Source organism: Aedes aegypti, chromosome 3 (genome assembly GCF_002204515.2).
Source record: "Aedes aegypti strain LVP_AGWG chromosome 3, AaegL5.0 Primary Assembly, whole genome shotgun sequence".
Taxonomy (NCBI): Eukaryota; Metazoa; Arthropoda; class Insecta; order Diptera; family Culicidae; genus Aedes; species Aedes aegypti.
The window spans coordinates 72,858,583-72,930,671 of NC_035109.1; the positions used below are offsets into that span (position 1 = coordinate 72,858,583).

The 72,089-nt window shown below is 37.4% G+C and overlaps 1 protein-coding gene across 1 annotated transcript; it reads left to right on the top strand.

The window, feature by feature from the left end:
* The first annotated feature begins 4,118 nt into the window (after positions 1-4,118).
* LOC5567394 (connectin) lies at positions 4,119-28,838 on the top strand. The gene is made up of 3 exons (XM_021850685.1): positions 4,119-5,002; positions 5,073-5,289; positions 28,597-28,838. Exons 1-3 carry the CDS (start codon positions 4,127-4,129, stop codon positions 28,836-28,838), a joined length of 1,335 nt encoding a protein of 444 aa, XP_021706377.1. The 5' UTR covers positions 4,119-4,126.
* Positions 28,839-72,089: the final 43,251 nt, after the last annotated feature.

Sequence of the window (72,089 nt, forward strand, 5' to 3'; positions counted from 1 at the left end):
ACATTTGCCGTTCGTTCGAATTATATCGATAGAAAAATATTTGGCGAGAAGGCTGTTAATATTAAACATCATAAATTTTCCCTTCTTTCAAATTTAGGCTATTCTGTAGTTTCAATGGATTATGCAAAAAATTTTATTTCACGCAAAAATTTGACATATTTTTTTCAATTTAGTAAGGCTTGTTACGCTTCTCACAACTGCTTGTCCACCTTTGGAATGAAATATTTGCATGAACTTTATGCTGTTATGCTGGTTTTTAATTGCTATCTTCTTATTCTTTTTCTTTCTGTCATGTTGTTCTAACTAAGACATAATCTGCCCTTCGGCTTTAGGTTCGTATTAGTACTTCCACAGTGATTAACTGAGATTCTCCAATTGATATAGAAACTCTATGTCCATGAAAATTGAAGAATTGTTCAACCCAAAAAGATTCTCGATCGGCGGGATTGGAACCCGCGACAATTAGCTGGGGTCTTGCTGAATAGTTGCGCGGTAATCTCTACTATTATTACGCTCAGGAAAATGAACTATCGAAATTATGATGGAAATTCATACATTTGAAAATACCAAGATTTGAAAACAAAAAAAAAACCTCACGATAATCTGGAATCGAACCAAAGCCCTTGCGATCGACAGGCCCGTGCGTATATCACTCGCCTATCGACACTTTGATATGGAGCGATGTTTTAGCAAACATAAAGCGTTCGTTTTATAATTATCGTACCAGGCAAAATGTATGAATCTCGATAGTCCAGTTTGCTGCGTGTAGGGCTCTTGTAAGCCGTTCAGTTCTGACATTCACATTGCAAAAAAAAATCCGCGAAAGTGTATTTTTGTGCATTCCGGGAAATAGATTTCCTGGAAATGGTTTTCCGGGAAATGGGTCATTCCGGGAAATGGATTCCGGGAAACGGCATTCCGGGAAATGGATTTCCGGGAAATGTCATAGAATCCAGAAGGACAGCAGTTCCCAGGCTGCACTATCAGCTAAGTTGTAACCACTATATGATTGCAGCGCCACCAGCTGGAGTGGCGGGTATTGAAACTAATACTGTAAACACAACTATAGCCAAATTTGAGAACTCCCGTAGATTGGGTTTGGATCGCACTACTTTTTTGGAGGTTTATGTTTCCGATAAACTCACCACAATTTCTTGTCCATATTTATGTATGAGAAAATCAAACGATATTTTGTGGTCCAATCAGAGCAGGACACGTTAGAAATTGCTTCGGGTTTCAATACGCGATGTGGGACAATCGGTCCCCAATATGACCTGATATGAACAAAGATTCATTCCCGTTTAGCCAGTGAAAGTGACCAGTTCATATTCGCTTTCGAGATCGCTGCAGAAGTTGACTACAAATCAGTACCAAATTTTAAGACACTGTGTGAGCAAATTATAAGACAATTTGTAAGTCATCCTAATACTTTTCTAGTTTAGAAGTTAATTAACATTAAATTCCTCTAGAATGATAGTGAGAGCTGAGTTTTTGCCTGTGAAGTGGAGTGTGTATCCTTACTTTGTATTACAAAAGTGAGTTCAGCATAAAATGTAATATTGCTTAAACAAATACGAAAACTATTGAATGTATTTAGGCGATCGTGAATAGTTCTACACAACTGTGAATACAAAATTAGCGGCCAAGAGCCTGCATTTAAGGTAATTATACTTGCTTGTGTTTAGCCGACAGTATTCAACTGAAGTTGCTCGTTTTTGTCTGAAGAACCTTTTTTTTGGGATCAGGTACCATCGTACTACCAGTGTCAGCACGATAGCGCCCTACTGGCGTTTTCACACATGGTGCTTCGAGTAGCTCCTTGGAGGATCAAGTCGTAGCTAGGCCCACGTGTGCCCTCCCCCCTCAACAACCAAAAGCAACTGCCTTTCATATTTCACGAGCCACCGCTAGGATCAGCGAGACAGATTTTAGCAGCATAACACGCAGGTTAGATCAAACCATTTATAACAAACGTGCACGTTTAGGGTTGAAAGCTAAGAGAATAAACTTGGAGCAACATTTATTTTCCCCCCTTGTAGTGTATATCAACCATACAGTGAAAGAATTTTAGTTTCTATCAGGTTTCGGTTTAGTTTGATACGGTTCCGTTTGGGCATATTTGCCAATGGTAGTTCTTACCTGACCTGCCCTGAGAAGAACTAGCCGGGTACGGTATTTTGAACACGCCCTTTCGCAGTACGGTTCGTCGTACTGGCGCTTAAGCGAAAGGGTTTCCAAAAGGGTAGTTCGTTGCAGAATTTGTCAGTTTTGCGGAAATAGTTTGAAAATATTTGGCTGTAAACATAGCTATGGCTTAGCGTATTTACCCTCTACTTTCCACCATTTCCGTCTCTGCAGTCTACCAACTGTTACAAAGTACGCAACTCATAGCTGGTGATCTCTGTCATCGTTTGACCCGTAGATAGCGTACTTGTGAGGACCAGAGATGTGTTGGTCGCTCCTTTCTAGTTGTCGACTCACCGTTTTACAGCCTTGGAGTTCTATTTACTTTTTTTTAGGTCGCGGCCTTCCTCAGCCTAGTAGTAACGTCCATGGCTACAAAAAACATCTTTTCGGGATGTAAATTTCATTGACGTCACTGGGCAAATAGTATCATTGTACATGTCACACAATATACGGATGCGAGAATGGCAAATTTACTAAAGAAAGCTCTCAATCAATAACAATGGACGTGCTCATAAGAACACTAAGCTGAGAAAAATGCTTTGTCCCAGTTGGAACGCAATGCTCAGAAAAAAAAAAGAAAGCATTTTTTACAGGATACGCCCTCATGATGACCTCGACGGCTCCGATATGGATCTATTCCAGACGAGCTTCTAGTTCTTTACATTTTATTTTTAAAACGATTTCGAATAGAAATCACTGAAAAGTGTTTTGCCCTTTTCAAAAGCTTAAGTTAAAAATGAATTGAAGAATTGATCTTGTATAAGGGTATATTATTCCTCTCATTGTCGTGATTGCAAAAGTAAAGGATCTCTATACAAAAATTTAGAAGGAGCTATCGTCCATTATCAGCAGCACCACGCTCATGTTGTGCATATCAATCAAGGTTTCATCATGATGTGTGTACTCAATAGACAATGCAATCGGTTTCAAATTAATCACAAATGACTGAAGGATTCAATGTTCTTAAATTTTGTTTGGTAACTCTATTCTAACAAAACTCGTAGCAACTTAAAACAGACGATGGTTTTTTGATTCTGCACGATACCTACTTGTTCTTCCGTTTAGTTCCAGTTCAATTTTGGACGTCTCCCATCCGCATTCGCTGGTAGCTTGAGGAAGGGGGTTCAAAATGGCACATAACTTATTTCCCTTATCTGCACTTGTTGGAAGTTTTAATGGATAAACATGTACTCCCAACTTGTTAGTTTTCTTAGCTTTGAACAGGTTTCCGAAACTTTATGTAAAGCTGTAAGAGTTTGAATAAGTTGTGCAGAATACTGATCAATATAAGTATTCTTCAATATTTTTCGAATCGAATGAACATGTTGCTGATTTTGATCCACTACAATTTATACGTTTATTTTGAAATAAATTTGTGCCCACTTTCTCCAAGCTAGTAAGAACGAACTTTTCCAAATCAGTGTCATCTTGGAAAGTTAACCGTCGTCGTCGTTCTTGTAACAAATAAGAAACCCGAAGAACGATTACGACAACAAGGACAACGTCGGTTTCCATTCGATTGTTATGCTTCCTTCTGCCCTGGCCGAACTATGAGAAGACTTTCCCATTCGAGGGGGATTCGAGTCCTTCGCGACCATTACGATGTGAAAATGCCATTGATGGGCAGACCTCGAGTGATTGCCCAAACAGAAAAGGAAGAAGAAAATAGCTGCAATGGCGGGAAGAGCGGTTCACCCATTTTGGCGATGATTTGTCGGAATTGAAGTTTTTTCGACCGAACAAATGAATGAGAGTGCAATGAAATTTAATGTATTTGTGACTTCCAGCTGAGAACATCTTTTCATTGGATGACTCTTCAAGATGGCATTGGTTAGCGCGGTGCAGAAGAGCAAATTGACCGGAATGATTCGATCAATCGCTGTAGTAAAAATTGAAGGTTTTTTCTTTGTGTTCTTTTCGTTTCAGAACTGTTGATAAAATGCTCCCATCAGCAATGGCTACGACGTGCTATCAGCATGCAACACTAGTGCTACTATTACTATGCGTAGTCACATGTCCCACGGAGAGTCGATACCGGGAAAAGGATCCCAAGAAATCGAAATCTGCACAGCTGAGTCAGGTCCCTATCAGTGAAACGGTGCCTTCTCTGTTGAACCTATGTTCTGGAGATCGAGAAATGAAAATAGTGTGCCACTGTAGTCCAGACGACCCTCATGTAAAAGCTCAAAAAGCCAACTGCTGGATATTCAGCAAAGACCTATCACGGAAGGATCCCAATTGGTTGGCATTCCAAACTCAAACGACGGTAGAACAACTAAAGATAACAGTTCAAAAGATTGGCAACCTAACCTACATACCTTCAGATGTTCTGATAACGCTCAAATATCTTAAACAACTTACAATAGAATACGGAATGATAACTAATCTGTCAGAGTACGCGTTCGGTAATCTAACAGAGCTGCGAAACCTTACGCTTCACAAGAATCAGATCCGACTGATACATCCATTTGCATTCGCCAACCATCCATTCCTAGAGGAGATCAACCTGGAGCGGAACGAAATCGTTGACCTAGACAAAACAGCCCTGGTGAACTTGCCACAGTTGAAAAAACTCAATTTGGACTTCAACAATCTGACGATCCTACATGCGGACGCATTCGTATTCCTAACCAACTTGGAAGAACTGAACGTAGAATCCAACCAAGTGTCGCTGCTTACACGGGAAAGCTTCAAAGGACTGGGAAATCTGCGGTTCCTGAAGCTGTCGGCGAACAACATCGGCTACATTGGCGATACTGTATTCGCAGAACTGTGGAGTCTGCAGGAGCTGTACCTGGACAGTAATCATATTGAGGTAAGAGATGGGACCGCAACAGTAAGCACTCTTCTAACGCAATTCTCGGTTTGCTCTCTCTCCATTCCAGAAAGTATCGGCTCGTGCCTTCGATGGATTGAACAATCTGCGGACGCTGAATTTGGAAAACAATCGACTGACTCGGCTGGAGCGAGGCATTTTCACCGGAGTGCCAGCCGTTCTGACGTTAAATCTCAACTCGAACCAGCTGGAAACGATCACCTACTACAATTTTCTGCCCCTGATGGATAACTTCGTCAACAGTTCGGCGGTGCTGTATGTGAGAGGTGAGTTCATGAAAGCCTATGATATATTGAAACTTCCAATTCCATAAAAATACGAAGTTAGTTTACGTACCGTCATCTAGGGTAGAATAGATAATTTTTGTTTTGTTTTTCTTAAATATTTCGTTTGAAAATTCCTATCTTGCAAGTTTTTTTTTTTAAACAAGACTGGCACTCTTCGCTTGAGACTATATATGTACCGTAAAACGGGGTATCTTTGATAATGCGGGTAACTTTGATAGTGCGTTACCCACCACATACTAAACGAAATGTCATAATTTCTATTAATCAGTTAAGCAAAGCGAATGCAAAACTAAAGAATATTAGTACGACACTTCATGTAAGAGCAGTTTTAATTTGAATCAAGAACAGTTGAGGCTTTTTATATAAATATTAAAAATTGACACAATTTTAGCATTTTCGAAAGGCTTACAAACAATCTGTTCTACGATCACTATTTGATGTAGTTTTGAATATTTGGCCAATTACACTACCCGCCATAAGTATGGAATCGCATCATCTAGTATTGCAACACCTCAATTGAATATTGCAGCACCCCAAAAAGTTTAGCATCACCCGTAAGCTATTACACTAATGACGCAATATCTTGGAAACCTTACTTTCTAGAAAGCTGCGATCTTCAGCAAAGTTGTTCAGAAGCCTTACGGCGTTCATCAGCTGACATTTTTAATGCGCCATTTTGCCGCTACGTGGAGCTAGTGTGCATGTAATTTGGTCATATTTTAGACGGCTCTAGCTCATGAACCTGGCCACTTAGAATGTTCGTGTCTTCAGCAAAGTTGTTCAGAAGCTTAAAAGCTATCTGTTGCAGCACTGATTGGTTAGCAATTTTGCCGCTACGTGGCGCTAGTGTGCATGTAAATTGGTCATATTTTAGACGGCTCTAGCTCATGAACCTGACCACTTAGAATGTTCGTGTCTTCAGCAAAGTAGTTCAGAAGCTTAAAAGCAATCTGAGGCAGCATTGATTGGTTAGCAATTTTGCCGCTACGTGGCGCTAGTGTGCATGTAAATTGATCATATTCTAGCAGGCTCTAGCTCATGAACCTGACAACTTAGAATGTTCGTGTTTTCAGCAAAGTTGTTCAGAAGCTTAAAAGCAATCTGAGGCAGCACTGATTGGTTAGCAATTTTGCCGCTACGTGGCGCTAGTGTGCATGTAAATTGGTCATATTTTAGACGGCTCTAGCTCATGAACCTGACCACTTAGAATGTTCGTGTCTTCAGCAAAGTAGTTCAGAAGCTTAAAAGCAATCTGAGGCAGCACTGATTGGTTAGCAATTTTGCCGCTACGTGGCGCTAGTGTGCATGTAAATTGATCATATTCTAGCAGGCTCTAGCAGAACCTGACAACTTAGAATGTTCGTGTTTTTAGCAAAGTTGTTCAGAAGCTTAAAAGCAATCTGAGGCAGCACTGATTGGTTAGCAATTTTGCCGCTACGTGGCGCTAGTGTGCATGTAAATTGGTCATATTTTAGACGGCTCTAGCTCATGAACCTGACCACTTAGAATGTTCGTGTCTTCAGCAAAGTTGTTCAGAAGCTTAAAAGCAATCTGAGACAGCATTGATTGGTTAGCAATTTTGCCACTACGTGGCGCTAGTGTGCATGTAAATTGGTCATATTTTAGACGGCTCTAGCTCATGAACCTGACCACTTAGAATGTTCGTGTCTACAGCAAAGTTGTTCAGAAGCTCAAAAGCAATCTGAGGCAGCACTGATTGGTTAGCAATTTTGCCGCTACGTGGCGCTAGTGTGCATGTAAATTGGTCATATTTTAGACGTCTCTGGCTCATGAACCTGACCACTTACCTGACTCAGAAGCTTAAAAGCAATGTGAAACAGCACTGATTGGTTAGCAATTTTGCCGCTACGTGGCGCTAGTGTGCATGTAAATTGGTCATATTTTAGACGGCTCTAGCTCATGAACCTGACCACTTAGAATGTTCGTGTTTTCAGCAGAGTTGGTCAGAAGCTTTAAAGGAATGTGAGGCAGCACTGATTGGTTATCAATTTTGCCGCTGTACCTCGAATTTCTCCAGAGATTCCTCAACAAAATTTAAAGGTGTTTTCTAGAGGTGAATCTAAAAATTTTTCCATTAAAACTCAATTCAATATGCCAAATATTAAACGAGTTATGTACAGCGATCTCAAGTATCATAAAACTGTGTTTCGTTACTTAGCAACTTGGCAACTCGCTAGTTAAATCATTCTTAAAATTAAAAAAAACGGGATTCATACAGCCGAGTTTATGACACAAAAACATGTGTGTAGGTTCATTCATGAATTCCTCCGAGAATTTCTCTCAATACTATTTCAAAACTTAATCTATGGATTCCTGTTGAAACTTTTCATTCAAAAATTTCCAAACAGTAATTTCATAAATTGTTCCTGAAACATACTGGGTACACCGAAAGGATTTTGCGTCTAAATTAAAATTGATTTTTGCTTGAACTTGAACTCGAGCACAAACTTCACTCAAAATTCTAATAGAATATTTTTATTTTTCAATTAATTACTTCAATAATTATCTTCTTTTAGTCCTTGTTGAATTCATTCCATTTTTATCTTCAGTATGTCTCGAGATAAACTTCAAAATTTGCTCACGAGATTTTCAGGAACTTGACTAGGAATTTCACCAAAATCATTTTGAAGCATTAAATCATCCCTTAGGTATAGGAATAATTTATGTGATTTATTCACAACTTCATGTGATGTAATTTATGAATACTTCTGCGCTAAGAACCCAGCAAAAAAAATCCATGAAAACTAAAGAAAATTTCTTGGTTTTCATACAGTAAGAAATATTTTTACACACATTCCATTTCCAAACATTGAGTTTTAAAACAATATTTAGGAAAAATTATGTGAAAACTCTGTATGAAACATTCTTTGAATTATACTAAAATGGATTCCAAGAAGAGCTTCGAGGCAAATATTTATGCTATTTCGAAAGAGTTCCTAAATCAAGAGGAATTTTAATATGAACTTTTTTAGGAATTCCTGTATTCTGTGAGAAATTTTTAGATAATTCATCGATCATGTATAACTAGGAACTCAGGTTGATTCCATTTGTTTTACTGGACAAAGCAAAATTGGCGATCAAAGGGACCACAACGAATCGAATCTTTGGAATTTTTCCAATAGGTAAATCTGCAAGACTTTAAATAGACGCGTCACTCAACATTGAAATAAGACGCGTTTAGGACTTTACTTAGCTTACTGTGAAAAAAATACGGTGGGTATCTTGTATAGTTTTATGTTTCATGCAAAAAGAGTGTAATGTATAATGATCGTTTTGTCGTAAAAATCATGAATGAAATGTTAAGAATCGATCTTCTCAAGCCCCCCCCCCCCTGATGAAAAAACCTGGCTACGCCAATGGTCATCGACCCCTGAGGGTCCGTTCAAATATTACTTAACGCAACAGGGGAGGGAGGGGGTCTTACATAGTGTTACGGTTCAAAGAAAAATTTAAAATTTTCTATACAAAAGTTGTTACGTGGAGGTGAAAGGGGGTCAAAAATTGACAAATTTTGCGTTACGTAATTTTTTAATTAACTCTTAAAAGTCCATGCAAGTTCTTAACGCGGTTCACAAGCAATCTTGAACACGTCGAAATTTGAAAAACAGGAACTTAATAAAATGACCCGATTTTGTCAGGTTCCCCATTTTGTCAGCCTAAAATTCATCGAGGGGCTGATAAAATTGGGTCCTCACTGTATTATATTCCACAATGTTTTGAATTATGTCTAAGTAAACAGGTTCTTAGAAAATGCCTTCTTCTAAATATTTGCTGAAGATACGATCATTCTAGGTGGTCAAGATCATGTGCTAGAGCCCGCGAAAATATAACCAAATCTACCTGCACATCTGAGAGAGAGGAGACAGATGGCTTAGATTGCGAGTTCCCAAAAGACAAGGGAACCTGTCATAAACTGACACTGGAAAACCACACATCTGTAGAGCAAAGCGTAAAATACCGTAAGAATTTAGGTAAAGGTAATTAAACTTTCTAGGTGTTTTTCGATGACTGCACATTTTAAAAAGTTAAATACTTAAATATAGTCCTGTGTTGGCAAACTGCTATTGATTTTTTTATTCATACCTTTTTCACAGTGAACAACAATGAGTTAATGATTTTGACCAAAATAAGATCATTAGACCGTTGTGCACTACCCAAGAACTAAAGAAAGAAGTCTAAGAAGGCAAGAAAACATGCCAACTGTCAGTGAGCTGTCTCCTCTCTCAGCTGTACGCTAGCACCACATAGCGGCAAAATTGCTAACCAATCAGTGCTGCCTCACATTGCTTTTAAGCTTCTGAACAACTTTGCTGTAGACACGAACATTCTAAGTGGTCAGGTTCATGAGCTAGATCCTGCTAGAATATGATCAAATGACATATACACTAGCGCCACGTAGCGGCAAAATTGCTAACCAATCAGTGCTGCCTCAGATAGCTTTTAATCTTCTGAACAAATTTGCTGAAGACACGAACATTCTAAGTGGTCAGGTTCATGAGCTAGAGCCATCTAAAATATGACCAATTTACAGGCACACTAGCGCCACGTAGCGGCGAAATTGCTAACCAATCAGTGCTGCCTCAGATAGCTTTTAATCTTCTGAACAACTTTGCTGAAGACACGAACATTCTAAGTGGTCAGGATCATGAGCTAGAGCCGTCTAAAATATGACCAATTTACATGCACACTAGCGCCACGTAGCGGCAAAATTGCTAACCAATCAGTGCTGTTTCACATTGCTTTTAAGATTTTGAACAACTTTGCTGAAGACACGAACATTCTAAGTGGTCAGGTTCATGAGCCAGAGCCGTCTAAAATATGACCAATTTACATGCACACTAGCGCCACGTAGCGGCAAAATGGCACATTAAAAATGTCAGCTGATGAACGCCGTAAGGCTTCTGAACAACTTTGCTGAAGACCGCAGCTTTCTAGAAAGTAAGGTTTCCAAGATATTGCGTCATTAGTGTAATAGCTTACGGGTGATGCTAAACTTTTTGGGGGGTGCTGCAATATTCAATTGAGGTGTTGCAATACTAGATGATGCGATTCCATACTTATGGCGGGTAGTGTATATTTGACAGCCTAATTATCATAGAACTTGAATACGGTCTCAAATCTCTTAGCGAAAAGCATTTTCACCTATTGGGACTATATTTGTAATCTAAGTCAGAAATTTCCATATAACGTTAAACGCCTAGAGGTATGCAATGCCCTACAAATGTTCGTTATTCATTCAATTTTGTTCGATTCATACTCCATTATCAAAGTTACCCCAAAACAGAAAACCAACTTTCGATTATATGAAAAATTATATCTCCATTCAAAATAAATCTTTTGGCAATCTATCGACTGCAATCGATAGTTAGGATGCCAGTACTTGTTTGCAAAATATAAATTATAATTCTTTAAAACAGCTTGCATAAATATTCAAGTTTTTTTTTTCGAGAAATCTATCAAAGTTACCCCGTTTTACGGTACTGCATTTTCTTTCTTAAAAGTTTTAAGCATGTGTAAAATAATGTTTCAAGCGGTTTCAATCATTCAAGCATTCGACGCCGAAAGTCACCCAGAAGCTCGCGAAGAAGTCGTTTGGATTTGGAGCTTCCACCATATTTCTTCGCATGGTTTGAATGCTCTCGGCAAGTGCATATGTGATTGTTAGTAGTTTTGATTTCTGTGGCAGCGGGGGTGAATATTTCTACCGCAATAATCGTAGTGAGGAAGAGCAGAACTTTCAGAATTCAAGTATCAGAAGAAATGGATATTGATGAGAAATTCCAATTACAATTTGCACGAAGTATTCCGACAAAGCTCTCAAATTATGAGGGATCTCTGTCGGGGATTGTTCTGAACAGTCATTAATATGGCTATAATAGCGATATAATGGCCATGACAATTGCTTCAAAGATTCTATCCAGAGTCTTTAGAGGTTTCCTCTGGTTATTCTACTTTGAAGTCTTTCCAGGAAACCATTGGTTGTACTCGGGATTCCACCAGAAATTCTTCATGGAATTCTACCAGGGATTTTATCAACAATTCGTCTGAAAGTTTATCCACAGTTTTACTCAAAAATTCTTCAGGTGGTTTTCTTCCAGAAATTCCTTCAAAGGTTCCTCTACTAATTATTCAGGATTCCACAAAAAAAAAATCCTGAAGTGATTTCTTCAGTAGTTTTTCAGAGTTTACTCAAAGGCTGGCACCAAGAATTCTTCCAGAGAGTGATTCTTCAAATATTCCTTAAGGAATTCCTCAAAAGTTATATCCAAGGATTCTATCATTATTCGGGAATCACATAACGAATTCTTTCAGATGCTTCTCAATAAATATATCACCAAAAATTCCCCAAGGACCAGAACTTTTTTCAAGGCTTCTCCTAGGACTCATCCTTAAATTCCATCAGCAGTTGCTTAAGAAAATCCAAAAGGATTTTTCCTACAGGGATTTATGCAAAAACTTTCCAAGGAATTTATTCAGTGATTCATCCAATGCTTCCTTCAAGAATTCCACCAAAATATCCTCCAAAGATTTATTTATTCCTCCAGCAAAACTTCAAGAATTTCTATACAAATTCTAAAGATTTCTCTAGAAATTATTAGGGAGATTACTCAATGAATTTCTCCAGGGAATTCTCTGGTGATTCCTTCAAGGATTTCACAATAAATTGTTCCTTGAATTTTTCCAGAAATTTTCCAAAAAATCCTTCAATGGATTCAACCTGAAGACATTCAGAGAAATGTTTTGTTTAATCCACTGAGTAAGTATCAGTGGAATCCCTGGAAAAATAATCTTTTGGAATTTTGTAGCTGCCATCCTAATAGAATACCTAGAGTAGAAGAGAAAGGAAGAATTTCCTGTTCAATCCTTCGTCGAATTCCTGGTCGATTATCTCGCGGAAATATTGGTGTTTTTTTTAGAAAAAACATCTTGTGAGCTTGAGGATGTTTATTGGTTAATACCCTGGAGGAATTTCTGATAAACCCAAACAATTCTTTGAAGAGAAATCCTAGTCAAACTGTTGAATTATTTTCTGGTAGAACTTCTGACGAAGCTGAGGTAGCTGTGTTTTTCTGGTGGTAATTCTAGCGAAACTCTGGTGATTTTCTCAGTGTTAACCCTGGATGCACTCCTGACGACATTCCTTTCAAAAATGGTGAAATAGTTAGAGACAGTACTGGTGAAGTCAATGAAGGAACCGCTGATGGAATTTTTATAGGATTATTAGAGATTATCTTGGTAGAACCCTTGGAGGATTTTTTCCAAAATGTTTCGGAAGAACCACTAGAGGATTTTTTTAATTCCCGGTAAATCACCGGAACATATTGGTGAAGTTCCGGAAATTTTTTTAATGAAATTTCCATAAGAATTTCAGTTGAAATCCTTGCAAATTTTCCTGGTGGAAATCATGGAAAATTACCTGGGCAAATTCCAGATGCAATCCATAGATGAACTTCTGGTGAAATCCTTAGAGAAATCTCTGGAGGATTTTTAAGTGGAATCCTTAGAGATAATCCTAGCGGAATTATCGATGGAGTTTCTGGTGGAATTACTGAAGGAATTCTCAGAAAAATCCCTGAAGGAGTTCCGTTTTTGAATCCTATGAGGAACTCCTCATAGAGTCACTGGAGGTTATACTGGGTTATTCCCAAATTACTTGTGAAATCTATATAAGAAATTTTTGGTAAAATTTTTGGATGAAATCCTGAAAACCCCCAAGAATTCCTGGAGATGTTCCGTGAGAAATTCCTTGAGATATCCCGGAAGGAATTTCTAGAGTGATTCCGGTGATAACATCCTTATAAGATGTTTCTGGTAAAATCTCAGGAGGAACTCCTGATAACCCTTGACGATGCTTGGAGATATTAATTCCTTGAAGAATTTTTGGAGGCATCCCTTGATTGATTACGGATGAACTCATTTGAAGAATTCCTGGACGAATTCGTTGAAAAATTCTCTCAAAAAAAAAAAAAAAAATAAAAAAAGAAACCCCTGAACGAAAATTTTGGTAGAATAAATTAAATAAATCCATAAATTCCGGGAGGAATCCGTAGCAAATAGCTTGATGAAAGCTAGAATAACCCTGGAAAAATTCCTGAAGGAACCTTTGGAAGAATTCCTGATAGAATTTCTAACAGAATTTCTGATGGAATCCCAGAAGCTGTTCATGATGGAGTCCCTGCGAAAAAGCCTTTGATGGGACACCTGTTACGTTTGTAGAGCTGAAGGCCTATTTCTAGTTGAGTAGTTGGATAATTTTACACAATGTTTTTATTCGAAAATTTCCAAATTTTGATTTTTAACGTTAAGTAACAAATGGATGCCGCCTAGACGGTTTATGTTTCTTTGAGGTCTGTTCGAGAATAAACTTCATTTGATATCTATTGAGATAACTTAAGATTGTGGATAGTACTGAAGTCCTATCCATAAATCAAATGACCTTATGCCAAATGACCCAGACCCCCATCAAACACTACCTCAGCACCAACACCACTAGGCCTACCTCTATCTCTACCTGCAACCATGTACTTCGTTTTGGTAGAATTAATGGCCAGGCCTATCCTCGCTGTCTCCCTTTTCAAAGGCTCGAAGGCCTCCTCCACTGACCTGTGGTCAGGCTTTATTTTGCTCATCTTGATCTGATAGATGGAGCGACCTCGTACGCTCACAACAATTATGAGTCAGCATTCGATGTTGGTTGTATAATCCGTGGCTGAGAGAGTGGAGAGAAACGTGGGTTCTATCCAAACGCACATCTTCCATTTGACAGCTCTAGCTTACTGCAAAGCTCTGCAAACACATCATCATTGCTTTTGGGATGAACTGAGGTTGGTTTCTCCGTCAACGCAAGAGCATGATTTCGCTTTCGTTTTTGCCCTTTTGGCCAAAGAGCTACAAAGAGACAACGAAGAGCTATCTGGAAATGCTCTTCCCCGAACTGAGAAATGGGAAAAAATGCTCTCCCCCTAACCTAGAAAGGGAGAAAATAATCTCTTTCTCTTTTAAGCACTAAGGTTGTCAGAACAAACTCTTTACCACTGTGGGAATGAAAATAAGCAAACAGAAACGTGTAAACTCTTCATCCCACAGAGCTTGTACGCTCAGTTTGTGTGGGTAAAATCGCTTCTCTTTTGCAGTTGATCATTAAAAGAGGGGGAAGGAGGATAAGTCAAGAACAGAGAAGAAGCCTGCCTGTGATCGATTCCAATAAAATCGATAGTGCCGTTTCTCTGCACGCCAGATCTCCTAATAGCACCCTAGCATGCAATGTTGAACAGTAAATTCGAAAGAGCATCTCTCTGCTTCAATCTGTCTAACGTCACAAACAAGGTGGACACCTCATTTGCAATCCTACACTTGAGTTCGAACCATCCAGCGTTACATGTACCAGCCTAATAAGTTTCGCCGGAAAACCATGTTCATAAATTATCTGCCACAGCTATTTTTTTTTCTCTAAATCGTACGCTGCCTTGAAATCAATTAACAGATGGTGGGTCTGCAAGTTATACTCCCGAAATTTATCTAAGATCATTCGAATGGTAAATTAAGGTTTAATTGTCTGATGGAAAACATCTAAATATGGTTTCAATAGCCCACATGAAATATCCAGCACATCAATTTAAGTTCCATTACTTTTGATTTGCCAGCAATCAGTGGCAATCTTCAGACGAGCATCAATCTCGGTATCAGTTATCTCAAGTTTTTGCTCACAAGGCTTAACTTGGAACCCTCTCAACACAATACGTTCTTCCTCGAATCAACTTCAAGACCATTTCGAGCTTTACCTTCACTTCGGGTAGTTCAATTTCACCTTATCCAATGTGTATGCCACTTGACGTCGCACTCCAAGGCATTCTTCGGCAACTCCTCATCTCACCAACCGGAGGTTAAAATCCCTTTCAATTCGTTTTTTTTTCTGTTCATTTTTTCCCTCCACCCGGTTTCATTCTTCAAACAGTTGTTAGTTCATAGCGAACGTTTCGTCGCCACACAATGGTTCAGGTTTAATAAATCATAGAAAAAATTCCAAATTTCTATATTTTACTATTAAAGGCCTATAAAAGAGTTTTGGAACACGACTCAAGCATATATTAGGTTTTGGACATGTGCAGCAATTTATCGTCTGGACATGTTAAAATATATGTTTCTTTTTAAATTGTCACTTGTTTAACTTTGCCTTTCAACTTTAAGAAATGACAACTTTTTGCAAAGCTAGACCTCTGTGCGCCACTCAGGAAGTGAGGTGTGAAGTTAATTTTCCGGCCAACCATTCCAGCACTACGGCTGACTGAGATTCCAAGGTGTGTTTTTTTCTTACTCCAATTGTACTTCGTCGCTCCGTCGTTCTTTTCCAATTTACTCGAGTCAAAAATCTGGAAGGGAGCAGACGTGGGTGCATTCCGAATCGGGCAAAGCGGGTTTGATGGATGGAGAAGTCAGAAAATTTCAAGCTCTTTAGGTTGGCCTTTGACGCCTTGGGTTGTTTGATTTTCCTCTTTTTTTGGGAACAGGATTTTTCCTTTCAATTAGGAAAGTAACTTGTTTACCTGCTGTCTTATTCAAAGAGATTTATTCAGTACTTATTGTGAGAAGGTTTGTTAATTGTTTGCCAGGTTCATTTCATTCAGTGTTTTTGATCAGTGGATTGGAAGCTTCAGTAAACAGAAACCTGTTTGGATAAAGTGTTTTTCAGAAAAATTATCGTCATCCTTTGTGTTTTGAGCAACTGAATTGGATTTGGATTGGATTTGGATTGGATTTGGATTGGATTTGGATTGGATTGATTGGATTTGGATTGGATTTGGATTGGATTTGGATTGGATTGGATTTGGATTGGATTTGGATTGATTTGGATTTGGATTGGATTTGGATTGGATTGGATTGATTGGATTGGATTTGGATTGGATTGATTGAATTTGGATGGATTTGGATTGGATTTGGATTGGATTTGGATTGGATTTGGATTGGATTTGGATTGGATTTGGATTGGATTTGGATTGGATTTGGATTTGGATTTGGATTGGATTGGATTGGATTGGAATTTGATTGGATTTGGATTGGATTTGGATTGGATTTGGATGGATTTGGATTGGATTTGGATTGGGATTTGGATTGGATTTGGATTGGATTTGGATTTGGATTTGGATTGGATTTGGATTGGATTTGATTGGATTGGATTGGATTGGATTTGGATTGGATTTGGATTGGATTTGGATTGGATTTGGATTGGATTTGGATTGGATTGGATTGGATTGGATGGATTGGATTGGATTTGGATTGGATTTGGATTGGATTGGATTGGATTTGGATTGATTTGGATTGGATTTTGGATTGGATTTGGATTGGATTTGGATTGGATTTGGATTGGATTTGGATTGGATTTGGATTGGATTTGGATTGGATTTGATTGGATTTGGATTGGATTGTTGGAATTGGATTTGGATTGGATTTGGATTGGATTTGGATTGGATTTGGATTGGATTGGATTGGATTTGGATTGGATTTGGATTGGATTTGGATTGGATTGGATTGGATTTGGATTGGATTTGGATTGGATTTGGATTGGATTTGGGATTGGATTGGATTGGATTTGGATTTGGATGGATTTGGATTGGATTTGGATTGGATTTGGATTGGATTTGGATTGGATTTGGATTGGATTTGGATTGGATTTGATTGGATTGGATTGGATTTGGATGTTGGATTGATTGGATGATTGGGGATTTGGATTTGGATTGATTTGGATTGGATTTGGATTGGATTTGGATTGATTTGGATTGGATTTGGATTGGATTTGGATTGGATTTGGATTGGATTTGGATTGATTTTGGATTGGATTTGGATTGGATTTGGATTGGATTTGGATTGGATTTGGATTGGATTTGGTGGATTTGGATTGGTTGGATTGGATTTGGTGATTTTGGATTTGGATTGGATTTGGATTGGATTTGGATTGGATTTGATTTGGATTGGATTTGGATTGGATTTTGGATTGGATTTGGATTGGATTTGGATTGGATTTGGATTGGATTTGGATTGGATTTGGATTGGATTTGGATTGGATTTGGATTGGATTTGGATTGGATTTGGATTGGATTTGGATTGGATTTGGATTGGATTTGGATTGGATTTGGATTGGATTTGGATTGGATTTGGATTGGATTTGGATTGGATTTGGGATTGGATTTGGTTGGATTGGATGGATTTGGATTGGATTTGGATTGGATTTGGATTGGATTTGGATTGGATTTGGATTGGATTTGGATTGGATTTGGATTGGATTTGGATTGGATTTGGATTGGATTTGGATTGGATTTGGATTGGATTTGGATTGGATTTGGATTGGATTTGGATTGGATTTGGATTGGATTTGGATTGGATTTGGATTGGATTTGGATTGGATTTGGATTGGATTTGGATTGGATTTGGATTGGATTTGGATTGGATTTGGATTGGATTTGGATGGATTTGGATTGGATTTGGATTGGATTTGGATTGGATTTTGTGGATGGATTTGGATTGGATTTGGATTGGATTTGGATTGGATTTGGATTGGATTTGGATTGGATTTTGGATTGGATTTGGATTGGATTTGGATTGGATTTGGATTGGATTTGGATTGGATTTGGATTGGATTTGGATTGGATTTGGATTGGATTTGGATTGGATTTGGATGGATTTGGATTTGGATTTGGATTGGATTTGGATTGGATTGGATTGGATTTTGGATTGATTTGGATTGGATTTGGATTGGATTTGGATTGGATTTGGATTGGATTTGGATTGGATTTGGATTGGATTGGATTGGATTTGGATTTGGATTGGATTGGATTGGATTTTGGATTGGATTTGGATTGGATTTGGATTGGATTTGGATTGGATTTGGAATTGGATTGGATTGGATTTGGATTGGATTTGGATTGGATTTGGATTGGATTTGGATTGGATTTGGATTGGATTTGGAATTTGGATTGGATTGGATTGGATTTGGATTGGATTTGGATTGGATTTGGATTGGATTTGGATTGGATTTGGATTGGATTTGGATTGGATTTGGATTGGATTTGGATTGGATTTGGATTGGATTTGGATTGGATTTGGATTGGATTTGGATTGGATTTGGATTGGATTTGATTGGATTGGATTGGATTTGGATTGATTTGGATTGGATTTGGATTGGATTTGGATTGGATTTGGATTGGATTTGGATTGGATTTGGATTGGATTTGGATTGGATTGGATTGGATTTGGATTGGATTTGGATTGGATTTGGATTGGATTTGGATTGGATTGGATTGGATTTGGATTGGATTTGGATTGGATTTGGATTGGATTTGGATTGGATTTGGATTGGATTTGGATTGGATTTGGATTGGATTTGGATTGGATTTGGATTGGATTTGGATTGGATTTGGATGGATTTGGATTGGATTTGGATTGGATTTGGATTGGATTTGGATTGGATTTGGATTGGATTTGGATTGGATTTGGATTGGATTTGGATTGGATTTGGATTGGATTTGGATTGGATTTGGATTGGATTTGGATTGGATTTGGATTGGATTTGGATTGGATTTGGATTGGATTGATTTGGATTGGATTTGGATTGATTTGGATTGGATTTGGATTGGATTTGATTGATTTGGATTGGATTTGGATTGGATTTGATTGGATTTGGATTGGATTTGGATTGGATTTGGATTGGTGATTGGATTTGGATTGGATTTGGATTGGATTTGGATTTGGATTTGGATTTGGATTTGGATTGGATTTGGATTGGATTTTGGATTTGGATTGGATTTGGATTGGATTTGGATTGGATTTGGATGGATTTGGATTGGATTTGGATTGGATTTGGATTGGATTTGGATTTGGATTGATTGGATTGGATTTGGATTGGATTGGTGGATTGGATTTGGATTGGATTTGGATTGGATTTGGATTGGATTTGGATTGGATTTGGATTGGATTTGGATTGGATTTGGATTGGATTTGGATTGGATTTGGATTGGATTTGGATTGGATTTGGATTGGATTTGGATTGGATTGGATGGATTTGGATTGGATTTGTTGATTGGATTGGTTGGATTGGATTTGGATTGGATTTGGATTGGATTTGGATTGGATTTGGATTGGATTTGGATTGGATTTGGATTGGATTTGGATTGGATTTGGATTGGATTTGGATTGGATTTGGATTGGATTTGGATTGGATTTGGATTGGATTTGGATTGGATTTGGATTGGATTGGATTGGATTTGGATTGGATTTGGATTGGATTTGGATTGGATTTGGATTGGATTTGGATTGGATTTGGATTGGATTTGGATTGATTTGGATTGGATTTGGATTGGATTTGGATTGGATTTGGATTGGATTTGGATTGGATTTGGATTGGATTTGGATTGGATTTGGATTGGATTTGGATTGGATTTGGATTGGATTTGGATTGGATTTGGATTGGATTTGGATTGGATTTGGATTGGATTTGGATTGGATTTGGATTGGATTTGGATTGGATTTGGATTGGATTTGGATTGGATTTGGATTGGATTTGGATTGGATTTGGATTGGATTTGGATTGGATTTGGATTGGATTTGGATTGGATTTGGATTGGATTTGGATTGGATTTGGATTGGATTGGATTGGATTTGGATTGGATTTGGATTGGATTTGGATTGGATTGGGATTTGGATTGGATTTGTCTTCTGTCTGCTTGTCTTCTTGTCTTGTCTTTGTCTTCTTGTCTTCTTGTCTTCTTGTCTTCTTGTCTTCTTGTCTTCTTGTCTTCTTGTCTTCTTGTCTTCTTGTCTTCTTGTCTTCTTGTCTTCTTGTCTTCTTGTCTTCTTGTCTTCTTGTCTTCTTGTCTTCTTGTCTTCTTGTCTTCTTGTCTTCTTGTCTTCTTGTCTTCTTGTCTTCTTGTCTTCTTGTCTTCTTGTCTTCTTGTCTTCTTGTCTTCTTGTCTTCTTGTCTTCTTGTCTTCTTGTCTTCTTGTCTTCTTGTCTTCTTGTCTTCTTGTCTTCTTGTCTTCTTGTCTTCTTGTCTTCTTGTCTTCTTGTCTTCTTGTCTTCTTGTCTTCTTGTCTTCTTGTCTTCTTGTCTTCTTGTCTTCTTGTCTTCTTGTCTTCTTGTCTTCTTGTCTTCTTGTCTTCTTGTCTTCTTGTCTTCTTGTCTTCTTGTCTTCTTGTCTTCTTGTCTTCTTGTCTTCTTGTCTTCTTGTCTTCTTGTCTTCTTGTCTTCTTGTCTTCTTGTCTTCTTGTCTTCTTGTCTTCTTGTCTTCTTGTCTTCTTGTCTTCTTGTCTTCTTGTCTTCTTGTCTTCTTGTCTTCTTGTCTTCTTGTCTTCTTGTCTTCTTGTCTTCTTGTCTTCTTGTCTTCTTGTCTTCTTGTCTTCTTGTCTTCTTGTCTTCTTGTCTTCTTGTCTTCTTGTCTTCTTGTCTTCTTGTCTTCTTGTCTTCTTGTCTTCTTGTCTTCTTGTCTTCTTGTCTTCTTGTTTCTTGTCTTCTTGTCTTCTTGTCTTCTTGTCTTCTTGTCTTCTTGTCTTCTTGTCTTCTTGTCTTCTTGTCTTCTTTGTCTTCTTGTCTTCTTGTCTTCTTGTCTTCTTGTCTTCTTGTCTTCTTGTCTTCTTGTCTTCTTGTCTTCTTGTCTTCTTGTCTTCTTGTCTTCTTGTCTTCTTGTCTTCTTGTCTTCTTGTCTTCTTGTCTTCTTGTCTTCTTGTTCTTTGGCAATTCTAAAAGTTTAACCTAAGATTACTGCTGGCCAAAACCAAATTGATGAGGATATTTCACTATTTATTTTTCCACGTTAATCTCTGTTTATAAATTTAAACGTAATCTTCTCACATTGGTATTTAGCAAAACTCAATTATTACATTTCCAAAAGTCAAAGGATGATCGATTTTGATGCCATCCGTTTAAATACAACCAAAAACCTATTTCACATGCCAATAAAACTCAACGTAGACTGAAACTCCCATAACATTGACGTCAGAAAATTTCTACATTTGAACTTATGATCAATTTTTGCGCATATCTGATAACCTGCCATGTTGAGAAGAAAAACATTTATGGTTTTCCAATGAACCCATATGAGGCTATCCACGTGGGAACCCACACACGCCGCCAACCTCAAAGGTAGAGCAATAAAAGTCCAAAAGTTGTACGGCATAAAACAGGTCATAAAACAATTTTGAATTTTTATTACAAATTTTCAGCGCCAGCCAAACAACGATGCTCCCGAAACACGTGTCGCCCGCAAAGGGAATTGCCAAACGCCGAGCGGAACTGTCGCATCGTGGCACTCCTCCGACCCCAGGGTCTTGCTTCCCGAACAGGTGGAAGAAACAAGATTGTAACGTAATGTTGTTCTCTAATATGATCTTCTGATATCACCAGTTGTTATTATACAGTCAACTCTCCCTAACTCGATATTGAAGGGACCATCGAGTTAGGGAGGTATCGAGGTACAGAGCACAGAACCAATGCAACTGCGATCCAAGGGACCATCGAGTTAGCTATCAAAAACAACTTTTAATATGGTTCTCTAACTCGATATCGAGATACGGAATATCGAGTAAGGGAGAGTTAACTGTGAATGTATTGTTTGTTGAAAAAATAACAAAAATAACCTAACAGAGCATTATTATAAAATACATACCATATTTTTCTTTTAAAGATGTTACAAAACAACAACACTATTGCAAATTATAATACTTTTTAGTAACTCAAAATATAATGACAAATGATGATAGAAATCTGTTACTAAAATAAAGTAACATTAGAACAAAACCATCTTGATAGCAATATCATATCAACTTTTGTTATTTTGAACTGCTTTTGAAAAAAATGTGCAATATTCTTGTTTTGCGATTCTGATCGGGTCGAGGCCTGCCTTGTTTCCTTGAATCGCTCCAATTTGCGCCAAGACTGGCCGACAAAGGAAGCACTCCGAAAACAAAAGCTTACAGAACTGCCTTCTTTTATTAATTTCCATGAGGTGCAAAAAACAAACGGTTCAAACTGCGGCAAGCATTACCGGATTGGGTCCACGGGGCTTGGCGGTGTGGTTTTCCATGTTGGGGGAAGCTGCTCAAAACTCTCTTTCGGTGGGTTGGGACGGAGTAGGTGAGGTCGGTATATGAACAGCACAAAGGATAAGAAAATTGTTTGCTTCTCAGCCGTTCTGTTTGCAGTGCAGCAACCACACGGTGCTCTCTAGAACGTTATTATCAGAAAAAATCTGTTTCTTGGGATTTGTGGACATATACGATCAAAGGAGCGTAACTTAAAAATGGGCCCACTGATTTGCACTTAAGCTACATAACTATTTTGGTAAGCACTCATATTATGGAGATTTTTTTTTTCTGATAATAACGATCTCGAGAGCACCGTGGCACCAGAACTGGAAATTCGGGGTGGGAGGACATGCTTGGCTCGGGAAGATCCGGAATCGCTCTCCTTTGTAATATCGCACTGATGATGGTTGTAGCAGCGGGAGAAACATGCCCACAAACGCATGCAACCAACCAGCTCACAAAGACACACACACCGCTTCTTCCATTTTCTTGGCTGTCATTTCTCTTTATCTCAAGTAAGGATCTCCCAATCCACCCACGGCGGACGGTGTTATTATGGGTATTGTTTTCTTCGCCTTTTTTTTCTCGTCTCCTCTGCTTGCCTTGTTTGCAAGCTCCGGTTCTTCCCGGTACCTGGAGTTGTTATTAGGTACTCAAGTATTTTTTGCCCTCTTGGCTTGCGTAAATAAATAATTTGCAATTTAACTTGGGCAGCGCTCCGCGTGAGAGGCTGCGAGATGAAAAAGGTCTGGCATCGAACAAGTAAAAAGAAGTATTACAGGTTTTTCTGAAAGAAGGTTTTCCTCGAACCGGAGCGGAAAGGGAAAAGGGGTGATGGTGGGGGAATGCTGAGGAAGGATCTCTTACCTCTTGTTTGTTTGCTTGTTTGATTGTAATTTCCATGCGGGAAGCCGTGGCTGTTGAGCTCTATTGTGATGCGGTTAATTTTGCTTTTTCTGAAGTGAGATATTCCGAAGATATCCGTTGGTTTTTCTCGATAATAAAAGCAGTAAAATTCTAGCTTCACAGGTGAACAGATTGGATTATGCGAAAGATTTACGATTGCACGAGAAAAGTTACTAATTACTGGAAAAAGTCGTCATGATAGTTGTTGTACACTACCCCAACGGTGGACGTGCGACATTTAATTCTGCAATACAGAAAATATGCTCACTCAATCTGTTCGGTGAAAATAACTGGGTTTTTGAACTACCGAAAAAGTCAGTAAACTAAATATAAAATGTCTAAAATCAAAAAACAGAGATTTTTCACTGAAATTTTGCAGAGAGCTTTCTTTTTATATCATATGGACATCGATAAAAAATAAAACATGGTGAAATTTGCTTTTCAATTACTCGTGGTGACAGTTTTCATTTTACTGATTTTTTCGGTAGTTCCATAACAGTAAAATTTTAGCAACCCCAGTAATATAATCTAAGTGTGTGAAAGGGAGAGGGAGGAGAACAATATGAGCACGACAAGCTTGAGAGACTCCCTAGCGAATGAAGAAGACGTAACGAAAAATGTATTCAAGTTTCTACATGAAACAGGGCTTTACAAAATTTGTAATGAAACAAGAATTGTTTTATGAATTGTAAATTTAAATTCAGTTCAGTTCGACACGAATGCACCCTGGTGTAAAGTGTCGTTAATACACAAAAAAACTACTTCGCAAAGTATGACAGCACTTAACAAAGTAATGCAATACTTCTTGATATGTTTAACAATTTCTGATGAGCTGATGGTCGTGGGTTCGAATCCCAACGGTCGAGAACCTTCCCGGTTTGGTTTCCAGTACATTGAGTTTCTTTGTACCTGTCAAACGATATAAGAATGGCCTGAAAATTTGTGTGAAGATCAGAAGCTTGTACTAAAGATAAAGTTTCGATTTTCTGTTAATGATTGAATAGACACATCTAATATACTTGTTACATTTGGCTTTTTTTAATTTATTTTTTAAACATACTCCAAGTAAACCACATATTACATATTACAAACTATACCGTTAGTTAACAAATATATAAATATTCACCAAATATTTTTTTTTACTTTTTCTTTCTGATTCCATCTGAATTCTCTTATCCTTTTTTGAAATACAAACAGGCTTATTTTTGGATGTTTCTCTACACAGAATGCAATATAATGTACTGCTAACCAAGACACAGTTTTCTGACGAGGGCACTCTAAATCAAAATCCCAACTTATGATGTCTTCAAAATCATTGAATTGTACTTTCAATGTGTTATGCATAATACTACACACCCAGTCCCTCACTTCCTTCGAAGAGCTGCACATTTTAATACGATGCTCATTACTATCAATTACGTTGCATCCACATCGTTCACAGAAGGCATTTTCAACCCCACCGATACCGTATTGGACCTTTTTCAGTTTATTAACAATCAGATCGTTGAATAATTGAAACAATGCTGATTTATATTCAGCAAGAAGATAAGAATAACTTAAGATTTTCCATCTAGAAGCCCAAATTATTTGCGGATATAATGATTCCACAAGAGGTGTGAAACCTTGTGAACTGAGAAACGATCGATAAAGCAGTTTCACAGAATCGAGACCATTGTCCAATTGGGGTATAAGTGTTACCCATTCATTTCCATTCCGTGTTAATTTAGACATTTGCCTAAAATTTAAAAGATATTTTTCTCCAACTTCACAGTTCTCGTCATTGTTTTTAATGATATTCTAAACAAAAATGGCTTTACATTTTTCCGTTGGGTCTATCAAGCCAAGTCCACCACTATCAGTATCGCGATAAAGCTGTCGCCTCTCAACTCTAAAAATACAATTTTTCCATATGAAGTTTCCCACTATTGTTTTAATTTTGGCCAAATGGAGATTTTACACAGGAAAAATTTAGGCCAAATACCACAACTTCGATAAAACAAAAACGTTAACATACTTACCAAACTTTTTCCAATAAGCACATGTTGTGGAATGACACTTGCCAAATACGATGCCTTATTTCACCTAATAATTTTTCATAATTCGATTCAACAGTATCGTTCCAGGAGGATTTGAAAGTAACTCCAAGTAACCTCAAATTTTAAGTTTCTGGAACCTGGAATGGGCCACCACGACAGTTATTGATCCTTAAAAATTTTGATTTTTTCAGATTCAAGTTAATCTTCGAAAACTTTGATAAAATAGCTATGATTTTCAGCACGTTATCAAGCTCTTCCGAATTTCGAAGATAGATATTCACGTCATCCGCAAATGCGATCACTCTCAGGAATTTGTCATACACAAGTACCCCGAGCACGCTTTGATCAATCATCCGAATAAGAGGTTCCACATATAAAACAAATAACAACATGCTCAGAGGGCAGCCTTGTCTGACAGACGACCTAATTTGAATTTCCTGCGTCAGGAATCCGTTGAACAAAATCTTGGATGTTGCCTTTCCGTATAAACGCTGAATACATTGATTCAATTGGTCTGGAAAACCAAACTTTCCTAGAACTTTCCATAAAAAAAGCGTGGTCAACCTTATCGAAGGGTTTTTCCAAGTCGAGACTAAGGAGTAGACCTTTGAACCGTTTGCTTTCTGTAGCTTTAGTCATTATCCTACGCACATCTTTCAAGTTTTCAATACAGGATCGCCCTGGTATGCATGCACTTTGTCCGGGTCCTACGAGTTTCTCAACACTTATCTGCATTCTATTATAAATCATTTTGGTGAAGAGCTTGTAATCATTATTTAATAAGTTGATGGTGCGATGGTTGTCCAAATTTGTCAGATCTCCTTTTTTTGGAATCAAAGTAATAATTCCATCAGAAAAAACTTTTGGAGGTACAATCTGTCCACTCAAGTACGCGTTGTACAATCGCAAAAGTTCGTTTTTTTTTAAATTTCAAAGTTAGAGAGGTAAAACTCGTAGGTCAAACCATCAGGACCCGGCGATTTTTTCTTATTGTAAGCATTAAGAGTCCACAACAATTCATCCTCAGAAATTTCTTGCACCAAATCATCAACCTCTTCCGCAGGAAGAGTGTTAATGATTGAATTCAACTGATTTTCATATCTATTTAAGTCTGAGTCATCTATTGTACCTTTATACAACTTTGAAAAGTGGTCATGTACCAAAAAACCTCTCTTTGAGTTGTCTGTTTCAAGAGTATTTCCATTTTTTAGTCTCAACCCAAACACATTTGATCTGTGGATTCCTTTAGAAAGATGATAAATTGTTACTTTTTCGTCCTCCATTATTGCACTTGTAGAAATTTTGGCACTTAAATTCTGTAGTCTGCTCTGCTCTAGATCCATTAGCTTGGATTTGTTAATAGCAATTTCGTTGGTAACATCTTCTCCTGCAGTTTGTCTGTTGAAATACTCAAAAAGCTTGCTGGAAAGAACTGCTTTCGATGATGGGTTGGATTGGTTCAAATGCCAACTCTCCGATTTATAAAAACTTCTTGCTTTTAGTTTAAAGCAATAATGCCATCAAGCGCTAATATCTGACGTATAGGATGCCCTTTGCTTTAGTTTTTCACACTCAGCACGGAACCGGTTTCTGGTTTCTACACAATGTAAACAAAACTAGGATTAACTTTCCAATAGCCACGGCCACGTGATGATATCTGTTCTTTTGTAACTTTTAACGTTAAAATCACGTAATGGTGATCATAAAACACAAGTGGCAAAGTTTTGCAGTTGCTCACATTGCAAACAAACTCCTTCGGTATATATAAATCTAAACGTGAAGCTGATTGATTTCTATGAAAGGTGAAACGGTCTGATTTGAGCGATTTGGCTACATCTTTAAAAGAAAAAAGTTCAACTAAATTCTTCAACCCATTAGAAAAGTTTTTTGTCGACCCCAACGAATCTTTAGGATCCAAAATTCAATTGAAATCCCCTCCAAGCATCGTGAAAACAGTTCCTGGTTTGTTAAGGTGAACAGTAAATATTATATAGTTCACTCCATTTACAACTACTGATAAAATCCTACCAGATGGATCGAATATAAAATCCGAGTAGTTGAAGCTTTTTCTAATTAGAATTGCCGTCCCTTTCCTATCTACGCTTACGTTCACCAATGCATTGTGTGATGACACAAAAGCAAATCATTGTAGCTTACTTCCTGTAAGAACACAATATCAATATTGTGCTTGTAGATGAAATCTTTTAAAAGGCTCCTATTGACTGCTGTGTTAGTACTGTTAAGATTTATCGTTGCTACACGCTAACATAAAAGTACCCATTAATGGGTAAAATAATACCCATTTCCAAGAAAAGTGGTTTAACTCATTAAAAGAGTAAAGTCGATTTACTAATTAAAGAGTATTCGCATCGAACTTCAAATAATGGGTATTTTTCACTCTTGACCTCTAATATGAGCATGGGTAATAAAACCCCATTATTTTGAGAGCGATGCTGCAGATTGAGGTTATGGCAAAGGTTTTGAATTAAAATTTTCTGTATAATGAAGAAAAGCAAAAGAGAGTCAATGAAATACAACGTACATTTAGTTGACAAAAAAACAAAATGTTACTTATCATTTCGGTGATCATTTAGTAGATAATCGAGGTACTACGGGAATCGCTGCAGTCGGCAGTGAAATCAGCTGCTGTCGTCCAAAATTCTGCAATCAGAAAAACGATTTATAATGGATTCACTAACCGGAAAGTATCCACTGATATTACTTACGTGTCGGAAAATGGTACGTGCCATATTTTCTTTCTTTTAACCCCGAACAAATAAAATGAACATTAGTTTTTCACTAACACCGAGCGGTAGACAAATTCAATTGAAAATGGCCATATGCACTATCATGTGCTTTATTTACCCATTTATATTACCAAGAAGGATACTTCATAATGAGGTTAAAATACCCTTTTTTATGTCATTGAAAAGTACCCTTTTTCTGACAGTTCTATACTGACCATAAAAATGGGTAGAAGAAACCCATTTAATGAGTACTTTCAAGTTAGCGTGTGCTGAACAAATAAATTTCATTGTTAGTATAGATTAGCCGACTCTCTGTTGTTGGTTTTCTTTTTGGTCGTGACTGACCTTAACCTACGGTTCTGTGCTACTAGCAGTTTGCTATCGTCGGATGGTACGATGATTTGCTTCCTCGACACCGCATCAGACTCTGACGATTCAGAGTCCACGCGTTTCAGATTACGTGTACGTTTTTTGATTCATTTCCTTCCTCTATCGACTCTACCACAGCAGGCTTGCTGGGAGATTCACCGGCCGATGGTTCGGCTGGCACCACGACGCTGTTCACATTAGAGGCACCCAATAGTTCCTCCGGTTTACTGTCATTTTTGGTTAGCACCACCATACCCGGCATGGGATCTGATTGTGCCACGAGACCTTTGACGACAACGTTTGCAAAGGATCCTGTAGCCGGCTCGAGAAGGCGAGCGAACCAATCTGCTAGGGCGTTCGGGTTTGGAGAGAACAAGTAGCTTATGCGCCACCTCCTAAGAGGACCACCTGTCAATTTAATTGCCCGGCAAACTCAAACCTCAGGGCGAGTTCAGTTTTATCTCAGCAATATCTACAACATCTAGTGGAACGCAAAATACTAATAACATTTATTCATTCCTAATTTACTAACATTCACTTCTACTCGGGTACCCACTTTCACATAACGTTCTCTTTTCTCTTCCTCTCCCTTTGGGGGAATCGCTCTTCCGGAGTGCGATGGTGACGGCGCAACTCCCTTCTAACTCCGGCCGGTAGTTAGGAAGACCTTCGAAGCTGGCACGTGGGGTCAGAAGTGTGGAAACTGGTGGACAAAATTGGGCGCGGTGTGCCGAGCGGGAGGTGGGATGGTGCGGGAAACTAAACTGTTGAATAAAAAGCCGTCGAACGGCTATTCGACGGGGGTAAGCTTTTGGTTCGGAAAGCGTTTATATAAATTTACCTTTTTTCTTATCTCCACTTTCACGCACAGCACCGCACAAGCTAGCTAATTTATTACTCTAGCACTACCTATCGGGAGGGAAAAACCTATCAATTATCACACTGAACATTAAGACACTTTCCACGTTTTAACTACCTTTACAAACACACCGCGAAACTACTTAAACAAAACTTCACACTCCTGCCTCTTCCACGGGTCAGATCAAAGTGGACGAGACAGAACTTGAGATGCCTCTGAAAGGTCGCAGTTTATGTTTTCGGCATTCGTACCGGAAATCGTGGAACGATCTTATCAAAAGTCGGTTCCCGATTATCCCTTGAGCCGATCAGCGAATATTGTCTTTTTCCCTCTCAAACATTTCGCATTTAGCTAGCTCGGGTCCATTCTTTTCCTCAACGTCTTATTCTTTACATCTAACGACAAGTAGTCCCGACGGGAGAGCATACTCAATCCCAACGGCCCCTGGCGCATGCTTCGTGAGATGAGTTATGTTCGCGCCAAGTGAGTGAACGATAACTTGTACGAGTGAAGCTCGATGAAGAGTTTATTTGCGAGTGATTCGGGTTCACTCTTGCATGCAAGTTCAGTGCAAGTGAACTATACTGCTGTTCGTTTGAAACGTAAATGAATTTATATTGCTGTTCGTTTGCCTTTTTTATACTTCTACCGTAACAAAATATCCTTAATTAATTACTCTAGCAAATACCGCTACAATCCAGGTTCCTTACTTCCACAGGCTGAGTTGGCTGCTGCGGCTCTCTGGCCAGAAACTTCTTCCGTAGAAAGCTTCATCCGCGCGTTCACACTCTGACGTTTTGGACAAGCCACTTTCAGGTGATCCAAAGCTCCGCAAACGAAGCACTTATGCTGCAATCTATCATAGAAGACCCTTGCTCTGATGCTCTGGATATGGAGTTGCGCCGGAATCTCGGACACCATCTCCATATGTACTCCTCGAATACCATTCCAGATAGGGAAACCCGTCTCCACAGAGTATCGTTTACGGACCATCTGATGGATGGTACCGTACTTCGCCAATACAGTAGCGATCTGTTCGTCCTTCTGTCTCCAAACTCACCGATACTTGTACCTTATCTCCGTTAGCGTACTTGAAAACCACGTGCTTTCCCAGCTTAATAAGGGCATCCTTTACACGTGCCTCCGTCTGGAAGCGCACAAACAAGCTAAAATCCTCCCGGTACATAGCACTCAGGTCATCACAGCTCCATCCTTGTTCCTTGAAAAACGTGAACACTTCTTCGTTGGACGGTTTCCGCGTATGCGATCCAAAGCGAAGCTTGATGGTATTTTCTTGTTTCGGTTCCATTGTTAGTTTCGCTAACTAAACACTACTATGATACAAAAAAAAGGGAAGCAATATCCACAATAGCACTATTTCACTGTCTCGAAACACGTCTGATTCGGACGAAGACTGAAAGCGAACTGACTTGAATGCCCTCAATGTGATTTTTGAAAAGTAATTGTTTATCTAACAAGAGTCCTTAAGGCCGCACGGGACGTCATCATAATCACACTATCCATTTTAAGAAGCAAATCCCAAGAACCACCCCATATATCGATGCGAAAAATGTATCACTATGATTCTAGTGCACAACACAATAATTTTTCAGCTTCATCGGTTCACTAAAACTCGAGATTTGCTTCCACAAAGTTTTGATGATAATTGTTAGAGTCAGACAAAAGATAGGGAAAATAACACGGTTTCCCGTGTCACCTTAATGCTTAACTTTATCTTGCCAATTTTTTGGAACCCCTCTTATCGTGACAACTTGTCTATTTGAAGGTTTCAAATAAAGCGCTTTTGGTTTATGCGAGAATATAATAAGTTGAGTTTTGGAAGCATTAGAAGAAATCCAATTTTTGCAAGTATGAAGAAAAAAAATACTCCAAACTGTTTTGCAATCTACTACAGATCTACTTCATCCTTGGGTGAACAGGCATGTATCATCCACAAAGAAAGATTTTTGAAATACCTGAGGTGACCCAGGTAATTCAGATGTGAAAATATTGTATAACATTGATCCCAATATGCTGCTTTGAAAAACACCAGCTCTCACACGAAGGGTTTTAGACTTAGACTTCTGATAATTAAACCTGAAGTGTACGATTTGACAGATATCTTTGATTTAATCTAACAATATATGTTGGAAAATTAGAGTTTTTTTGAATTGTACAATCAAGCCATCATGCCAAACACTGTCGAATGCTTTTTCTATGCCTAGAAAAGCAAGACTAGTAAAACAGCCTTCAGATTTGTTGGAATGGTTCAAATTTGTTACACGTAAAAGTTGATGAGTGGTCGAATGTCCTTGTCGGAATCCATACAGCTCATCTGCAAAAAAAAAAAAAAAAAAAATTTCGTTGATCCCATCATTCTGCTCAAAATAAACATTCCAATTCCATAAGCGATGTTTTGCATTAAAGCCACCAATGACAAAATTGTTTGACTAAGAGCGAGTCAATTTCCGCAAGTCAGTTTGAAGCAAATTAACTTGCTACCCAGTGCAATGAAAAGACAAATAGGCATCTATGAAAGTATATAACCAATCTGTGTTAGAACAGAAACACCCAAATTTTCAAAAACTCTGGTTTCAAATGGTACAAATATAGATGTTCTATACGCCTATGCATGAGAAGTGTCGATGGATAACAACAGAAGCGATTGACGGAGTGATTTCCTAAGTAAATCAATACCTTCCCTAGATAATAGATTCAGGAGAGCATATCTGAAGATTTATTGAGGTATGCTTAAAAGCCATGTTTAAGGTACTCTTGGTTTCGATCGAATAAAGGTAATCAATCTAGGATGGATTTCTCACTTAGCGGATGATATGTATGTATACTGTCCGACGTTTCGGAAGAATAAGCTGTGGCCTTCTTCAAGGGTCCCTTTCATTATTATCTATCATTGTTTGAGAAATTTATAAAGAATCTTGAGGAGAAGTTTTGGCAGCAATTTCTGGAGAGTTTTTTTTGGAGTAAAATTGAGAAAATACAGGCAAATTTTCAGGTGTATGTTTTGGGAGAACCTCTTCAAGCACTATTGGAGGAGTTTCTGGAGAAATTTCTGATAAAAAACCTTGAAAAAAATAAATAAAAGCTACATATAAACAAATGCTGATGGAATTTTTGTAATAATTTCTAGTAGCATTAAACAATCCGTGGAATGGAAAAGTTGCAATAGTATGGTAATTTCTCGATTTTATCACTTTTCACATTATGACATACACGGGGGCCTTCCTTAGCCGAGTGGTTAGAGTCAGTGGCTACAATGCAAAGCCATGCTAAAGGTGTCTGGGTTCGATTCCCGGTCGGTCCATGATCTTTTCGTAATGGAAATTTCCTTGACTTCCCTGGGCATAGAGTATTATCGTACCTGCCACATGATATACGAATGCGAAAATGGCAACTTTGGCAAAGAAAACTCTCAGTTAATAACTGTGGAAGTGCTCATAAGAACACTAAGCTGAGAAGCAGGCTCTGTCCTAGTGAGGAGCCAAAGAGAATACGCAACGATAATTTTATATTTTTCTACATTTATAGCAGATCCGTAGTGTTGCTTAAAATTTTGCTTGTCCAGCATATATTTATTAAGAAAAGTTTCTAATATTTTTTCCATTTGTTTAAGATTTGGTTAAAATAGTCAATATTATTTTTTCTTATTCCATTACTTTTGTAAAGTCGAATTTTAATAAAAGATTCTGAGAGCTATGCGATCAGAATCATGTGACAATGTGTTCTAGAATTTAATCAGAATATCGGGTAAGATTCATTGAAAAATTCTGCTCAGAGTTCCACCAAAGATATATTAAATTCTGTCAGAATGACACCAAGGATTATGTTAAAATCCAAAAATATTCCAAAAAGGATTTCCTGGAGTGACTTGTTGCATTGTCAGCAGCTGTGTTCTTTTTGTCATAGAAGTTTTTTTTATAATCAATTGAGCTTAAAATTTGGATAATTTTCTTCGCCTAAAAGTACATATATTCCTCAAGCCTGCAAAAACCTTTCAAAGCCAAGCAAAGAGAAAAATCAACCGAAACAAAAAAAAAATATATTTTAGTTTGTGTAGAAATCCTGCCAATAATTCTGCGGAGAGTGCTTCGGGGAAGCCCGAGCAATCTTGTTTGTTTTTTTATTCTCGTGTTTTCGGCGGTATGGTTCCTGGTTTCCCTGTTTGCGTGACATTTGCAGATTGGGCAGTAGTGTGGGACAAAATTTAGATTCTCGCTCCAGTCCACTTTTTGGATTGCATTTAGGTCCCATAACAACTGTGCAAAATTTCAGCTCGATCGGAGAAACTTTTTTCACAAGCATCGGATTGCTTTGCGGTCTTCGGCAATGTTGTTCATCGTAGAAATACCTATCCAGATCTGTGTTCAGAATTTTTATAGAGGTCAATGGGTGACCTCTGGCGATTTTGCTTTGCAAAAGTAAGTTTTTCCATAGTAAATCCCATACAAACATTGAACGGCTCGCGCTAAAATATAGTTTCTCCGATCGAGCTGAAATTTTGCACAGTTGTTATGGGACCTAAATGCAATCCAAAAAGTGGACTGGAACGAGAATCTAAATTTTTCATATAACCGTGTCCCAGGCTATTGGGCAGTGCTTCGGGGAAGCCTGTGTTTGTTTTTTTTTCTTGTGTCGTCGCCGGTGCGCGCGATTTACTGGGCAGTGGGTGAGTGTGTAGCCCTGTCACGTTGTTTGAGTGCAAAAACATATTAGCATTCAGTCGAGGATGGATCACAAAATGGTAAGCTCGTTTCATGTTAATGATTATACTTTTCTACCGAGGCAACGTAAAATTTTGGTATTTTTCAAAACAAACTGTGGATGGTTCGTCACTACAAGTGACGGCATTAAGCCTCATTCTTAAGAAAATACATATAACTTTTGAATAGTTTGACATTGTAAATATCGACGTACTACAGGGTTACGTTTTCTTCACCAAGGTGACTTCCAGATCTGTTTCCTTCCTCATTAATAAACACCCTTTCCGTGGTGTATGCATTCTTCCTTAAATTTTATTACAACTGTACCTTATGCACATTAAAATTTCTTCCCAGTATTCTTTTCCAGGATTGTACACAAGATTGTTTGAATACCTACCAATTAAGAAATTATGTCTGAGTCTAGTCTATGATTCAGTAAAGTTGTGTTTGATGAATCTAGCTTTAACAAAGCAACTTTTCTCCAAATTTGATAGAAATGCAGTTTTGCTTGTTAAATAGTTTAAAAGGAGTGGGATGCATTTATTTTATTGGTTTTAATATTATCCTTAACTATTTTCCTTTTGAATTTATAATCGAACGCCACACGTCGTGTGGCTTAACGATAGGAAGGGAAGCATGTAAATGTCTTATTATTCGAAAAGATCCTGAACTGGTCGAGAATTAAACCCTGACAACTTAATCATGGCCTTGTTCTGTAGTCGCGAACTGCTGAGGATAGCTCCCAAGGTATTTTCTGTAATGTCGAGAATACTACGAAAAAAAAACCTCGAGCTATGAGATTTGAACTCACAACCCAAAACCCAAGATCTAACTGAATATAATTTTGCGTTAAGCGCTAGGCAAATTTTAGCGCATAAATAGAATGTAAAATAAAAACGATGAAACAGTTATTGCACCATCACAACAATTCAAATAGTAAAGCGATTGAAATTGTTGTCCCGCATTCGATTATCTGGGAACATCTCAGAAGGGTCTTAAAAACCTTGAAAAATCTCTATCTAACGAAAAGTTTTCAACAAACCGTGAAAAAAACTAGGAGAAATTCATGGTAAAAAGCTTGTAAGAAAACTTATGAAAATATTCTAGGCAGCAAATTCCTGAAGTATTCTATGAAGGCTCTTCATTGAATAGATACTAGCAGAATACAATTGAATTTTTTTTCATTAATTTTAATCTCCGGAAAAAAATTAAATCATACCTTCTGGACGAATCCTTGGGAAAAATAATAAAGAATCAGGTGAAAAACCTGAAAACTGGAAAGTAACTCGCAGGAATGTATGGTGGAATAGCCGTAGAAAAATGTGTATGAATTATCGTAAAATGTGTAAGAAAAATCTTTGGTAATTTTTTTGTTGGACTTTTGGGAGAACTCTTCGATGAATTCTTGCAGGAATGTTTGAAGAAATTCTCATATAAAACCTGAAAAAAAATCAAGTACCTTTTAGAAACTCTACTAGCAATATATGTGCTAATTAAGACTAGCTTCTGAAGCAAACTTTGAAGAAACCCCTTCAGAAACACAAGAAAAAATATTGTGAGTATTACTGGAGGAGTTCTGGGATGAATTGTAAGAGGTAATCGTTGTGGAATCCCATGAGAAGTTTTCTGGAACGCATTCAGCATTTTTTAGAACCTCCTGGAGTATTACCTACAGAAGTATTTTGAAGTATTCCTAGAAAATGGTTTAAGGAGTAATTCATAAACAAATTGATATGCGGAAGGTAACATTGAAGATATTTTTCTTATGAATGGAAAGATCTGTGATAATTCTAAAGGAGCATTTAGAAGAAAATCTACAATGTTCAGAACTCGTTTTAGCACAGCATGTTTTTCCAACAAACACAAGTCGAGTAAAACTTAAGATGAGGAACATCAATGTCAATAATTACAATAACGCATATAAATATGAATTGTAGTAAAAAACGAAACTCGAGCATGAATGTGTAACTGAACCTGTTATTGACTTGGCTATCATGTTATTTTATGAGCAAACCTATTCTTTTTTTCTATAATTATAACTATTAATTCAGTAACAGTAGTCAAGTCAATGACAAGTTTAGAAATCAATAATATATTCGCTAGAAAAGTGCGTGAGAAATGTACAGATAAATTTTTTGGATACAATTGCGATATGCTTTACTTACGAAATGACTAAAAATTTTACATTTTTCTGAAACAAGCAGTGTGTTTGGTATATTACTATATTTAGCAATATTGCCACGATTAATGCGTTATATGTTTAGGTTAAGTTAGGTTAAGTATATTGAAAACGTTTTTTTTTCTCTCATAAGCAGGTGAAATCAACTCACCTGTAAAACATCTGAACTGCTACGGCAAATAAAATGTAATATGTTGTTCACAAAATGTTAATAAAACCTTAGATTTTTTTAACCAAATTAGGATGATAGTGTTGCCTAATAATACAGAACACCTAGATATAAGAAATAATTAATGTAATGTTTGGAATTATACTAATTAAAAAAAAAACTATATTTAGCAATGATTTACCTACAAATAGTTTTTATCAATTCAGTAAAATTATTCCTTTACTACTGCGTTTTTTTGAAAGATTTCTTGTCAAAATTACCAAAGGAATTTTGAAAAGTACAGTATTGGAAATCATTGAGAATTCACTTGAGAACTCTTTTAAAGAATCCAATCTCCTTGGAAGAAAAAAATGGATGAACAATCGACGGAAGTCGAAGAAGTATCTTTGGTGGTATTCGAGGAGAAGTCGATGAAGGGAATTCGTGTAAAAATTTTTAGAGAGGAGATTCGATTGAAAATGTTATGAATAAATTTCAACTCTCTATACCTCGATATTGAAGGGGCCATCAAGTTAGCGATGTATCGAGTTATAGAATACAAAACTAGTGCCAATTCGAGACCAAGAGACCATCGAGATAACCATGAAAACCAACTTTTGCTATGGTTCTCTAAGTCGTTATCGAAATACGAAATTTCGAGTAAGGGAGAGTTGGCTGAAGTGTTCCTTACCGGATTACCGGACTTCTTGCAATAATTGCTCGTTGAATTCCTTTAACAATGTTCGGAGTATTTACTTAAAGAATTTTTGAAGTGATTCTCAATAAATAGTTGGAGGAATCCGTGTAGAACCATGTAAAAAAACCCGGAGGGTTTTTCTGGTTTATAGAAGAATGCATGCAGTATTTTTTATGATATCCCAGGACTATCCATTGTTAAAGTAATTTATGAGAGAATATTTTGAAGTATTCCTACAGTTTTTCGAAAAAAAAAAATAAAGATATCCAAGAAGGAATGGTATAATTGTCTTAAATGAGTTCATTTAGCAATGCCAGAATAACCTTGGAAATATCAGTGAAATTATTCATAAAGAAATCACTACAGGATTCCCTGGAACAAACACATGAGAGAAAAACTTAAAAAAACATCTGTGGCATTAATTCCTAGGCATACACTTACTACAATTTGTTGAGGAATATATGTTGTAACACCTATAAAGATTAATTGGTAGTGTCTTGAAAGAACTCCTGGAGAAAGTTCAATTTATTTTTTATAGAGGAATCTTTTGAGATTTGCAAGAGTAATTGCTGTTAGTAAAGGCATTCTGAAGTAATATCCGAAGGAATTTGTGCAAGAAACTCTGATAGAGTTCGAGGAGAAATCTGTGTATTTAATCCAGGATAAATCCCTGAAGAATCTCTGGAAAATTTCAAGATGGAGTTGATAGAAAAATTCCTGAAGTCCTTAGAGAAATTCAAAGAGGATTTCTTGGATAAATTCCTAGATGAATTTCTGTATGAAACCATGTGGAAAATCGAATTATTTCGTATTTTTTTTGTGACAGTATCAAATGTTACCTGTTGAATTATTCATCGGCGTGAAATTACAAAATCGGCGGCGTAGTGCTGATGGACGTATGGCACACCGACGATACCTCATTGTGCGTTGGCGTGACGTAAAATGGATAGGCGGCGGCGGCGCCCAGGTCCATCTTTAACCTTCTCTTTCCCATGATAGTGTCGGCATACTCCAAGTGTCGGCATACTCTTATTCATATTTTGCGTAATACCTACATAAACACTAAGGGTATGCGAAATATCGAATGATTCCGCCAAACACGCTTCGAAACGAAATTCCGCGGAATTCCACGGAACTCAAACAGGCGGAATTTTTGTTTTACGATTTCGTTTCGTTTCGTTAAATTGTAAAAATATCTCCGCGGAAAATTTGAAACTAACGGAATAAAACGGAATTTCGCGAAATTTCGAGTTTAATTTCGAGCAAAAATGGCATAGCACACGCTTCTACTCCTATGAAGTATCGGCCACACATATGAAAAAAAGCCTTTTCACAACATACTTGCGGACAAGAGTCTTCAATGTTGAGCATGAGCATGAACTTGAGCACAAATGACTGAACAATTCGTAGTTGTTACTCCGTGATTGACCAGAACAGTCCAAGTTGTTCAGAGATTCAATTAACGGTGCTTGGGATTACCTTATCATTCTCAATGTGCACGATCGAGAGCTCAAAATTAAAAGTCAATAAAGGCTCCAGCCACGACCTTACGGCCATCGGGGAAGGGAAGGATGTTGATCAGATACCTATTGTTATCAGAGACCAAAGAATTTTCTGCATCTCTACAATTGCCATGGAAAGGATATTGGGTTAGTGGGATAAGGTAAGGATCTGGGAGTTACCTTTGGTTTGTAAAGCGATCCGTGATATTCAGGCCTAATCGAATTCGCGTTATAAATCGATAACAGCATTGAATGACAAATCACTGTCTGGTTATTTAGATTTTTGCTCTTGAAATTTTGACGTATCCTTTCGATTCACCTTAAGCGAGGTGCGTATATTGTTTTATATAAAAAAAATCAAGCAAGGTTTATTCACGCATTCCCTCATTCTCTTACACACTTAAATTATTTCACCAACCTCAGCAAAACGTTTCACCGAGAACCCAAGAGCTGAGATTTCGGTAAATTTCAATACCGAATCTCTGTACTTAATTTACCGAGATTTCGACAAAGGGGTCGTCCATAAATGACGTAGCATTTTAGGGGGTAGGGGGGTCTTTACGAATTTGTGACGATGTGTGACAAGGGGGAGGGAGGGGTCCCAACTAGTGGACGTAGCATTTTGAAAAATTTTGGTAAAAAGAGTAGCGTTGAAAAAATGACAATCATTTTTTATCTATTTTCTTTGTCTGACTTATTAAACTTGGGTTATAAAATAATGATTCAACTTCAAAACATTAATATGATACGAATGAAAATTTTCTAAGAAGTTTTAAATTTTCCTAATAAATACAATCAAACAGATTTGTGTCTAAACTATTTCATTTAATAATAAAAAAATAAAAGAATAACAAATTAAGTAAAAATCAATGCGCCATCGTCTTGGGAAATATTGTTTTTCCATTTGTTAACAAGACATAGAATCAACCGTTTTAGTGTCATCCATATTTTCTGTTGAAACTTTCAAGGAAAAAAAAGCTCATTTAGGCAAATATTAACGTTATTATAGTAAAACAAGATATTTATTCAGTGTGTTTAATATTGCAGGAGATCTCCACTCAGTCAACTCATTGATTTGTTTGAAATATCAATGCTCTTGATGGAACAGCCTGGATAATAATGAGGACATCAAATTCGAGTGTTGATGAAGTTGAGTTGATGATGATGAAGTTCAGTCGAAATATGTTTAAATATGGTTATATAAAAATCGTCATTTTTTTAAGATATTCCAAATATTACAATTTATATAGTTTATCCATCTGGCCTCTGTTTGCTAAATGGATTCAATTTTTTTTTTCAACATTTTCACTTGTTTTAGGTTTTAACTACAGCAAATGTACTACAAATTTAATTCAACCTGTATGATCTGGACCCAAAGTTATGTAACTTAACTTTTAGTACAGATAAACAGACGTAACACTGACGACATTTCAATCGACCACTCAATAAACGATCATTTCAAATTTGCTACGTTACAAAGCTCACAGCCCGAGGCACGCGAATCGTTTTTGTTCACATTTGACGTTTCACACTTCCGCCATGTGTAGATTTTGTTGCACGGAACAAATAATGATGGTGTTCCGTCTGTTTTGTCTATGGTTTTAGTCCAATCGCTGAGAACAAATAAAAAAAATTGGGGGAGGGGGGGTAATATCACCATTGATATACTACGTATCCTCCAAGGGGGGTATCAGTATTTGTGACTAAATGCTACGAGGGGGAGGGGGGTTTTAAAATCTGTGAAAAAATGCTACGTCATATATGGACGGTCCCAAACCCAATTTTTTACAGAGGTACCGTGGTAGAAGTTTTACCGAGATTTGACAAATAATCACCGATATATAAGCTGTTGAGTACTCGGCGAATCCATTTACCGAGGTCAATTTCCGAATTTGGCTGTGTATAGCGTGACATAATTCCTGCACGGTCCCCAATTTAAAAAAAATACATTTTTCCGGATTGTTTAATATTGATCACTTATTATTACAAGTACTACAACATCACTTATTATTACAATACAATACTAGGTACCGACATCAAAGTTTCAAAATTCCATTATTTCGATCGATTTTGATGACTGTTTTACAATGAGTTATATTTTTGATACATGCATTCATTATTTTGAATTAGATTATGGTTACTGATATAGGTCTGAATTGGGGTACCTAGGGTGTTTCGAAATGGAAAAGCACAACAGTATTTTTCCGATTTTTCGCAGATCTGTGCTACAAGAAATCAATAAATAAGGAAAACATAAAATTTTGCTCATTGAAAGACGGATTGTCTGAATGAACATGGATGAACTTTTCAATCTAATTTGCAGTTCATCAATGCTATGTTCTTCAAGTTCAAAATTATAATCAAATTATTTTTAAAATTTCTCGTTTTCTCCAGAGATTTTTCAGGAAATTTACTAGAAATTCATAGATAAACTCAACCAAAGAATTCTTGTTAAGTGCCTATCTGTTGGAATTTAATACTAAAACAGTTCTTCAAAATTCAAAATCTCATTAGTTTGTCAAGTATATCTCAATGATTCTTTAAAATTTTACTTAATTTAATCAATCAGCAAATACTACAGCAATCCTTTCGGTAATTCCTCCGATCTTCTTCTTTCTGGCGTTATGTTCCAACTGGGGCAGAGCCTGTTCTCAGCTTAGAGTTCTCATGGGCATTTATCGACTTCACATTCACTTCTATTCAAATGCTCTCAAGTTACAGCACTCACTCAGAGCATACGCGGGTAAAAATCAGAATCCAAAATCATGATTATACACCCGGATATCATGATTCGAGTGTGTTTTCATCTTGTGAAAATACACCATGATTTGGACTCACGATATCATGAGTCAGATTGTCGTAATGCGACACAAGTTGCAGCTGAGTGCTCGAAATCATGCATCGAATGGTCGAAAATCATGATTCGCGCATCCATTTCGGATCTATTTATATTTCTGTCAGTCAAGCCGATAAAATGAAAACAAAATAAATAAAATTCGGTAGAGCAAAATTCGAACCAAAAACCTTCTGATTGAGAGCCACGTACTTTACCACAGTACCAATCTATCGTGATAAATAATGGGTGATCGATGCGAATGACTTCAAGCAAAGTGCACCCCTTTGAGTTGTCGCTTTGGATGTTACGTTTATGAAATCATGATTATGACTCCAGGAACCATGATTTGTCGTCCTGATATCATGGCCGAACCAATTTATGAATCTCATGACTTGTAAATCATGGTGTGGGAATCAGATTTTTATCCGTGTACATATGGTTAATAAGCTTAAAGTTGAAAACCATTATTTAATGTTTAATAGTAATTAGTGACATAAGATCATCACTTCATGACCTTTAAATATATTGTAAGGCATTGTCCGCTCTGTGTTGGACAGCAATTCAATAGTATGGCGCCCGCAAAGCAATACCTGGATAACCAGAATTGAATCCATACAATCGAAATTTGTGAGGTTTGCTTTAAGATTTCTTCCTTGGGCCAATAGATATGAGCTGCCTCCTTCATACGAAGATCGTTGTTAACTTTTAAGAATTTGAACCAATGTTTATAAGACGAAACCATCATAACGCATTATTTGTAGCTAAATTATTAACTAGTACGATAGATTCATGTAAGATTTTAGGAACGATTGGGATTTATGACATCGAAAGACCGTTAAGAACTAGAGGATTTTTGTACCTTCCTTCTCGTCGTACATTTTACGGGCTCAATGAGCCTATACGATTCATGTGCAATTTGTTTAATTCAGTGTACTATTAGTTTGATTTTGACTCGTCTATAGATTTTTTTAAAAATCAACTCCGTAATGCTCGTTTATATTACCTGTGTATGAATAACTTTAGATTAAGTAGATCATGTAGACCATGTTGTTCGATGATTGTTTCACAATAAATAAATAAATAATTTTCTTAAAATTATATTGCTTGTGGGCTCAACACAACATTTTTGAGATTATTTTAAATTTTTGCGATTGCTTTTCGACCTTCTCTTTATTTGTAACAATTTAAGAAAATCCACCCATCCACTTGAGCATTTTGAAATTTGTGAACGGGCTTTTGTCAAACAAGGCATATATGTTTGTCCTTGAAAATCAGATAGAATTCCAATACGCTAAGATCCGAAACCGAACTGGGATTCAGACCTGTTTGCCTTAAAAACAATCCCATTTTTTCCAAGATTTTTAAAAAGTTTGCTAGATTACGCCCCAAGAACGCATCGTACAAGGTATTTGCAAAAAAGTGGAATGAATATTGCAGATAGGGAAAAGTGCATTTTCGGCATTTTTTTTTCATGGAACATATTTGTCACCCAAGACGACTGAAGTTTAGTAGCATGATGCACGTAATACAATAAAAATATTTTGAGCCCGATGGATCATAAAAAGTCTCTCCTTTCCTAACAAATTGAATGAAGCTGACAAAAATATAAGAAGTCACCCTACGTGTATGTTTACCAAAATTATTACTACACAAAAAAATATTTCGCGGAATATTCAGTAAAATTTTGTTTCGTTTCGAATCATTTCGTGAGGATTTGAATTTCGTATCGGTGTTTACGGAATATTTCAATTGTTCGTTTCGTTTCGCTTCGAATAGTTTTTAAAATTCCACATATCGTTTCGTTTCGTATCGCCATAGAAAATACTCATATCGCATAACCTTAATAAACACACATACCTCTTGTTTCGAAATTACAAAATGGAACTTTGAATGGTTCAACAGAAGCGTAGACATATTGTAGACGTCTCCATTACAGACTGATAGAGGACTATCGTGATTCATGTTCTAGATCTTATCAAATTAAATCTATATGATATTACTCTTGAATCCTCCTTACCAACAGAAACTATGTCATGTTTTTATAATGGAAATGCTTAGGTTTTAGGTCTCTAGTAATAATGGATGCCATACTAACATTTCTTCCATACATGTCCTCTTTCTGGTCAATCACGGAGCAGCAGCTACGAGTTGTACGGTCATAAATGCTCATGCTCATGCTTTTGTCTAATGGTCTCAAGATAATGAAAATCATAAATGGATTCCGAAAAAAAATGTTAAAAAATAGTAAGAAGTACCGTAATTTAAGGGCAAACACAGTAGACCATTTATACAACTGCAGGAATGGTGTAGAAGGGCGGTAAATTTTATGGCAGAGAGGCTTGCTGTTTGGTTAGTATACTGCCTATGTATCAGGCGTAAGGAAAGGCGTGCTATAATGATGGAAGAATGGAAGCGTAGGGAAACGATTTTTTTATCCGTCTCGGGTTTAAGCAAATGCTATAAACTGTGCTAAATCAACTGTGAGATATTAAGAGTGAAAATGAAGTAAAATATAACAACTGCAAAGTACGAGGAAAGGGACGGGCCTGGGATTGAACCCATGACCTTCTGCTTATGAAGCAGAAGCGGTAGCTATTGGACCACCAACCCCGTCTCGACAATATGCCTTTAATAAATATTTATCCGAGTATTATATTACGCAAACACGTAGAAACTCATGAAAATGTCTCTGAAGAAACTTCTGAAAAAAAATAAGATAGGGTAAGTGTTCCCTTAGTAGTGGGTGTTCCTAGAGTTGTGGTAGTGCCGTTTTCACTGATTTTATTTCATTAGCCACACAAACGACACTGCCAATCGACGTATTGGCTTGTTGATACACGGAATAGTTTAAAAGAGCGTTCCAAATGCTTTAAAATTGATGAAATATCACTGAAATTGCTAAAACTTTTCTTACTTGTACCAATAGTTGCGGTTAAGTGTAATTATCTTAGAAATAGCAGGATCGTCAACAAAAACTGGTCGAAATATTCATTTTACCTGAACTGTGTGAGTATAATTTACAGTTGATGGTGGTAGAATGCCTACATGTCACGAGCCGAGATGTATAGGTAGTAGGATAAGAGCATCTATGCTGACGGATGTGAGTTGAACAGGAGGTGGAAGCAGCACTTTGATGAACATCTGAATAGTACTGGAAGCGCAGATAATGGGAACCAAGATAATAAACCGAATGTCCTTGTCAGTGTTGTGGATGTACAAAACTCCAATTTGAGGAAGGTTAAGGATGTTGTTCGCTACCTCAAGAACGATTAAGCTGTTCCATCTGTTAAACTTTCGATTATTTCTTGTGAATATAAGTAAACTCTTTTCAAACGGTATATAATACCACAGCGAGCATCTCGGCAATTTACATTAATTCCTTCGTAAATCTCCAGCATCTTCTTTCATAAATCCATAAATAAAAAAACTTTCGCTCAAAAACAAGAAACCCTTCGATAAAACTTTCAACCAGTGTTAATTAAGAATATTCCACTCGCCACCGATTGACGCTCGCTTCTGACGAACTTCCGAGCAAACTTCATTATCGAGAGCTACCCACATATTTTCCAAACACCACCGTATCGCGCTCGGTCCGATCAGAAGCAATCGCTTCCAAAGCTGAGTCTATTCGGTGGAAGGTGTTTATTGCAACCGATTTAGCATAATAAAAAAGAGCGAAACTTTTGCAACAGTTCATGCTCTCAATTAAACTTGCCCTGCTCTGATGGCTCGCCGCCGTCATTCACGCTGGCTTGCAAGGCACTTGAGCCCAATCGGATGCAAAGTGTGTACTTTCGAAGTCCTCCCTCAATGTTCCTCATTTCGTCCCAGTTTGCAAAGCGGGGGAGAGTAAGGGTATGCGATATTTTTAAAGATTCCGTCACATAGCGTTCGAATCGAAACTCCATGGAATTCCAAGAATTATAATAAATTAACGTGTTCTTAATTTCGTCATATTCTTTTTACAATGAAACTTCCATGAATCGATGTTCTTCTTCTTCTTTTTGTCCTTACGTCCTCAATGAGACAGTGTCTGCTTCTCAGCTTAGTGTTCAATGAGTACTTCCACATTTATTAACTGAGAGCATTTTTTGTCAAAGTTGCTATTTTTGCATTCGTATATCGTGTGGTAGGTACGAAGATATCTATGCCCAGGGATGTCAAGGAAATTTCCATTACAAAAAGATCCTGAAGCGACCGGGAATCGAACCCAAACATCTTCAGCATGGCTTTGCTTTGTGGCTCTAAACAATCAGTTAAGGAAGGCCCCATATAGTGTTACGACAATGTCCGGAAACTAAATTCGTTCCGAAAAAGATTGCGTTGTTCAGAAGAATACCGGAGAAAATCGGTTTTCGTATCGAATTTAATTAAACATTTTCATATTTCATTTCCTTTCGGCTATACTAGTACTATAAATATTGTATATCGTTCCGTTTCGTTTCCCCATTAAAAATAGCATATCGCATACCCTTAAGCGGGAGTGCCGCCATCATCACCATCATCTGCTGGGTGCATAAAAAATGATTGATTTTGAGTTTCCTCCCATCGTTGCCCGTGGGTGAACGACTGCGAGAAAAAGTTTCGTTTGATTTTTCTCTCGTTTTTTTTTTATTCTGACTAAAATTTGCGGTTTGGCTTATGCGAAAATGGCGCACGACCCTGTTGTTGCGGGTGAAATATTTCGGTAATGAAATTTTGAACCGTCGAATGGCTAAACTGCCGGCTGGTGCACTCCCGCTACCTTTATAAACTGATGAACCGTCCAACGGATGATTGATGTGTGATTTTGGCGGGATGCGAAGCCATTGGCAGCCCGAGCAGAAGAAAATTTCTGAATAATATAAAATCAAGTCACCATCTGAATAAGGTATGAAAAACCCTTGTCTAAGAAGACTTAATATAATATTTGAAGTATATTCTACAAACATCAAACTGAAAATTGGTTTAATGGAGGCAATACCTTAATAATATATCATGAATTTTCAAAGAGAAGAGAAATTTTTAATAGAAGTCAATACCAAAATATGGTATCATAAATATGTATTACTCGTTCGTACTCGGGAGAAAAAAAAAGCCAGGTTATCCGGTTCGGAACGGCAAGGGGATCACCGGCAGAGGGAAAATGTGCGAAAGAATGACGATTTTCACCTGCAATTACCGATTTTCCCATCCCGGGAACGGCAAACGTGCTGTTTCACGTTATGGACTGTTGCGGTGATAATTTTGATTGATGATCGAGTTTACCGGTTCTGGCACCGGACTGGACGGATGGAATGCCGGAGATCATTAAAACTGTGGAACGAATTCGAGGAAACGGTTCTTGGAACTTGGGAAGGTAATTGAAATTTGAATACGCTATTATGGTCATGATTCGTGAAACCACGAAATCAGTTTTCAGCTCTAGTTTTCGTATGAAAAATTTGTCGTCTCTGGTTTGTTTTCGGAATTGATTTTGGTTACATAATTTAATATTTATTCCGTTTGGTTCAGCTCCAATTTTAATTACTAGCTAATAGCTGCTTTCGAGACATTTCGATGACCGTACGCTCAAACAAATCCGAAACAAATCCGAAACAAATCTTTTGAATCGATCAACATTTTCGATCCATTGATTTCTAAAGTATACCAATTTTAAAGCTACAGCTTCCAGGCATTGGTGTAGCAAGGTTTTTGTATGGGGCCATGCAAATACTTGTTTTACAAAAATAATGTCGTTAGCAATGGTCACGATTTTTACATTTTTTTTTAATTTTATCAGATTTGTATCGATTTCATTTATTTGTTATCTTTTTTTTTTCATTTCACGGCACATCACTGATATTTGTAAATTTCAAATTCTTTCTGTAATCCTGTCAAAAATCCTTCAAGGATTCCAGAACAAAAAACTCAGAAGGAATGTCCTTTGTGATTCTTCTATGAATTTTTCAGGTATTCAAACATTTGCTATGAAGGGATTCATCTGAGAATTTTTACGGAGATTTCTTCGTGAATTATTTTTATAGTTTGCAGTGCTTCTTCAAGAACTCATTTACCAGTTTTCACTGAGTTCATCCTAAGATTCCCACAGAAAATCATTCCTAGACTTTCAGATCTCATCATAAAATTTCTCGAAGAATCCAACTGCTTAAAAAATCTCTTGAAGAATTCCGCATTAGAAATACTAATAATGATTTCTCCTCTAAAGTCCTCTAAGTACTAATTTCATATTCATTCCAATTGTAAGTTTAAAGAATCCTCCAGTAGATCATTAATAATTTGTTTAAGATTTTCAGGAATTACTGAGGATTTCTTCAATAAATAGTACAATTAATTCATGGAGCCTCACCAAAAATGTCTCCAAGATCAGTAAGCATGGATTCATTCCACAAATTCTTCTAAACCCTCTATTTTTTTTCGAAAATACCCAACTAAGAAATGTTTAAAGAACTCTAGTATTCCAATGAAGTTTCTAGCGGAATACGTTCAACTGTTCTTTCATTCTTCCGCGAAAATGCTGAAAAAAATTTCCGAGTAATTTGCTCAGGGATTTCTGAGAGAATTATTATTGTTTCCCTAAGATTCGTCCGTAAAATTTGTCAGAGATTTATCTAAATATTATTCAGAGATTTTTTTTTCTTTAACGATTGGGAATTTTCTAAAGAAACTTTTCATCAGAGTTACAGCTCCATCAAGTTTTCCTTCGGACTCTAGAAATAACTCCATTTTTTCTAATGATAATCTCAGGATTCTCCCATAAATAGCATTTAAAAATTATCCACCCGCCATTTTTAGGTTCAAAAACTACTCCAGGAAAATCTTAATTTTTCTTAGGAATTGCTTCACAAACTCCTTTATGAATCACTCCATAAAAAAAATAAACATACAAAAAAATTGAAAGAACTGTTTTGATATTATTTTTTTTTTTGATACTTGAAGCTTAAATATAATTCAGAATAAGTTATTTCGGAATTAACTTAATTCCTCTCGTTAAACTCAAGCATTATATCGTAGAATTTCTGAAACATGTTGACAATGTACCTCAGAGAAAATCTTAATTGGTCCATGTAGGATTCACTACAAAAAATCTTGCTCTTTTTCCTTCTTCTTTTTCAATAGAAGATAATTGGTGTTAAAATGGATGGAAATTTTACTGAAAGTAATTAGTCGGCGTTAAGTCAGAGGGGACCAAGTACAAAACTTGGGAAAATTGAATCATTCTTGCATTAAATGCAAAATTACCTTACCTCCGTTTCACTTTGACCAGATTTGATGAATGCTGTAAACTGCGAGAGATATGTAACAAATTTATTTTAGATGATCAATAAAAATCGATAAAAGTGTGCAGTAAGAGTGGAAGTGCTTATTACCATAATAGCGAAAATGATCAGCGCGCTGAGGAATGCGAGGTAATGAAAAACATTTCAAAAGATTTGTCAGATTTTTCGACAACGAATGATTTTTCTACTTATCTATCAATAGAAATTTATAAATATTTGTTAACTCAATGCATTTGATTTTAATTTTTGACCATTTACCATATTTGGATGGGAGGTCAGAAATTGCAACAATTTCTGTGCAGACAAAACGAACCAAGTGTCGAAAAGCACTAAACTGATTGATTATTGTATTTGTTGAGTCAATTTCAGAGTCCGATAGAAGTTTATGGTAGTTGTATGGTGTATGTATAGAATGTGCTAGAACCCGCTTTTTGGATCAGTATATTTTGGTCGGTAAGTACATAAGATTTTCACTTGGTCCACTCTGACTGAACACATATTTGAATATTTCTGGTCTTCAATGCAATGATCCTGCAATACCTTAATTTTCAAGCTATCGTAATGCCACTGATTTCGGTGTTGACGATATGGATTATAGAAGAATTTACGATACTGGAGTCGAAGGGTCTTGATAATCTGCTTATCTTAGAGATATGCACCCAGTTTGACCATTGATTATGATTTTTCATGATTATCACTTCACATCATATTGTTTGAAAGTAATACAAAGATGTGTAGAAATATTGAACCAAAGTTTAAACAAGTTTAAAAAATACAGAGCTTTAGACTTTAAACCCATTTTTCTCAAAATATGAAAAATGTCACTTGGTCCACTCTGACTTATCGCCGACCAATTGTAATTGAAATCTCAGATAATATTTTGTTTGAAATCGACAGTTTCATGATACTTTGGTGAATATATTGATGCAGAACCCATTTTCCTACCTTCAGATTCCAAACAAACTTTTTTGAAGGGTTCTGTTGGGAAACTCACTGCGGCCGAACGAAAGACGTGGTAGCGTAAGGAATAGATTTCCTTCGAAATTCCAGTACACTTTTCACCGCACTCGCGATCATAATGGCGGATTTCTCGGACGCGAAATAAACGAAAACGATGGCCAAACTCTAACTAGCTACATGAGCCTCAATCTCGATCTAATTATAATGATCCAAGTATCTCCTTAGGGTAAAAATTAGCGTGAGTGCCACCTATTGCGCTCAGAGAAAGAATTTCTAATTCGTCTAATTCTCTTTCAATCAATACATCACAATAAAGACTAATACAGTTTCATGGTTTACGATGAAGCTGATAATTAACTAATAAGTTCCAACAGGGCTATTATCGATTAATTCGCAGTACAGTAGACGTTTAATACGAAACTATTGCCGGTATTGTTCAAGAACATTACGGAAGATATATTGTGGTTTAATTCGTAATGCAAGATATTAATTACCTAATTCAAATCTTAGGGAAAACCTTTGCATTACTTTGCAAATGTGTTGAGGTATTTTTAATAAATTTACAAATAAAACAAATTTCTCAAGAAATTCCATCAGAATCTTACCTAGAAAATTTTATTGTATTAGAGTTACCCAAACCAGATAAAGTTACTTAGAAATTGTCCTTGAAATCTATCCTTCCTTGACTTCTGGTTTTCTGGAATTTTGCCTCTAAAAATTCCGCCCTTGTATCGCACATAAATTCAAACCAAGAATATGGATGCTACAATTAGTAAAATTATTTCTGAAGAAGTGTTTTAAGGAAGATCAATACAAATTTATTTGTGAATATCTTAATCAGTGTTTGGATTTTGATCCAAATAAGCCGATCAAACCATATTCAGAGAGTGTAACAGTTCGTGGCACATCGCAATCTGAGAGCCAAAAGAATGTTGATATTCACTCTCTCGTTTGGTACGAGGCGAGAGAGTGTTCAAAAGACTCACAGACCACGACGGTATTGAGTCATTCGGGTGATTTATGTTTTGCATAAAATTGGTTATAACTTCCAGATTTTCTGGTAATGCAACCTTAAACAATTTGATTATATTCAATTGGATCATCGAACACCACTTTGGTTGCAAAATAAAAAATATTCGCCTCTGTTCCTTGATCAGAATAAGAATAAGTCAGCAAATGCTACAAGTGTTGCCACACAGTGATCGGCGCCAAACAGTGGGTGGTGAGTGCCTGTTTTTTTTTCTTTCGTGGATCGTTACCTTCCACGAACGATAAATGTAAGGCGTGTTGTGCGAATGCAGGCGGATAAATGAGGTAAAATTATGGCTCGTGTGTCAACGATCGTTAAATTTCCCAAAGCCTGATCATAGTGGCGGGACGTCCAAATACCAAGTCCACCAAATATTTGCAGAAAGCGAATCAAAAGACGAGGAAGACGAACAGGTGTTCGCTATTAACCGAAAGGCTCACAAATTCTCTCAAAAGTCGAACGGACATTTCGTCGAATGAATATTTGGTCGAAAAGGTTTAGTTGCAACAGAAAACATATAATATTTGGTCGAACCGACATTTCGTGGAAAGGATAGTGGTAGAATCAAAATACTATGGACACAAAGTTTTACGTTTAGTCTGACTATCCTCGAGAGTTGCATTTTGTTGCTAATACAAAAGAGATTGATTAATTGAAAAAGTATCAACTATTTTCCCAATCTATATGCGATAAACAAAATTTTGTAATGCAATTTGATGGACGCATTCCCAACATATTTTTCAACCTTTTTTTAGACATTTGAGACGTTTCATGCTACATTTTTGTTCAGATATGTTCTGCAATTCAAAATAAGCTGATTTCAAATAGATGCAAGCCAACTTTTTTCGTCTCTGTCAACTCGTCTTCCCTTACATAGGATTAGCACAATTTTCATTTTTAATAATTCAGAGCTTCTACTACAAACTATATTATTCACCCGAGGTTATCAACACTGTCATCATTTGCTTAAGGAATGTTATAAAGCTGGAAGTCTCAATAAGCCAATTGGCCATAAGTAGAGTTACCGACACCTAACATTCACTTCGCCATAAAGGTTTTCCTTAAAGAAAATTTTTGCTGTCGTCTTTATTCTGATATCCGCATTCAAAAATCGGCAAGACCTGCATTTCAAAGAAAAATCCCGAGCACTTTCTCCGAATGCTTCCATTAGATGAACATCAGCAGTTCATTACGAAGAACGATGACATTTCAAAAGAATAAAAAATAAAAACGTTATGTTCACAACGTTGAGTAATATAATAACTCGTTAAGCAGATTTTCAAAGAATGATAATATTTTCAAAGAATAATAAATTCACTTGAACTAAATATTACAGTCAATTGAAAAAAAAAACCCGAAATCCTAGATTATGGCATAACTTCAAATTACAAATAAATAGATGTATGATATAAAAAACCATCTTCTTTCTGGTAACGCCAGAAAGAAGATGATATATAAAACCCAGAGTACATTTAATTCCATTCAACAACTTTTAATGATTCAGATTATTGAAAACAATACGTTATCTTACCAACTCAGAACAATTATAATTTTACCACATGATCTTTCAATAAACCATTTGAAAAGCTTTCAACCAAATTTCCGTTCAACTAAACATCACTCGACCAAAATAAGTGTACCAAAGCAATTCGACCAAATGTTCATTCGACCAAATGTCCTTTCGACCAAATGTACTTTCGACCAAATGTCATTCGAACAAACGTCATTCGACCAAATATCATTCGACGAAATGTCCTAAAGCCGGCACTGGGTATACGTCTACTTGGACGATATTATTATCGTACTAGTGGTACCGGCAAACTTCGTCTTGCCATCAAGTAGGCTGATGGAAATCGTCAAGAAATCCCCTATACAAAATGATACCTTAGTCTTCTTTCGTTTTCCCCATTATTCCGGAGACTTTCCTGAATTTTTTCCTCGCACGAACAAGTCGCATCCCTTGTGGATGGCAACAGTGAAAAACTTGTGTCAATCCGATGACCCGTTCTCGAGCCATTTCGTGACATACAAACACCGTTTTTATTTATATAGATACAATTCCTTCAATGAACATCTGAGACTGATAAAAATCGTAGCAGAAGGCTGGTCCAACCTCCAATCTAGCGAAAAGTAAGTTTTGCCAAACAAAAATAAAGTATCTTGAATACGTCTTATCAGAGCAAGGACTTTCTATGGACGCGAGTAAAATTCAACCAGTTTTGGATTATCCTACCCCAAAGTGTATCAAGGACATTTGTAGACTCCTCGGGTTGGCAGGATTTAACCAAAAGTTAAACGCCAAGTACTCGGAAATCGTCACCCCGATTAGTAACCTTTTTCAGAAGGACCGCCGTAAATTTTCTTAGACGCAAGAAGCAGATATAGCGTTGGAAAAGTCCGCATTAGTTTCTAATCCAGATTTAGGTCTACCTTTCATTGTTGAAACAGACTGCTCGGACCTTGCCATCGGTGCTGTTTTAGTTCAAATGCATGACGAAGAGAGAAGAACTGTCGCACGCTATGTCTGAACCAGACGATCATAAAAATCGAATGTACAATGGGGCAAATTCCGTTTTTCGATGCATTTCAGCCCATACAAAATGTTTGAAAAAAATTTCACCGATAGAATATTTTAAAACTTCCTGATTATGGAAATATGGACCGAATATTGATTTCTGGCGAAAAAAATCCGATGTACATTCGATTTTTATAATCGTCTGGTTCAGACATAGCGTGTGTAGCACACTTCTCCAAGAAACTCTCCGGCACTCAGAGGCGCTCCAGTGCGACCGAACGAGAGTGGTTAAGCCATCTTGCTTAGTATCGCGCGTTTTAAACATTTTGAAGAAGGCAAGCCTTCTTACAAAGCATGTCAATAGAATCGAAGTCTCCATGAATCACAAGATGGGCGTTGAAACCGGCCAAGCACAATATTCTCATAAAGTACAAGAAAGGACCGGAGAACATCCCAACCGATACCTTATAAAACACTATCGAAGCTATCCTCGAAGATCCCAAGATAAGTAAGCTAAAGGATATGATCATTAAATATCCAAGCTAGTCTGGGTATCAGCTTTGATATTTAATGAGTAACTAACGGCAAAATATTCAAGTTCGTTACGAACACTTCTGTACCTGAAGATCATGGATTATTTGATTCCCTCGGCGGTACGAAACGATACAACATTTATTAGGCTAAACAGGTATAATACGCCCCCCTGCTCTATTGCAGTGGCAAGTGCATTACTACTATAGTTTTTGGTGTCAAAGTGTTATTTACTTGCATGCCACTTTCTCTTGCCAGGTATCTTCTAAGAAGAGTACAATACGTTTTCTGTAAACAGTCCAAATCTTGACGTTTCAAAACAAACCGGGCAATATGCCCCTCCCGTAGAAAAAGTTCCGCAGCGTTGTAGAAATGTTTCCAAGAAGAATTCCACCACCTGCTAAGCTTAAAAGGGTTTATTAGCAGTCGCCCTCCGGTAAAAGTTTTTGTAATAAGTACAATAGCAAATGATGAGCTTCAGAGTTGTGTTTGATCCTTCGACTTTGACGCTTGCTCCTGCAGGGGCCAGCGATGAGGGCAGGATCAAACATGTCGCGCATCGGTCGAGTAAAGTGACTGCACCTTTAATCGTTACAACGGTGAGACGTAAATATGATTTTTCAACAAACTTTGAAAGGTTCGTCACTGTGAGTGTCGACATAAACTCTGATTCATAAAATATTTATGTCTAATTTTTTTTTCAAAACTCCTTTTTTTTACCTTTACTTTTTGTAATTAAAAAAACTTTGAATGGTTTGACACTACAAGTGTAGACTTGCGAAAGGTTCACTTTATTCAACAAACTTTGAAAGGTTCGTCACCTCAAGTGTTGGCATAACTTTTCTCTACATAGATATTGTTCATATCAAATGAAAATATTATATTTACATAAAAGCATGTTTATATCTCACAAATAATTGTTTATCATGGTCTAATCGCTTATCAAAGTGAATCCTGTGACCCAACGATCCTCCCCATTAACAAACATTCCTCCCAGTAACCTTTGTGGAGATGCAGAGGAAAACAAGGTCTCCAAATAGCAAAGGTTACACACTAACATTCCTTCCCCCAATCCCACCTGACTGCAAGGACGTGGCCGGAGCCGTTATTGACCATGTATTAATAGAGGGACTAAATTATGCACACTGAAGAAGATTATGGCCAATTTCGGCCGAATTTCTAGTTGATTCTTTGTGCATTTTCACTGACTTCGGTCAATCACGGAATAGCAACCATTTACCCTAACTGATCATTTTAGCATGTGAATATCGTGTGGCAGGTACGAAGACAGTCTATGCCCTGGGATGCCGAGAAAATTTCTTTTATGAAAAGATCCTCAACCAGTGGGTTTCGAACCCCTCAGCTTGGTCTTGCTGAATAGCTGCGCGTTTACCACTACGGCTATCTGGGCCCAAAAATGTGACAAATCTGTGCACCAAATAGCCAACAGGTATATTAACAAAAAAGCAGCATAGGTATAAAGAAAAAGAAAATCGTCAGTAATCAGTTTAGTATGTTGTACTTAACACCGCTCAGTTCACAATAATGCCATGCACCACTTTAGACGTAGTTTCAATAGCCCAGATTCAATTTAAACAGAATACAGTCGGGTCTCCTATTAAACGCATTCCTATAACGTGCACTCCTATCACGCTCACACCTATAAGACACACCAGAACGTTATTGGAGACCCAGGGCTTATGGGATTTCATCACTTTGGGGGTGTCGTTGAATATCTCGTATGCCAAAAGAGATAGCACAGTACTGTCTTCGGCAAAGTTTTAGTGCTAAGTACGATCTACCTTTAAGAGTTGAGGATTATCCTTTTAGTTGAGAACTTGGCCGGTAGGGGCGCTTTTTCTGATTTGCACTATATGATCCATGAGGGCTTATCCCTAATGCAAAATTTTGTAATATATGATATCTCTACAGGGTGATTGCTAATTCCTGTCAGTAAAGTAACTGATCGTCGATAAAAGATGTATGTATGAATTTCAATATCCAGTGTACATCCTGTTTTGTACATCTATAAAGTTTGTTTTGACAAAGTAAAGATTAAATCTTTTTTCATTTACCTTAGTTTTCAGTCATATGTGTTGTTTCAATGGCATTACACCTGGCACGCACGTTTTCCATAAATATGTATTTTTGACTAAACTCCGCTGAAAAATTTGCCTGATTAAATCAGTATGTTACCACAATCTTTCAGACTTACTAGGGAATAGATTAAGACCCAGACAACCAAATTGTACGTATAACGAAATCACCTGGAGGCTCTATATGTGCAAAATTTCACTTATAAGATGTTGCGAAACGGCCTTCTACGTACAAATGTGGAGGCGATATGCGTGCATATATTATGTGATGAATAATAACATACAATGCGAGTCTATAAATATTCTACCGAACTAACCTGCAATATTATGCGACTTAATTTATGATAACAAATGATGATTTGACAGCTGCTACGGATTGATCCGACTTACTCTGTACGTGTGTACGGGACGAAACAAAATGTACAGATGAACTCAATCTGACGAGTTTATCCACGGTGTTTAGCGAGTTTGATGTAATTAGTATGAATAAACGAGTTATAACGTGAACTTTCATGCGATTTCTGGTTGTCTGGGGACTAATTATGGAAAATCGTAGCGAAAAAAATATGTCTTTTTTAGTTAAAATATCTGCTTCTGAATAGCGTGCGTGTTAACTGTAATGCTTCTGAAACAACTCATGTGGCTAGAAATTAAGGTAAAAAAATAAATATGTTATCTATGTACAGTAAAGACAAATGTTATAGATGTCCAAAACTGGATATCCACTTGTAATTAAAATTCATACAACCATCTTTTTTCTGTGATTACTTATTTTACTGACAGGAAATAGTAATCACCCTGTAGATCCTGATGTTTTGAAAGGTTGGTGCGTGCACACCACATTGCTCATACATACGTCAGAATCTATCGACTCTGACCACTATCTGGTTATGATAAAACTGCGCTCAAAACTCGCTGCAATTGAAAACTAACGGTACCGACGCCTGCCTCGATATGGACTTCAGCAATTGAAGCAGACCGATATCACCACAGTATACGCCCCGGATCATGAGCTAACGTTGCTAGAAAAGATTTTACTTGTTGAAACCCCTCTTGACGTCAGTTGGAATACAGTAATAACAACCATGAACATCGCAGGCGGGAACATTGTACGTTGAACGAAGACTACCGAACAAATTATTGAAGCAAGGATTATTCTGGAGTAGAAGAACGTGGAGCATCAGCAGTAGAAGCAGCATAAATGGAACTGTTATTTCATATCTAAGAAACGCGATTATTCAAAAACTCAATGCATCCAACAAGCTTTCATGCCGCAAGCCGAAATATACAAGCATAAAGATGGGAGCATTTCTTCGGGTGAAGACATGGCAATTGAAAGGTGGAAGCAGCACTATGACGTACAGTTGAATGATGATGAGGGCACAGGAGTTCCAAGACAGCAGAGGAAGTGACTACGTCGGAGTGTTGGACAATAGCAATCAACCAGCTCCCGCTTTTAAGGAAGGATGCCGTTCAACAGTTCAAGAATAACAAGAGAGTTGTAAAAGATGTACATGAGCAGAATTTATCACCTGGTCACTTGTCTGCATCGACTGATAGTCAGAATCTGAGACATAACCTATGCCAGAGTCGTGGAGCCTAGGATTCATATGCCCTACTTACATTAAAGGGAGTGACTATCTACCATTTCTCCCGGTGCAATGCTTGCATAGAAGATATCAAGGGCTTGCAGACAAGGTACTGAAGGGTGACAGAAGGAAAGAATTAAAAAGGTGATAATACAAGACAGGCACTTATTCGAAAAATGCTATTTAACGCCACGGTGTTCGCATACCAACTCGTAAAATATTAACGATTGACATTTTTCTTAACTTAAGACCGGTTAGATAATGTAGGAATATGCATGCGACACTAAATAACCACGTATGTAGCATACAGGACAAGCGGGATTATTCCAGCGATGATCTTGAGCTAGATTGCCCTTTAAATAAATGAAATCTTTTTTTTCTAAGAAATCTTCAAATTACGTTTATGTTACTGAGAAGTTAAAAAGACCAGTTCAGTTTGTACATGAACATTTATACTGACGATGTTGTTTATAGAGGTTGAGCTGATGACTTTATTGAATTATTTGTATCCCTTCTGGAGTAATATGTACTTTAGCAAAATCAGTTACAGTCACATTTCTTATTAGATACCACCTACTTTTCTCTTATCACAGTGTCTCAGTTTTGTTCAATTGAATGAAGGTGATTTTTTAGTTTGAAGTTTAGCCATTATATTAGTCGCTCACAAAAAATCCTAATTAATCTGTAACAAAACAGATGAGAAATTTAGTTTGGTGCAATAAAGGTGACATAGTCTGGTAGAAAACTTAACTGAATGTACATATATATTTTTCAAGATTTTTCCAAAAAAAGGCCGTCTAGCATCACTATGTAATGTTTTCATCTTTGAATCAAATTCATGATTTACTCTTTTAAACATAGAGTTTTTCATCAATATAAAGGGGCAGGACAAAATATTTTTTCATTGATAGTCGATTGAAAATAAAGCGAAAAAATAATCAAATGAAGCAAAAATCCATGTCAAACCATGAGGAATAATTTTTTCTCCCACGGCGGATATTTTTGGCCCCATACCAACTTTTTCTTGTCTCATTTAGATCTTTCAAATGATATATGAGTCAATTAGGGTCCAGATTTGCCCGATCTCCTTTTCGGCTCAAATAATGTTAGCCCTTGTTATACTGAGCAACTATGCCAAAGACGCCATCTTTCGAAGTGGCCAGGCAACTGAGCTATGCGAAAAAAAAATCCATGCCCACAAGCGCCGCCTGGTGGCGTAATTCCATATCAGAATGACCACCGCATGTCAGTCCTTGAGCTACTGAACAACTTTTCCGAAGACACCAACCTTCCAAAACATCAGGATCTAGATATATCATATGTTACAAAATTTTGCATTCTTATCCCTCATGGTTCATATAGTGCAAACCAGAAAAGCGTCCCTACTGGCCAAGTTCTCAACTAAAATGATGATCCTCAACTCTATAGAGAAACTATATTTTAGCGCCAGCCGTTCAAATTTTGTATGGGATTTACTATGGGAAAATTTATTTTTGCAAAGAAAAATCACCAGAGGTCGCCCATTGACCTCTGTAAAAATTTTGAACACAGACTTCGATAGGTATTTTTACGATGAAGAATATTTTTGAAGGCCGCGAAACAATCCGACACTTGTGAAAAAAGTTATTCAATGAAAACCTATTGGCAACGCGACTTAGATTAACACGTAAAGGAATAACAATAATAAAAAAAATCGGGCAAAATTTCCGAATAGTCTATGCCTAATAACTTTTTTTACAAGCATCGGATTGCTTTGCAGTCTTCGGCAATGTTGTTCATCGTAAAAATACCTATCGAGATCTGTGTTTTTATAGAGGTCAATAGGCAACCTCTGACGAATTTTCTTTGCAAAAGTAAGTTTTCCCATAGTGAATCCCATACTAACTTTGAACGGCTGGTGCTAAAATATAGTTTCTCCGATCGAGCTGAAATTTTGCACAGTTGTTATGGGACCTAAATGCAATTCATAAAGTGGACTGGAGCGAGAATCTAAATTTTTCATATAACTGTGTCCCAGGCTAATATACATATTAATGTGGTAACGGGAAGTAACGAGCATTCACCTTATAAGAAAATTGATTTCATCGCAGTAAGCATCGGCATGCCAGTGAAAAATAATATCTCCACTATTGATACACTGTTCCTTAAGTTGTAGTAAATTTTTAATTTGTGTTCCTATAGTTGCTGTATCTGTTGTTTTCTTATGGGATCCTCCATTATAGGAACACTTTACCGCAACTATTCGTACAAGTGAGAAAAGTTTAAGCAGTTTTGGTAATATTTCATCCATTTTGAAGCAAATTGCACGATGTTTTCAGCTATTTCGTAAATCAAAAAGCCAATACGTCGATTGGCGGTGTCGGGTCTGCAGCTAATCCAATGAAATCCGTGTAAAGGGCACTGCCGCAACTATAGGAACACCCACAACTAATGGATCACATACCGTATACCAAATGTGGCAGATTGGTACAAAAGAAACTATGGAGAAGTGAACTTCCACCTGCCGCAGTTTCTGTCAGGACATGGTTGCTATAGACAGTACCTGCATAGGTTCGGGCACTTAGAATCTACTGCGTGCCCAAATTGTGCTGGTGTGGAGAAAACAGCGGAGCATGTCGTGTTCGATTGCCCGCGTTTCATTGTTGTGAGAGTGCGCATGCTCTCTACAGACGTGTCCACTCGTCTCTCGACAATATAATTCAGAGAATGTGTGCGTATGTCGAACGCTGGAATGCAGTAACTACGGCTGTCACTCACATTAAGTTGGAATCGCAGCGCCTATGGCGCACTGACCAAGAATCGGCTGTAGAGGATTAGCCTTGCCGAGGTTGATCCCTTGTAACATAGTTTGAATTGGCTAGGAGAAGCAGTTTGCTTAGACTCTTGTGCTACATGTGTTAACTGTTAAAATGTAGGTACTCGCCCATTGCCGAAGAAATACCGTAAGGTGGTTCCATGGAGAAAGGGTCTGAGGCCAAGGGTGATGTCTGTATACTCTGTACACCACTTTAGCACAGTTCATGGGCTGGTTTTAGTGGGTCGTCGTTGATGCGGCTTCCCTACTCTCCCTGAGTTACCTTCTCAAGCGTCTGTGCAGATTTCCCCCTTGCAAAAAACATCAATTATTCCTTATAGGCTCTTCAGTATGAGTGAATTGATATGTAATTGAATTCATAAGTTGCATGTCCATTCCAAAAGTTAACATATTTCGTATCTCAATTTTCTTTCAGATAACCGACTGCTCTGTGACTGCCGTCTGCTATGGCTGTTCGACTTGCATAACGCCACGAAAAACGAACACCTCCGCTTCACCCTGCAGCAGATCGAATGCCTGTACGAACCCAAAGACAACCGAGGTCAGGTTCCCATCTCGATCCAGGACCAAGTCATCGACTACTCCAGACCGCACGATATGCTTGGCTACGATGACACTGGATCCGATTATGAAGACCCTCATCGCAATGCAGCTGCGCCACCGTATGGAGACCAGCAATTGATCCATCGTAGCAGCAGCAGCAGTAGTCATCAGTTCCCGGCAGTGTTCGTTGGATATAAACCGAATCGTTTGGATCACTACGATCGAAGTATTGGACCACCAACTGGGGTAAGCCAGCAGCCCTCCAAAACCATCAATGGAAAACAAGTCGTGACGCTGATGAAACTGCGCAAAGATGATTTCCTGCCGTGTGCCAAAGAGTTGGACGAACCCACAGAACTGCCCCTTTCGAGGGAATCCATCGGAATGGATCCGGTTTATAGGGCCAGTGCTTCGTCCGATTCCGGTGGGTCACGGCCAAGGTCTGTCAGTTCCAACCTAGAGGTCGTGGTGTGCCTGCTGGCGGTGTTAGTCGCCGTAGTGTGTTAGCTTCAAGCTCACTTCCGATGAGGTGACGATTGGGTGATGAACTGATGAGGTGCAAGTGGAAGTAGTTAATGAATTTTATATACATATAAGTAATTGAAAAATGCATCCCCCTGGAGCTATAAGATAAATCTGTGACATTCTTTATGTGTACCTACTTCTAGGCGAGGAAAGGCTGATTGCGTGTACAATGGTTTCCGTGCGTGTACGTTTAAGTGGAAGTGATGAGAAGATTTTTTTAAACGATTTTGTTGTTCTGTTGCACGTAAACGAAGCCAATTACTGCTGAGAGAGAAATTGTTAACCTAGTTCAGTTTTAAGTGGGTAGAAGAAGTGTGCAACATTCAAAATGGGATGGCGTTCCGAACAATATACGGTTAGGCATGAATCTTTTCAGATCTCTTATGAATCTTCAAATAATTTTCATAACTTTCAATGCAAAAGCGTTTCTCATTTTTTTCACATTTAATAAAAAAAGGATAATTTTCAGGGTGTTCCAGGGATTATTTACCGAATGTTCTTGAAACTTAAAACCTTTGCTTATCTGGTATCAAGTTACTAAACTGTGTCACATGTTCTTTATTGTCTTGAAATTCATAGTTCTCTTGTAGTCTATGGTATTTGGTCGAAAGATACTAAGTCAAATGACGTTTAATTGTAAGAAAGTTTGGTCGAACGGATATTTCGAAGAATGGACATTTGGTCGAAAACGTTTGTTTGTAGTAGAAAGTATATGACATTTGGTCGAACCGAACTCGACTTACACGACTTACAGTCGAGTCTAGTACACGACACGATGGCCTTACAGTTGAGGTCAAAATATGCATATCTGTCAAAGGATACAAGCTCTAGCGGAATTAAATGGTAAAGTGCTAAATTCAGTTTTTGTACTTTATTTAGGTTCAACAGAGTTCAAAATGCAACGTGCTATTGAGATGAAAGTGTAAAATGCTACAGATAACCGATGAATGGAATTTCATTTTACTTCAACACATGAACTCAATGTTTGACCAACCATGAATGTTGCACACTTAAGACTAGTAAATGATTTCTATAGTTGTATTAACAGAACTAATTCAAATTCAAACACAAAGCACCGCCGCATGACATTCCAGTGTAGCTCGATGACTCGAATTTATTTCTTATTCTAGTAACGATAATTGCCAGCGATTATTACCGATTACGATGATGGCGATAAGAACGACGGCGATGATAAACTTCGTAGCTTAGCAATGAAACAAAGTTGTATATACAATAACACTTGATGTGGCAAATCAAATGATGTCTATAAAAAGGAAACCAAAGCATATTAAAACTCCCCACTCGTCCACCCGACAAAAGATTGAAATGGACCTCCTCTCGAATGACAGCAGTAAATCATCGTATCCTCCATCCTGAATACACTCCATTTCCCAGATCCACCCCTCAGTAAGCAATGACAAAAAGTTTTTGCGACTTTGAGAAAATGAAAATGCTTCATAGAAAATCAAAATTGGTTCATGATAAAAAAAAACTATTTACCATTACAGTAACACAAATTTTCACAAATGTCACAAATTGTAATGATGAATAACAATTTTTATTATCGAGTAGATTTTATTTCTGGATGGACCATTTCATTTTTTTATTGTTGCATTTAATAGGTCGCCGTTAACAATCGCAAATGAAATAGCAGCCCCTCACAAAGCCTATTGCTTCGAATAAAAAGTTTGCTTTTCTTCCCCGGGAATCCGGTACAAACTTTGGATCACGACCGCGCAAACGAATGGGTTCGTAAATTTGGCTACCATACTGCCCCACGGACAATTGAACTTGTAAAAGTCCAAATCGCGCACCACTTCCAGTGGCTTTCGGGAAAAAGTTTGGCGCTCAAGTAAATCCTCCCCAGGCCAAAAGCCACCGGGCAGTTCCAGCTCAGAATGTAAATCGCGATAGATGCTGCCTTTTCGGAATTGACTGAAACTTCAAACATGTCTGGGCTATCCAGAATTATACTTTCAATAATTTTATTTTATGAATTTCTTAGACTCAGTTTTAAAAGTTCCTGTTAAATAAAAGATTTTTTTGTTAATTCGAAATTAATAACTCAAAAACAGTATATTTGATTGAAATGGTGTTCTCAAAGAAGTCTCAGCAAATACAAAAGACTATTGGAAGAAAAAACGAAGGATCAATTGTATTTGAATTATTTGGTCAAATTTAGGGCTGACCTAAGGCTTTTCAAAAAAATCTCAATCTCAAAACGTAATCTAGGAAATATTGAAAAATTTGGATGAACAATTCCAAATCAAATAGCTATTAATACATGGGAAAAGTTCAGCTTGCAGTCATATTACTCAGTCTGTAAATGCAATATTTATTTGCGTTCTGAGCTGGAAATACTCCACAGTAATCGCTTTAGGGACCCACATTTTTCACTTGGCAATAGAAACGAGGAAAGAAATTAAAATAAGAAAAACCGCAAGCAGTCTGGTGGTGCTGAGCCCAATAAAGTGTGACACTTTACTGCAGTTTTAAGCCGGTTGTTGCTGCCTTTTTGTTAAGCCACTAAAATAATTGTGATCAGAACAAGTTGTTTAACTGTCGGAAAGCGTTTGATGACTATTGCTGGGATGGGGTTACGAAGAACTAAAGCCACTAAAGCAGATGCTTACTGGGTCTGGGAAGATTCATTTTGTGAAAGTATGCTGTATACTATGAAGTCAACATTGACAGTAATGCAATGGACGAAGGAAAAGTAATTTTAACTAGATGCGGATGGTAATAGTGATGAATAGCAATTTATTTGCTTTGGAATACACATTAAATTGAAAATTGGTATCGTTTCGTTCCTATCCATGGACTGAAGTTCATACGTTGAAATACTCTCATATCAAATTAATAAATTTTCTAACTTTCTGGCTATCCTCATCCTTTTGCGAATACATAAATTATCCAACATACACAGTCCCGTGAACCAAGAGCTATAATAAACTCATAAGTAAATTTTGAAGCCCCGGAAGATTTTTTCATCTAAAAAATATTTCTCTCTCGAGAAATTTCTCATGAAAACATTCATCTTGATATTTTTGAAATATTTCTTTTGAAATAGTTAGAATATTTTACAAAAATTCTCAAAAGATTTCTCCTGAAATCCTCACAGAGTTTTTGTTGAAATCCTCAAAGGATTAATCTCAATTTATCTTAGTATTTCTCCTGAAATACTCAAAGGGTTTCTACATAAATCCAAAAAATTGTCTCCTTAAATCCTCACAGGATTTTTTTTTTCTTAAATCCTCAAAGGATTTTTTCTGAAAGCCTCAATGAAAATCTCCTGCAATCATCCAAAATATTTTCTTGAGCTACTAAAATTATTTCTCCTCGCATGAATCCACAAAGGAATTCTCCTTAAATTCTCAGAGGGTTTTTTTCTAAAATCCTCAAAGTTATTCTCCTGAAATCACAATATGATTTCTCCTGAAAACCTCCAAAGATTTTTTTCACAAATCCTCATGGGATTTCTCTTGAAACTCTCAAAGAATTTCTCCTTAAATCTTTCAAGGATTTCTTCTCATATCTTCCAATGATTTCATTTGAAGTCCTCCAAGGATTTCTCCCGAAATCATCCAAGGATTTCTCCTGAACTCCTCCAAGGATTTCTCCTGAAATTCTCCAAGGCTTTCTCATGAAATTCTCCAAGGCTTTCTCATGAAAACCTCTAAGGATTTCTCTTGAAATCCTCAAATCCTTCAAGGATTTTTTTTTAAATCCTCCAAGTATTTCTCCTGAATTCACCCAAGGATTTATTCAATGGATTTCTCCTGGATTCCTCAAAAGAATTTTTCCTGAAAATATCAAAGGATTTCTTCTGAATCCATAACGGGTTTTTCCTGAAGTCTTTGAAGGATTGATCTTAAAGAGCTTTCCCTGAAATCCCCAAAGGATTTCCCTAAAACTCTCAAAGGATTTGTCCTGACATTCTCAATGGATTTCTCCTGAAATTCTCCAAGGATTTCTCATGAAAACCTCAAAGGATTTCTCTTGAAATCCTCAAATACTCCAAGCACTTCTTTTTAAATCCTCCAAGTTATCTCTTGAAATCATCTAAGAATTTCTTCATCCTGAAATTCTCCCAGGGTTTCTAATGAAATCCTACAAGGATTGCTCCTGAAATCCTCAAAGGATTTCTCCTGAAATTCTCCAAGGATTTCTCCTGAAATCCTCCAAGGATTTCTCCTGAAATCCTCCAAGGATTTCTCCTGAAATCCTCCAAGGATTTCTCCTGAAATCCTCCAAGGATTTCTCCTGAAATCCTCCAAGGATTTCTCCTGAAATCCTCCAACTCCAGGATTTTCCTGAAATCCTCCAAGAATTTCTCTGAAATTCTCCAAGGATTTCTCCTGAAATTCTCAAAGGATTTCTCCTGAAATCCTCCAAAGATTTCTCATGAAATCCTCCAAAGATTTCTCCTGAAATCCTCCAGAGATTCCTCCTCAAATCTTATAAGGATTTCTCCTGAAATATTCCAAGATTTCTTCTGAAATCCTGAAAAGACATTTTTTTAAATCTCAAAGGATTTCTCCTGAAATCCCCAAAGGTTTTCCACTAATATTTTCAAAGCATTCCTTATAAAATCCGTTGAGCATTTCTGCTGAATTCCTCAAAGGATTTCTTCTGAAATCCTCAAATAACATTTCCTAAAACCCTTAAAGGATTTCTCCTGAAACCCTTAAAGGATTTCTCTTGAATTCCATAAAGGGTTTCTCCTGTAATCCTTGAAGGATTTCTCTTGAAATCCTTTTAGCGTTTCTCCTGATAGTCTTAAGGAATTTCTTCTGAAATCTCCACAGGATTTCTCCTGAAACTCTCAAAGGGTTTCTCCTAAAATCCTCAAACGATTTCTTCTGAAATCCTCAGAAGTTTTCTTGTTAAATCCTCAAAAGATTCCTCCTGAATTCCTCAAAGAATTTCTCCTGAAATTCTCAAAGATTAACAATAAAAGGATTCTCCTCAAAGGATTTCTTCTGAAATTCTCATAGCCCTTCTCATAAAATCCTTAAAATATTTCTCCTGCAATCCCAAACGGATTTCTCCTCGAATCTTCAAAAGAATTTTTCCTGAAATCATCAAAGGATTTCTCCTGGATCCTCAACTTTTCTGAAATCCTCAAAGTTTTTCTCCTGAAATCCTCAAAGAATTTCTCCTGAAATACTCGAAGGATTTCTCCTGGATGTTCTTTGCATCTAAAATCCTCAAATAATTTATCTTGAAATCATTAAACAGTTTCTACCGATATCTCCATGTGATTTTCCTGAAATCAGTGGAATTCTCCTGAAACCCTCAAAGGACTTCATGAAATCCTTCAATGATTTTCCTGAATCCCTAAAAACATTTCTCTTGATATCCTCAGAGGATTTCTCCTGAAATTCTCAAGAGAATTTTCCTGAAATTCTGAAAGTATTTCACCTGAAATCCTCAAAGGATTGCTTCTGACATCCTCAAAGGATTTCTTCTGGAATGCTCAAAAAACTTCTTTTGAAATCCTCAGCGGATTTTCTCTGGAATCCTCAAATATTTTTCCTTGAAATCATTAAAAAATTTCTGCTGATATCTCCATGTTATTTTTCCTGAAATCCTCAGTGGATTTCTCTTGAAATCATCAGAAGATTTCTCCTGAAATGCTCAAGATATTTTTCATAAAATCCCCAAAAAATATCTCGGGTAATCCTTAAAGAATTTCTCCTGAAATCCTTGAAGGATTTCTCCTGAAATCCTCAAAGAACTTCCCCTGGAATTGTCATAAGATTTCTACAGAAATTCTCAAAGGATTTCTCCTGAAACTCTCAAAGGATTTTCCTTGAAATCTTTGAAGGAATTCTCCAAATATTTATTTCTGAATTCCTCGAAGAAATTCTTCTGAAATCCTCAAAGTATTTATCCTGATTTCTTTGAAGGATTTCTCCTGAAATTTTCAAAAGATTTTTCCTGAAATTCTCAAAGGATTTTCCTTGAAATCTTTGAAGGAATTCTCCAAATATTTATCATGAAACCTCAAAATGATTTCTCCTAAAATCCTCAAAGAATTTCTCATCAAATCCTTAAATGATTTCTTTGAATCCCTAGAATGATTTCTCTTGAAATCCTCAAAGGATTTCTCTTGAAATCCTTAAGGGATTTCTCATGAAATTCTCAAAGGATTTCTCCTGAAATCCTTTAAAGATTTCTGCAGATATCTTCAAAGATTTTTTTCGGACATTCCAAAAGAATTTCTCCTGGAATGCTCAAAGGACTTCTTCTGAAATCCTCAGCGGATTTTTTTTTTGGAATCCCCAAAAAAAATCTTGAATTTTTTATAAAAATTCTGCTGATATGTCCATGTGATTTTCCTGAAATCCTCAAAGGAATTCTCCTAAAATCCTCATAGGATTTCTCGTGAAATTCTCGAAGCATTTCTCCTGAAATCCTTAAAGGATTTCTCCTGGAATTCTCAAAGGATGTCTGATGAAACCTTTAAAATGATTTTCCTGAATCCCTAAAAAAATTCTCCTTAAACCCTCAAAGAACTTCTCCTGGAATTGTCATAGGATTTCTCCTGAAATTCTCAATGGATTTCCCCTGAATTCCTTGAAGGAATTCTCCTGAAATCCTCAAAGTATTAATCTTGAAATCCATAAAGGATTTCTCCTGAAATTTTCAAAAGATTTTTCCTAAAATTCTCAAAGGATTTCTCCTGAAATCTTCAAAGAATTTGTCTTGAAATACTCAAAAACTTTCTCATGAAATACTCAAAGTATTAATCTTGAAATTGTCATAGGATATCTCCTGAAATTCTCAAAGGATTTCCCTTGAAATCTTTGAAGGAATTCTCCAAAAATTATCCTAAAACCTCAAAAGGATTTCTCCTGAAATCCTCAAAGAATTTTTCAAGAAATCCTTAAATGGTTCCCTTGTATCCCTAGAAAGATTTCTCTTGAAATCCTCAAAGGATTTCTCCTGACATTCTCAAAAGATTTCTTCTGAAATCCTTTAAAGATTTCTGCAGATATCTTCAAAGATTTTTTTCTGAAATTTTCAAAGGACTTCTCCTGGAAACCTCCCACAAAAAAATCTTGAAATTATTAAAAAAAATTCTGCTGATATGTCCATGTGATTTTCCTGAAACCCTCAAAGGAATTCTTCTAAAATCCTCATAGGATTTCTCGTGAAATTCTCAAAATATTTCTCCTGAAATCATCAAAGGATTTCTCCTGAAATCATTAAATGATTTCCCTGAATCCCTTAAAAATTTCTCCTGAAATCCTCAAAGGATTTCTCCTGAAATTCTCAAAAGATTGCTGCAGATATCCTCAAAGAATTTCTTCTGACATCCTTAAAGGATTTCTGCTGAAATTCTCAAAGCATTTCTCATAAAATCGCTAAAATATTTCTTCTTAAATCCGCAGAAAATTTCTCCTGGAATCTCCAAAAGAATTTTTCCTGACATCCTCAGAAGATTTTTCCTGAAATTCACATACGATTTTTCCTGATATTCTCAAAGGATTTCCCCTGCAATTATCGAAGAAATTCTCCTGAAATCCTCACAGGTTTTGTCCTGAAATCCTCAAAGGATTTTTACTGAAATCCTTAAAGTGTTTTTTTCTCTGAATCCCTAAAAAGGTTTTCCTCAAAGTATTTCTTTTGAAATCCTCAAAGGATTTCTGCTGAAATCCTTAAAGTATTTTTTTCCAGTAATCCTTAAAAGGATTACTACTGAAATCCTCATAAGATTTCTTCTGAAATCCTCAAAGGATTATTCTTGTTATTCCCAAAGCATTATACTTAGAATCTACAAAAGATTTTCCTGAAATCCTCTAAGGACTTGTTCTGAAATCCTCAAAGAATATCTCCTGAAATCATCAAACGATTTCTCGTGAAATTTTCAATTCAATAGAAATCCTTCTCTTGAATTCCTTAAATTATTTCTCTATAATTCCATATGGAATTTGTATTCAATTCCTTAAAGAATTTCTCTAGAGATCCCCAAAAAAATTTCACTTGAAATCATGGAAAATAGAAAATTCTCGGAGGACTTCTTACAAACGATAATTGCTCTGCTAAATATTTCACAATATGTGTCACTTAATACTCTAGGTTGAAAGCTCCCAAAAAGAAAGCCATGTCAAATGAGTTACTCGTTTACTGCATAAGACTCTCGCCTTAAAATTTCCGTTCCTTCCCCAAAAGCTACCGAATCGATTCGGCTACAGATCGAAATCAGCACAGATGAATTTTCTCTCTATCCTTCGTCTAGTTCACCCATTGCCCATGGAAAAGGATAAAACTTTCGCTGTTATCGCCCCTTACCCGCTGGTTTTTCTTTGTCTTTTGGTTGATTTCTTTTTTTCTTGTTCATAATTGAATTACAATCAATTTCCACGATTACATGATGTCTTCAAGTTGCTCTTTCGTTGGGTCATTGGTTATTCGCTTGGCTGCACGACCATTGATGGAAAATTTTCCACTGAGCAGCTTCAGTCCGGAGGATGAGTTGGAGTAGAAATCTCTCATGTAGCAATCGTACGGTCACCACTATTTTAAAAATTACAAGCTTGTGAAAATTCAAATTTTTATGATTATGTTCTACAATTGAACACCGTGACCGAGAACGTTCTGCAACAGGTCTGGAGCACTGATTTTATCGAATCCAGAAACTGATTGTCTCTCCTCTGGTGGACTAATTGCTCCACCCTTCGAGATTCTTCTCCATATCACCCAGCTCCTACCCCATTTCAGCTTCCAAAGCAGCTTTAAGGATTATTCAACTGAGCGCACATCTTCATTTACATCGAACGGAGCTCGCGTTTTTATGCGCTAATTAAATATTAATTTGGTGAACGCACTTTCACTCCGCCGCTCGTATGTTGGTTATGTTCGCCTTGAACAAGCTTCGAAATAACTCCAAGATGTGGGTAATGACGAAACCGAGGGAAGTCCCGGGAAAAGTTCATCAAAACCTCGAAACACTCCGGTTGTTGGTGGTGCACCGCTTCTTCCGCTTCTTATGGCCGTCTAAGGGAAGGTTGTATGGGAAAGGCAGCCTCCGAAAGTGGGTTGAAATCCCGAATATTTCGGGACCAGAGCGATGTACGTTTCAAAAGGTGCATATTTTCCGCGAGGATATGTGCCGGAGGGCCGGGCCCGAAATGTGTATGGGAAACACGCGTTCCGGATTTTATTACCCACTTACCGAGAACGGAAAGGCTTTATAGTCGGTTTGCTGGAAGGTTTTGTGCTTATGCGCTTCGACTGCGGGGATTGTTCGTCGGCAGTTTTCGAAGTGCGCACACGGAGAGAAAGATTAAATGCTACAAATTTGAAATTTGATGTCTCATTTTGGGAGAGAGAAAAAAACTTGGTCATAAATTAGCAGCTTCGGATGGGAAACGGGTGGTAAGACTTTCTGCATGGAAGTCATTTACGTTCTGCTGCAGCGATGAATTAGTTATGTGACGATACATTCCGAGTTCCATGTGAAACGTAAAAATATGTGGAGTACATTTGCGAGTTTGGGGCTTAGTTACGAGAGATTCTTGTATTTTTTTTTGCTATGATTTTTGATTTCGCATTTTGAAATACCTAATACCAGCATTACGATTCGAAAGATTCCTGATGACGGTAAAGAGATCTCGTTTTTCTCATCAGCATTACAGTTCATCAGCTCGCATATAGCTTTTTCAACCTGCCCTGTCATCTTTTTTGCTCATCATTTAATGTTTCTGTTTTCACTGTTCATCAACTGCTCTAAGTGCTCCTTTCACCGCCATTTCGTTGGTCAACAAAATTCCCTTTCGAATATTGCATATGGTGGACATCAACACGTTGTTGTTGATCGTTGCATAAAACCTCTGCATAACGTTCCGATTCATGCTATCTTGAAGTCCGTCGAAGACATCTGATGAGATTATTTGGAGATTTTTGAAAAATTCATATATGAAATAGAAACATGGCGAGGTTTAAAATTTTTTTCTCCCTGCTCGGTTAGTTATCACCATTCTGAATCAGACTGCCGTTCTGTTCGGACGTTTTTTCGATTCACTCGCTTTGAAGTTCGTTTTTTTTTTCGTGTGCGAAGTGCACTTCCCGCTTTTTCGCGATTTTGCGTTCCCGTTCGCTGCTCCTCGGCGCTTTCATACCTCCTTGGTGTGGCTAGCGAAAGAGCCTCCCTGCAGCAAGTAGCAGCAGACCAACCGCAGCCCATAACATTTGCGATGGGTCGCAATCGAAAACAGAAGGCGGATTCCGCCTCGAAACCTGCCCCGCTGGCCGATAACGGGCAAACAAGTGCGCCGAAGCGCGTGCGAAACGAAGATGCCAACCCGACGGCGTACAACAACAGATTGCTGGCAAACAACCAGTTTGCCTCCTTGCCAGTGGACCAAGTCCCCCAGAGGGCGAAGGTTACCTCCCAGATCACGATACGAAGATACGAAGATCATATGCGACTCTGGTAGCGACTATGAGAAGGCCGGCAAGCTACTGAAGGCAAAGGGGCTGAAATTCTACGCCCACGATGCCCCCGGTAGCAAATCATTGAAGGTGCTCATTCGAGGGCTACCGGAATACAACCCGGAGACATGCCAGCCGATGGAGGAGGGTATCGAACCAAAGTGCGCCAAGTGCGGTTCCAAACACGAGGGCAGCAGCCGTAATTGCCCCAAACGAGCGGAGTTCCTGGCGATCCGCCAGCAAGTATCCATCAAGAAGCAGGGACGACAAAGTCAGCGCCAGCCACCCCCACCGGCGGCCCAGGAGCACTTTCCAACCACCGGTGCAGAGAGCGCCCCCTCTTGAATGGGGGAATCCTGGACCCAGTGCTCCTGGAACTCCGCCCT

Coding starts and splice junctions, on each gene's coding strand:
- LOC5567394 (XM_021850685.1), top strand. CDS start 4,127: ATGCTCCCATCAGCAATGGCTACGACGTGCTATCAGCATGCAACACTA. Junction 5,003..5,072: donor TGGACAGTAATCATATTGAG/GTAAGAGATGGG, acceptor TCTCCATTCCAG/AAAGTATCGGCTCGTGCCTT. Junction 5,290..28,596: donor GGCGGTGCTGTATGTGAGAG/GTGAGTTCATGA, acceptor ACTCTACCACAG/CAGGCTTGCTGGGAGATTCA.